This window comes from Coptis chinensis, chromosome 2 (genome assembly GCF_015680905.1).
Source record: "Coptis chinensis isolate HL-2020 chromosome 2, ASM1568090v1, whole genome shotgun sequence".
Lineage (NCBI taxonomy): Eukaryota > Viridiplantae > Streptophyta > Magnoliopsida > Ranunculales > Ranunculaceae > Coptis > Coptis chinensis.
In genome coordinates this window covers 56745623-56817711 of record NC_141457.1, presented here as the reverse complement: position 1 = coordinate 56817711, position 72089 = coordinate 56745623, and the positions used below count along the sequence as shown (strand labels likewise).

The following is a 72089-nucleotide window of genomic DNA, read 5'->3' as shown; positions in this document are numbered from 1 at the left end:
CATGCATCGGCACGGAATACTTTGGAATATTTAAAGTTCCCCACTCAAGATTGAAGCCCAACAAAGCCCGACTAGGAAGTTTCCAAAATAACAAAACCAAAGCATTTAACGGGTCCACATATAAAGAAGCAAACAAACTTCCAAGCTCACATCCGATCGGATGCCGACGTTGGCTAGTGAACTACTAGAGCGAACGTATTTAATTTAACTCTACGCGAAAAGACGTAAAGTTGTAAAAATGCCAAAATCAGCGCCGCCACTAGACACACTAAGTGGACCCACTCTGCGGGGCTAAAAGGCATGACGAGTCAGCATAGGAAGGTAGCAAGTGATGGTCACAATTTTGTGCCACCTCGCAATATGAAAGACACGTACCAATTCAATGTTTGAATTGAATTGGGCTAAAAGACAAAACCAAAACATAAAAAGACAAAACATTAATAAGTAAAAGACAAACCAAATTAAACAAAGTAAAAACAAAACTTTGTTATTCAAAGTTTTGAACGTCTCAATTTGAGAAACAGACAAAACTCAATTAAATCCCGTCCTTTATTCATTATTCAGCCTTCAACATTTTTATGCTTTAGCTTCCGCTCAGTAGTTAGTTAACTTTCATTCCAGTACTTTAAATCCCGTCCTTTTTATTCCAGCAGCTTAATACTGTAAGTCATTTTCTTCTTAATAAAAGTCATTTCTTTTCAAGTTTAATTCCTGTCCTGCATTTATTTATTTAATGTATACAGCAAGTTTAATTATTCCTTCAATGACCATGAGCTAATCCCCCCCTCAGGGGGAGGGTTATGCTGCTCGTGTGAGAATCCGGATTGACTATTTAATATTCTAGAATCACTACTTAGGAATTAGGTGTAGATTAGACATCCGGTCCCAAAATGACTAAGACTGTACAAATTTGGAGTGCTGATACTCCAAAACAGTCTCACAAGAGACCCAAAATGTAGGGCTGGTCATCGAGCTACCCGAGTCGAGTTTTGCTATACTCGAGCTTGACTTGCACATGCAGAAGCTCGACTCGAACTCGCATTCGAGCTTAATATTGAAGCTAAAGCTCGACTCGGCTCGACTCATTTTACACTTCGAGCTCGAGCTCAGGTTCGAACTCGAGTTCAGTTATGCTCGTTTGAACTCGAGCTCAAACTCGAAAAAAATGTATATAAAACATTAAAACTAGTATAAATTGTAAATTATAGTTGGGTATAAAGTATAAAATGTCGTATAAATTATAAATTATATACTATGTATGGGCTTATAAAACGAGTAGCTCGCGAGCTACTCAAGCTCGAGCTCGACTCGAGTAGCTCACGAGTAACTCGCGAGCTACTCGAACTACTCACTATCTAGAATGAGCTTTAAATTAAGCTCAAGCTCGACTCATACTTTTGTGCGGATGAGTTTGAGTCGAGCCTTCGACGAGCCGAGCTCAAGTTACTCACGAATAGCTCGACTCGATGACCAGCCCTACCAAAATGTCTCGCGCGCGACTCTCTGGTGTCAGACAGCTCTCCAATTTGTTTAGCTGATGTAGAATCGAGCCAGGAGCTGAAATGATATTTCAGAGATGAAATATTAGTTCAACTTCTTATGCTAGTGCGATGTGACTCAGAGATGTGCGCGTTTCGCTAGGGATCAATACTCGATGTCATCTCGGGTTTGTCTATGAACTTGAGACGACTTAGAGCTGTAGTGATGTGGTAATATAAACTGTTAAAAAATGATTCTTACATGAGTATGATTAACCTTTTCCCTATTTCTCTATCTTTGTTTATTCACATCGAAATCATCGTTAGTAATTTACATTATTTACAGTAACGTAAATTTAATTAAATCAACTAAAAAACCTAAAATCCTACTCACTAAAAGTTGTAATTCCAGTTGTGAACAAAAAACGAACGACTATACGGACTTTGGACTTTTGACTTTAGTCTTCGGACTTCGGACTTCGGACTTAAGTAAAAGTAATAAAAACCAAATAATGTGGATTATACGCTTTATCAGGGTGCTAGTACCGTTGAATTGGTCAAAGGGGTGCTACTCCTATTTATGGGGATGGCAATACCGCGGCCAGTGTTTGTTACTTATGATTGCTCAAAGAAACTATAACCCAAATGTATTACAAATTTACAAGTTACAACGCCAGATCTCCTTAACCCCAACTTAAATACATACAACTTGGCAATTTAAGGCCCAAGTAAAACATGACGGACCTTTGTAATATGGGTCGGATCATTTGACTGATCCCATTCCTACCCACCCGACCCATTTTATATTCCCCTCTTCTGTTAAAACCTAAAACCCTAAAAACCCTAATTTGGACAAACCTCAAAACTAGTTTTCTTCTCCAACAATGGCAGGAGAGAAAATAAGAAAAGAGAAACCATCTCGTAATCCCTCAAACCACTTTCAAGGTGGAGTCTCATTCCACAAATCCAAAGGACAACATATCCTAAAAAACCCACTTCTTGTCGACACGATTGTCGAGAAATCAGGAATCAAAAGTAGTGATGTAATACTTGAAATTGGTCCTGGTACTGGAAATTTAACAAAAAAGTTATTAGAAGTTGGGAAAATGGTTATTGCTGTTGAAGTTGATCCTCGTATGGTTCTTGAATTGCAAAGGCGCTTTCAGGGTACACCTCATAATAGCCATTTGAAGGTATACTTATATATATATTTGGTTTCATGTATAATTAGCTTATTTATTTACTATTTTTGTTTTAAATATGTACAGGTTATCCAAGGTGATGTGTTAAAGTGTGATCAACGTTCCGTATCAGATATCCTCTCCACTGACATTTAGTGTGCGTTTGTTCTGAAGGAAAGACTATGGAAAGGAAAGGAAAATAGGTGTGGTCCACCTTTTCCATAGTTTTTTGGCTGTTTGTTTGTCCCATGGAAAGGAATAGGTCATTCCGTATGGAAACAAAACTAGGGAAACGGAAATGGTTTTGTGTCCGTGCTCTACCCCTAAAAAAATCGCGGAAAGGAAAAGAAACAAAAAAATAAAAAAAAAGTGGGCGAACCACTTCAAAAAAAAAAAGAGGAGGCGACAGCACCTTTCTTCTTCTCTTCTCATCTTACACCACTCAAACTTCATACTCTATCTCAGGTACTTTCTTTCTCTCTTGTCTTCTAGTCGATGTTGCCACTTTCTCTGAATTTCTGGTCTGGTCTATGAAATCTATTAGGTTGGACTGCTGTTTTTACCCTGTTCTGCAACTTTTTTTTTTTTTTAGGTGGTGTTAGAAATTTTGAAATGAATTTTAGCCGCATTGTAATGAAATCATTCTTCTGAATTTATAAAAACTTTACTACTTGGTGGCGGCTCTTTACCTTCCAATATATACATGAGTAACTCATGACCTGCTTTGAAGATGCGTGCATATATTGTAGTTTAATGGTCGTAATTCTTTCTTAATGACTTAATCATTTGTTTATCTGAATAGTTTACTGTCACATAAAGTTAGCACCAAGGGATTATCGACTTGTTTAGGAATTATTGACTATTACTTCAACGTTTTCGCTAATGCTATTTAATTAGATGCTTATTAACTTAGTTATGTATTAGTAATTTTAGAGATAAGGTTGGCATAATAGTAGGTAAGCTTTGTTATATTGGATGTATATTTAAAGTCTCCTAAACAAGGTTCTATTTCAAGTTTCATGCCCTCTAGCTGACAATAATTGACAGTCACAGACAATCTGCCGTCCTTAGATCAGAAACTTGTGCTTCCATCTCTAAAAGTCAACTTTCAGTAGTGGACTAATTGATGTTTTCTTTTCTTTATCTCTCTCATTTAAAAGATAGCCAATATGGTGGACAGTTAAATATATTCAAGTCAAAGTTGAGAAAAGGATACAATTTTTTTTTTCTTATGGACACAATTTTTCATTCAATTTAGAAGTGTATGCAGTTAACCACCATCATTTGGTACTGGCTGTTTTTATGTTGATTGAGTTCGCGATGAGACCGATTATGGCCATTGCTAATTGTTGTTTTAATGTTGTTTTAATTGTAACTCGTTGATCAATAATGTCCATCTTTAGGAATATGGATGACTACTGAAATAGTTATCTTTTGTGTAATTGTTTGATATTTTGTAATGTCAACGATGCTTGAGAACATGCCTATTGAGAGGGTGCCACGTAGAAATCGGGACTACGAGAGACATCTAGCTCTAGAGAGGTCAGATTGAAGAAGATGATAATAATTGTCATAAAATGCTCCGGTTGAATAGAGTATGTTTTAATACCTTATGTGAACGACTTCAAGAAAGAGGTTCGATCGCTAGTAGGTGGGTTTCGTGAAGAAGTTAACAAGTGGCAATGTTTCTTTACATTTTAGGCCACGATACACGATGGGGCCTACTTGCTTGACTATGATAAGGTCACAAGAAACTATCCAACCGACATTTTTCATAGAGTTTTGCAATCAGATTGAGGCTTGGTAGGGAATACATAAGCATGTGCACGCCAAACGAACTCCCCAAAGAATGAAGTAATATGAAGCCTTGGGCCATGAGATATTTTAAGGTAAACCGAAAGTAAAATACTTACTCTTAAACCTAGCTAGCATTTGCCTTTAAAGGTATAAAGTTAGTCGTAATTATATATTTTTTATTTCCTCGCTTTATAGGATTGTGTTGGTGCAATTGATGGTACTTTCATACCGCAATGGTACCTATAGCGAACTTCAACCACCGTGATCGCGAACCGAGGCGGGAATTTAGCGATAACGCTCTAACGGTTTGTACATTTGATATGAAAATATCATATGTATTGGTCGGATGGGAGTGGTTCTCGCTTCATGATAGTCGGATATTGAGAGTCGCTTCTAAACCATCCAAGCGGAGAGCTTGTTTGTTCCAAGTAAATATTACTTAGCCGATGCCGGTTACCCACTTGCTTAAGTTTTAGTTCGCATCGGGCAACAAGGTATCATTTATCCGAAATGGAGAAATGGCAAAGATCGAACGAGAAAGAGTTATTTAACTTTAGACATTCTTCATCTGCGTGAATGTAGTCGAAATGCGCATACTTTTGGACTTCAAAAACGGTTCGCTTTATTTGAGGACAACTCCTTTTACAATGTGGATATACAAGTTGATTTAATCATAGCTTGTTGTATACTACATAATTTCATACGAGAGGTTGATCCCGGCCGATGTTGGTGGATGGCCGATGAACCGGGATGTGGAGGAACCTAGAGATATGGGTAGCCAAGCTCGGGATTAAAGTGCAACCGAGGCCAAACTAATGAGTGGAAGTTGTTCAGACCAACCTAACCGAGCGAGCATGTGGAATGAAGGCCATATGTTTCAAACACAAAAGAGTGATCGACTACTTTTATGTTTTTAGTTATTTATATGTTGTATTTGTTTTGGGTGGTAAGAATATGTACTTGTATCCGACATTTATGCAAAGTGTGAATTGCAAATGCTATGGTTTGATTATATGTTGTTGATTAAAACGATGAAATCTAAATTTTATGGATCTTTTCAATTCCTACGCATCTATATTTTTAATAATTTATATTGTGGAAATAGATGTGTTATGATCATATAATAATTTTAATAGGGATGACAACACAAGCAACACCTCAAACACCACAAGCATTTGATCGAAAAGCGGAGACTAGTTTGGACTCAATCTATGGATGATGTAATGTTAGAAGTTTTCTTGGAACATCTTCATGGGGGTTTAAGGGGAACCGTGGATGGAAGAAAGAAATCACATTCTTACCGGCCACCGAGGCAATGAGAGATCGGTTGGTTTTGCTATCGATATTGAACACGTTGAAAACCGAATCAAGACAAAGAGGGTCGCTGGTTAAATCATTCAAAGATTTGAGATCTTTTTCTCATAGTGGTTTTGGTTGGATCCGGATACAATGATGATAGAAAGTGATGCTTCAGTAGTATGTGATGCAATTAAGGTAAGAATGTTTATGCGAACAAGTTTTGTTAGTTATTGTAGTATAATGAGTACTTTAATTATTTGATTATTTGATAACATAGTTATTAGTGCTCAAGCTAAGATTTTATGTTCCTTTAATTTTGTGACAAATAATATATTTGTGTAAGCAGTTTTTGTTGGTTTAATTTTCTGGTGTTGGTTAAGAAGATTCTTGAAAAGCTTGAGAATTTGGTCTCGTGGCTTGAATAAGATTTTAGATCCCAGTCTACTTTCCAATACAATCGATTCATCTTGTTTCGATATTTAACAATGATAAGTTACGCATTGTTTTAGTACAATTTTCTCTTTTGGGAACCTCATTTCATGGCCCGAAAGTTAGTTGTAGACAATCTAGTGTAGTTTCATACCCAATTTACCTTGTACTAATCCGAAGTTATACAAATAAAGTTATGACGCTTTTTTGAGATAGGTCAACCAGGATTTTTTTTGACCCGTGGTTTGGTGGTGTTCTCAGGCATTTTCTGTTGGGAACCTCCTTTCTAAAAGTTGTAGACAATTTAAAAGTTTCATACCCAATTTATTTTGACTAATCCGAAGTTATACAAATAAACTAGTTCTTTCTTCGGGTTCAATATTTTTTCTTGAAATCCAACAAAATTTTTAAGCAAAAAAATGAAACCTATAAAGGTAAGCAAATACCTAGTAATGAAGTGCTTGGAGACAATATTGCTTGTGGTAACATACAAAAACTGGTCTTACGGTGGACGAGGACAAGTGAGATGGACATGTCATCACAGTTCAAGATTTTTTTGCTTAGGGAAGGCATGCGATCCATGTGGATAACTTCCCACCAACTAATAACGAGGGTGGAGGCTCCCACCATTCGCTACTTCCCAACCAAAGGACAAACAAATATCATGGAAAAGGCAATGATGTTATAGAAGGCATGAGGCTTGTTACACGATTGTCGTGTGAGGAGTGAAATCAGGAGGATGAGGCTAGTAAGAAAATGCTCTAGTGGGACCAAATTTGTTTAGCCATTGATGAAATTGGTGGATGAGGAACAAAAGATTGCAAGCCTATGGAGTTGTTTTCACAAGATGGTGCCGAAAACCAAAAAATGTTTTTTCAAGATGAATAGAAGTTGGGAAAATGGTGATAATTTGGATGGGTTCTCAAGTCTTTGTGGTTGTTTTAGATACCTTTGGATATGCTTTCATGTGTTTTTTTCTTTTTTATGATGGAGTGTTAAAGTCTTTTGTAGTAAGGATCCATTAACTATTTTGGATGTTTTCAAGATTATTGTAGTATTTTATTATTGTTTTAGTGAATGCAACAATAGTTTATGTGTTTGAGGGAGTTCTCATTATTATTGTTAGACAATATTATATATGAGTTTGGTGTCATCAATGTTCATACTCCTAAAACAGGTAGTTTTGTCTTTTTTTATTTATTTAAATTCATTTTAATTTTTTTGTATATATCCGCAAAATGAAAAAGGTCATGCCATTTGTTTTTATTTTATTTTTCCAGTGAGTTTTGGAGAAAAATGATAAGTAATATTGTTATTTAAGCTTTCTTTTCCTTTGCTTTTGATAACAAACGATTATTCCTTTCCGCTTTCCTTTATCAGATATTTAAAACCTTTCCATTCCATTCCATTCCATTCCTTTCCACAGTGGACCACTTTCTTTATTTCCTTTCCTTTCCATTAGTAAAATTTTAACAAACACACCCTTAAGTTATTGGCACACCGACCCCTTTTTAGATGCGCAATTATCATGTTCCAAAGGGAATTTGCCATGAGGCTTATAGCTCAGCCAGGTCAAAATCTTTACTGTCGCCTTTCGGTTAATACTCAGCTCTTGGCTCGTATATCTCATCTCCTGAAAGTAGGGAAGAATAATTTCCGGCCTCCGCCTAAGGTAGACTCTTCTGTGGTGAGAATTGAGCCTAGAAAACCACTTCCTCCGGTAACTTTAAGGAATGGGATGGCTTGATTCGTTTGTGTTTTAACCGGAAGAACAAAACTCTAGGGTCGATTTTCAGACAGAAATCTGTACTTTCTTTGTTGGAGAAGAACTACATAACACTCCAGTCTCTGAATCTTCCCCAAAATACATCTTCGGCTGTTTTAGGTGAAGTTGATGGCGAGGACCCAAGTATGGAAATTGAAGACGGGAGAGATGACGATGATATGGAGATGGAGGATAATGATGTCGAGACTTTGAAATCTACTTTCAAGGACAAGGTTTTGGGTGTCTTGAAGCAAGGAGATTTCCAAGAGAAGAGGTCTTCCAAGCTCACACAAGTGGATTTCCTGTACCTATTGTCTTTGTTCGGCATACACTTTTCCTGATTTAGTCTTCTGACTCTCAATATTGTTAACTTTTGTTTTGTTTTACTTTCTTCTTCAACCTAGTGATTCTAATATACAAACAACCTAGTGATTCTAATTAGTTTATTGTAATCTAAAGTCCACACGTGTGGAATGATTCAATGCCCAAGTTCTGAAAGACTTAAACGTGGAATTTACAGTCTGGTGAACACTACAGTTGATTTCAATGATGTGTTGCTGGTATAGTTAATCATTATTGTTGTTCTAATCAATCTCCTTTTACTTAAAGGTAATTGATTTGTGGTTGTTAAAGGATCATTCCCTTACGCTTGGACTTTCATTAGGAGTATTTCAACTTCAAGAGCTATCAACACAAGAACTGGTGAATTTTTATTAAATGCAGAAATCCACTGATGGATCTGAATATATGTAGTCTTTTTACTTAGTTAAATGGGATCAACATTGTCGGACTGCCATCAGACTTCTTCGTAGGGGTTGTTGCATCGAATTATCAATTCGAGGGTGATGAATTATGTAGTAGAACTTCTATAGTCTAAAAGATTTGTTAGGCTGTTGCATCGAATTAATTGTTCATACATGGTATGTGCGTAAGTATCTTAGATATTCATATATATTGATTCTGCTTTCTGTATGCCATTTCTACTGATTTTGATTATGGAATGAACGTTTTCTTTTGCAGTTCTGTACTTATTTTGGCTACGAAACTTATGCGTTCATTTTCATAGTGTTAGTATTTCTACGGTTATCACTGAATACTGTCCCGCAAATGAGAATGTCAGCACTCCACACTTTGTTATAACTTGTGATCTTTCCACTCAAAGTTCGCTTACTAGTGCGACATCAACAGTATATGCAACTTTTCCCACAAATAATATAATATGCTCGAGTATCGTAACCGATTTTTGTAACTAGTATATATACATTTCTATCCAGTATTTTTTTTTCTTGGGAAATAAACATTTTCTTTTTCAATAAATTGACGCCTTTACCTGCACTCAAAACCTTACATGTATCTCTACCTATTCTCTCCTCCTCCATGATGTTACAGAGATGAGCATCAAGAGGTTGGAAAAATTGATTACATTCATTTACCTTGGAAGTTAAGCTTGGGGATGACCTGCCGCCCACTATTATATTTGTCTTGCTACGTACATGTTCAAATCTGACGGCATCAGCTTCCAAAGCAGCTTTTAGATCTCCAAAACCAAGTTCTGACAGTACCATGGAGCAGATATCTTCTTGTTTATACTCTATATATATACCCTTGATAGCCCTGAGTGAATCTCAAGCCACCATTACCTTCCTAGTTTAAATAATGACTTTACACCCTTTTAGTCACTGCTCAATGGGCAATGGCAATCAACTCCTGGCATTTTAACACCTTCGGAATATATATTTATTTATGTGCTCCCTTTTGTTATTAGTTTTGCACTTAATCCTTTCCGTCCAGGAAATTAGCAAAAGGTGCCTAGATGGTCATTACCTGAAATTGATATCTACTAACCATTACCAACAAATATTCCGATGATTGTGTAAGCAAGACTTTGTTGATGTAAAGTTACTTTCTATAACATAATGTGCACGGGAGAACTGCTGGAGTACGACTTCCAACTTCATAAACAAAGACGAACCTGATATAGGTGGCCCGTTAGGGGCTGATATAGGATCTTTGTGGCCACTCCACCCTCCAGCATGGCCACAGTATGGGTGCTCTGGAAGAACTCCGCACTTTTGAAGGCTGCACCAAAATGGAACGGCGAATCTGCTGCAGAATTACCTTCTTTCCAACACTTGAGAACTCCATCTCCACGACTCCTTGCCAAAGATGCTAGCTAGTTGTTCTAATTTGGTTCATGGAATTGAGGAAGAAGAGTTTGTTAATTGAATATGAAAGTGGATGATAGGTTCACTACTGAACTAAACAGAGTTGCATTAACCAGAGTTGGGTACTTGGGTGGTTAAAATTGAGATGCATTAGGGCCGTGTGTGTCGTCTGAGTGCCATGTCCTTTAGCGTATAACATTTTGTGCACCATTTAATGGATACGGGTGAATTTTTTTAGTCTCCTCGGATGATAATGGAAGACAAGGATTTTCAATTTTTCATGGATCAAATCAAATCGTTCATGATTTGAGAGGAATTTCTCTAGCATCCTTTAGAGATAGTGTCTGCGTATCAAAGAACTACATCCCTAACTTAAGTTCAGCAATATTTTAAGACATGGAGTGTCGAGTGAGGTCTCAGAGCATCCCCAGTGTAGGGATTGACTGAGGTAGGTAAGTGAATCCTCCGTGCTGCCCCAAAAGACCATCTCATGCATGGGTGGTGGGGTGGTAGGTTGGGCAAAAAGTTGGGTTTGACTAACTAGAGTGTGATGCTCTATAGCTCCTCAGATGACATCAAGATGTCAGTTCAGTAGATATGCCACTCATCCGTCATCTAGATGCCTGGCAAAGTTATGGTTAGAGCAAAATTATAGAATACCCACTCCTTAGTCCACATATATAATTTAATTCACACGGCATCCGATATGTCTGCCGAGTTTAACCTACCAGCCACTACAATAGCATAAGCATAAACCTGAACCCAAATGTCTGCAACAAGTTCAAAAGTTGTATAAAAAATGAAAAAGGACAATGGGTCATTTTCTATATTCCATAAATAAGAACAGGCGGTCCTTGAAGAACAACAAAACGTACAGCAAGTGACAAGTTACACAAGAACATGCTGAAGCAAAGACTCAATGGGAATGGACGTGGTCTGGAATAGACTTATGGATTGAAGAAAAACTGCCCAGGTGCAAGCCAATTTGGTACAAGGGGTGGAGCATTTCAATCTGTCACCAGGGAACTGTAAAATCTAGGTAATGGACGCGAGAAAATATAGAGAAATCAGAAACCATTTGCTAGTCTTGAAGCAGAAGACAAACTTTTTTTTTTGAAGAGGTAAACGATCAGTATATATATAAGCAATATAAAAAGCGATATATCCCACTAAGAACTGAAAACAACAGACAACAAGAAGGAAAAACAAAAAACAACAGTGAATTAAACATCTCGGATGATAGCCTTTGATGCGGCTAAGTCTCTATTCTGCTCTTTAGGCCTTGTTGTACAAGTTAAACAAACTGTACATATTGGACTTAATGTAACTGACAAACTATACGTAAGAATGTAACTGGAACCCCCTCAAGACAAAAAGGTAAAACTTAATGCTGATGGTGACCTAAACAGTAAGGGTGCTGGACATGGTGGGTTGATCAGTGACAAATATGGTACAGTACTAGCAGCCTACAATCGCAGTGGTGGAAAGCAATCAAAGTGTAACTCCAAAGATGTTTAGATGAGGGATATAAGGAAGTAGACGCAGAGAGTGATTCTTTGAGAGCAGCACGTGCTATTAACAAGCTGGAAAACCGTCCCTGGTACTGTCTTGATCGGATCACAGCCATACAGGTACATAGCATGAGCTAGTTGTTCACATACATATCCTTCTTACACGACTACAGGGAGGTAAACAGGGAGCAGCAGACTACCTTGCTACATTGAATCACCCTAATTGTGATTTTCTTTCAAACTTTCTCCCCTCTACAACTAAAACTCTGAGCATAGTGAATGGGGATGCTAGTGGACAAATATATGTAAGTTCTTAATTCTAAATACAAGTGGGGTCGGCCTAACCCTAGCTTACTTTAAAAAGTAAATAAATAAATAAAAGAGATGAATAGTAAGGGAAAATGTTCCACTGAGAAAAATCAGTGATGTTGATTAAAAGCAAGTGCCAAAGGCGCTCAGATAAAAAGGGCAAGGAGTTCTAGTAGAAAAAGAACATGGCTAACAGTGAAAAGAGGACAATAGGAACATATTTATGCAAGAACTTTACAGAGCTTAAAATGAGACCACAGGAGGAAATAAAGAAACTCGAGGTGCTACCTACTCCAGATTCTTTCATAGCTGAACTAGAAAGGAAGATCAACAGTCATATACCACACTTATGTCCCACTAAAAGCTATGCTGTCAGGGGTGAAGCAAGGCGCTAGGCCGCCTAATAGACAAAGAAAATGGCCTTTCAATGACATCTAACAAAATACAAACACAAGCAAACACATTTGACAGCATATCAACACATTAGGAATAGACTGTGGAACACCCACATCCATCAGGGAAAAGTGATTGCACACGTTTGGTTCCTACAAATCTAAAATTGGTGAACACGTTCGCAATAAATAAAAAGCACGACGCTGATCGTAAATTGATATAGAAATAATAGGAAAGCCCTCTTTCAATCCATACAACAATGTAGGACAAAGCATGTGATTACATATAGAGAATTGAGCAGCACAGAAATAAAACAAATAGTTCCAACTGTGGACTACAAAGTTATTGACTAGAGGAAATTTGTCTTCTCACAGTCATAAAGAAATCCAATTGAGCAGGCTCTGTCAAAACGTAAATAAAAGCCCTATACAAGGAAAAAGAAGTAAATTGCTGCTTGATTAAAAGAATCTGTTCGAATTTGAACAAAAAAAAAATGTATATATACCTCGAGAACAATAATAAATGATTTACCTGGAAGCGCAAAAGGGGGTGGTTCTTTTCGGAGAAGGGAATAGTGAAGGAATTGATTTGGGAGCTGCGGGTTTTTTTGCTAAGGTTCTTCTACAACCCCCCCTAAACCCCCAACGACTGGACTTTGTTGGGCTGGCCCATGGATCTCAATTGAAGCTCTGGGCTATTGCATATTTGCATGCAGTAACTTGGATCAATGGAGCTTATTAGAATTCTCTCACTTTGAACGATTAGGTAGTATAACTCTTAGAACCAACAAAAAAAAATTCCTCTACAATTGAATACCCTAGGTAGTCCTGGTCCTAAGAGCTCTCCTGCGGCTGAAAGCAGTTTTCTCTCTAGCTGACTGTCAAACTCTCTTCCCCCTCTTTTCTTTTTGAATTTTGAATTTTGAAGGTGGAATATTCTTCTGTTATTGTTTTTAGGTCTTAGGTTCCCTTGGGTCTTTCTTTCCCATCTTTCTGTCTTGTCTTTTCTTCTCCTTCTGCTCTGGTTTTACACTTCTTGAACACATATTTCCCAACCAATCTTTCTGCTCGGGGTTCCTGGGAGTCTGGGGTGGTAAAAGATGGAAGGGGTACAAGGTGATGGGATGAAGGAAAATGAAGAGGAAAATCAGGAAAACTCAAAACAAAAAATAGAAAAACTCCAAGCTGAGATGAAAAATCTGTTCTGCTCAAAAGAAAAGAAAGTGGTTGCGATAGGTTGCAAGAACTCAGCGGCAGACCCAAAAGAGCACATGACCCTGATTGGGAAGTTGTTTGGGGGTAAACACATTCCTCTGCACGTCTTTGCGGAGGAGGTACATAGAAATTGGCAAACAAAAGGTCAGACTAGTATAGAGATGATTGCAAGAGGAATGTACAAGATGGTGTTTGAAAATGAAGATGAATATAACTATGTTAGACAGAATGGGCCTTGGTTGATACAAGGCTTCATCTTCTCCATCAAGAAAGGAAAATATGTAGATCTCCTGGAAGATGATCGGAAGTTTGATAAAGTGGACTTCTGGATCCAGATATATGGACTTCCAAGGGATCGAATAAATGAAGAGAATATCAAAACCATTGGGATGAATCTAGGCAAAGTGAAGGGAGCTGATACTGGATGTTCATCGGAATTTAAAATCCCAGTGGCCAGGGTAAGAGTGAGGATGGACATCAAGGAACGCTTACTAAAAGGAATAGATTTATGCACGGAGTTAGGGGAAATTATTCCAGTGACTTTCAAGTATGAAAAACTGGACATTTTTTGCTATTTCTGCGGCTGCATAGGGCATGATTTGTACTATTGCAACCTGAGAGAGAAACTCTGTGTAGAGATGAGAAGCCTGGGGGGCTCCCCTAGGGATATAAAAAACAATTTCTCCTTCCTCCAACGAGCCAATGTATTCTTTAATGGAGTTGCAGCTTCTTCTCCGGCAATTATTACCATTTCGGGAACGCCAAAAAAGCCTCGAGCTGATCAGATACCAGCTAAGGATAGGGGCTTCATGGGTAGACGTTCATGGCAAGGGATGGGGACCCCTGCTACGCCGCCAAGAGCAGCCAAGGAGGGGGCTGGGGTGCTGACTAGGACAGAGGAGGTCGAGGTGCAACGGTCTGTTTGGACTGAGGTCAGAACGGTAGTCTCAGGACTGGAGATGGCAGAGTCAGTAGCCGTTGGGGAAGCAGATATGGCAGGCCAAAATGCAGAACTCCAGATGATGGAAGCCCAGGCCCAAAGGATGGAAACCCAGATGATGGAAGCCCAGATGGTGGAAACCCAAAGGATCGATATGCCAGAAGCCCAGGCCCAAAAGGCCGAGAGAAAGGAAGCCCAAGAAAGAAGTTGTGGGTCGGGACAAGGGAAGGAACAGAATGAACGGGCCTTAATTGTCTGGGTTACGGCCTCTAGGGAGATGGATCGGGACAATAGAAAAAAGTCTGAGGAGGCTGGTTTGGCTAAGGCCCAAGAGCTTGGATTAGCATATCGGGAAGAGGATAACATGAGAGACCTAGATCCTTTAGCTCTGAGAGAGGACTTCTTGGAAACAGAGAATAGAGCTGGAAATGAGCAGCCTTTGCCGCTACCTAGCTTACCAGTCTCAAATACAATCATATCAAGCATTGAGAAGACCACCAGAGATGAGTTATTTCAGTCCACTCCAACAGCTGGAAAAGATCCACCTTTTTTCAAATTCTCTGGTTTACCTACACGTGGCAGGGGATTTAAGACGGTGGTGTCTCGAGGAAGGCGTCAAGGAGCACCCAAACAAAGAAAAGAGTTAGGAAGAGCGGATGAAGTAGGAAAAAAAAGAAAAGAGTGCTCTAGATCTGGAAGTAAGGCAGAAATGGATGATAACGAATGGAAAGAGTATTGTCTGAGGAAGATAGCAAGAGAATCGAAACGCGCAAAACGAGAAGCAGATGATCTAAGGGCCAGAGGGCTTGGACACTTACTCATCCCAGAAGAAGCCCCAGTGATTAGCATCTCAAGTGATTCTATGGTCTCAACTGAGCCATCTAACTCGGGCAGATCTCTGGATTCAACTAACCCCTCTGACTTCTCGGGACATTCAATACCAGAAGATCAGATCCCTTCAGATGCATTTACAGAATGGGGGGAAGAATATGATGACACAGAGGTAGGCAATGAGGGCAGGCCAGAGGAAGTCTCTATTGGAAATGTGCCAGGGGATCTTGCGCAAGGCAGTATGGAAGGAGATGGGTATGTTTCAGAGGACAGCATCTCGAAGGTGATGAATCCACAGCCAAAGCCTTTAGCGGTGGATGATTCCTCAGTGGTATACAAGAGCTCTGTTAAAAGTACTCAAAGGGAGAAAGGGGAAAGTTCAAGGCAGCCAAAGGTTAAGGAGGGGAGTTGTAGCATAGGTAGTGGATATGGGAGTGGTAGGGCTAAGTCTGAAAACAGTGGGGGTCTGTCCTCTCCTCCAGGGTTCGCGGCAGCTGTCCCAAAACAGCGGCCTCACCAGCCATGATACAAGCCTGGAATTGCCGTGGAATAGGTTCCTCCGCGGCAATTCAGAATCTAAAGGACTTAATAGGGAAGTTTGAACCTGATATCATATGTCTGTCTGAAACAAAAGTTGGTGTAGATAAGATGAAAGGTATTAGTAGAATGGTCAAGTATAGGGGCTGTTTTTGTGTTCCAGCAGTTGGTCGAAGTGGGGGGCTTGCAGTCTTATGGAAAGAAGGGGTGGACCTGGAAATTTTGGGAGCTACTAGGAATCACGTAACAGGTAAACTAACTAATTTTTTTTGTACTAAACCCTGGTTTTTCCCTTTTGTATATGGGGAACCTGTTGCATGCAACAGACATCGAGTATGGGCTGAGCTTAGGGATGTGGCAACCCTGATCCCAGGTCCTTGGTGTCTGTTTGGGGACTTCAATGCCATTACCTCGCTAAACGAAAAAATAGGGGGAAGAAGCATGTTTAATAATAGTATGGTAGAGTTCAATGGGTTGATAAATGACCTTGGTCTGATTGACCTAGGATTTAAAGGACCTATGTATACTTGGAGCAATAACAGAGCCCCCAACAGCCATATCCTAGAGAGACTTGATAGAGCTCTGGCTACTGATGACTGGGTAGTCCTTTTTCCTAACATGCATGTGCATAATGAGGTTAATGCTAGCTCAGATCATCTGTCTATTATGATAAATCTTAGAGAAAAGGAGGTAAATAGAACCACACATGAAAAACCCTTTCGTTTTTACAATATGTGGTTTACTGATAATGCTTGCATGCCTGTTATTGAAACTGCCTGGAATTCTATTTATCATGATATGCCTGACATTAATGTGATCCTAAAACATAAGTTGACAAAACAACATCTGACTATATGGAATAAGAAGGTGTTTGGTAACATCTTTACAAATCTGAAAAAAGTGAACAAGGAGTTGGAAGAGGTCCTAACAAAACCTTTCTCCCTAGCCAACTATGAGAGAGCAAAAGGCCTTAAATCAGAGCTGCTTGAATGGTTGGTTAAGGAGGAAAGTTTCTGGAAACAGAAATCAACTATTCACTGGTTGAGGGATGGGGGAAAAAATACGAAGTTTTTCCATCTTTCCACCATTTTCAGAAGAAGGAAAAACAGCATTTAGAGGCTAAAGAGGGGTGGGGGCTGGAGGAAGGAAGAGCTGAAGTGGGGCAAAACATTAACTCTTACTTCCAAGCTCTTTTCAAATCAGACCAACCCCATCAAAATGATAGTATTCTCAATCTGTTCACTCCTTGTATTACGGAAAGGGAAAATGAGATGCTTACTGCCATCCCATCTTCTGAAGATATTAGGAGAGTTGTAAATAAGATGGGCAGCCTGAAGGCCCCTGGGCCAGATGGTTTCCAAGGGTGCTTTTACCAGAATACTTGGGAGATTGTGGGAAATAGTATTGTGGCTTTTGTGAAGGACTTCTTCCATAAAGGGGAGCTGAACCCTGTTATTAATGAAACTTATATTGCTCTCATCCCTAAGATAAATAACCCAGAGGCTGTGGCACAATTTAGGCCTATAAGTCTCTGTAATTTTTGTTACAAAGTGATATCTAAAATCCTTGCCAATAGGCTCAAGCAACATCTAAATAAAATTATCTCTCCCTTCCAAGGGGCTTTCATCAAAGGTAGAAATATAGGAGATAACACTGGTTTAGCTTGTGAACTCTTCCATCATATGAAAAACATGAGAGATAAAAAACATGGCTGGATAGCTTTGAAGATGGATATGGCAAAAGCCTATGATAGAGTGGAGTGGTCACTGGTGGACTCCATCTTTGATAGACTGGGTTTTAGTCAGAAGTGGAGGAATCTTATAAAACAATGCATATCCACTGTTTCTTTTCAAGTGCTTCTTAATGGGACTCCTCTGAATAAGATACTCCCTGAAAGGGGACTCAGACAGGGGGATCCCCTATCACCATATCTCTTTATCATCATGTCTGAGGCCCTTTCTAGGATGATTGCAAAAGCCGAAATTTGAGGAGAAAGTCCATGGGATTAAGATCCGGAGGGCTTCTCCTCCCCATCTCATCATCTTCAGATCTGAGATGACTTGATCCCCGCTTTTACCGAGGAAATCTTGGGGATGGGGGGCATCTTAAAGATATCCTCCAAGCCTATTGTGCTGCTTCTGGTCAGCTAATAAACTTTGACAAGTCTAGCATTTTTTTCAGCAAAAACATCAAGTTTAGAAATAAAATAAAGCTGAAGAAGTTTTGGAAAATGAGGCTTTTTGATCCTAAGGACAAATACCTGGGTATACCCATCATGCTATCAAAAAAAAAGGCTGAGGATTTTGATTTTTTAGTAGATAAGATCCATAAGAAAATAAAAGGTTGGAAGGCTAAAGTCCTTTCACAGGCTGGAAGGGCTACCCTGATCCAATCTGTGGTACAAGCCACTCCTCTCTATGCTATGTCTACCTATATGCTTCCCATGTCTACTTGCAACAAGATAGATAAAGCATGCAGAGAGTTTTTCTGGCATGGTGCTGAAAATTCAAACAGTGTTTATACCATTGGGTGGGACAAGTTATGTAAACCCAAGCCTGAAGGAGGGTTGGGGTTTAGAAAGATGAGGGATATAAATGTAGCAATGCTAGCCAAGCTCCCTTGGAAAGCTGCTACAGATACTGAGTCAGTTTGGACAAAAACTCTTGCTAGTATCTATAGTAAAAACTGGATAGGGGATGTATGGAAACCTCCTAGGTCTGCCTCTTACTTTTGGAAAGGAATCCATAATACTTTCAATCTCATAAGTGGAGGGCTAGTCTGGGGTATTCACAGTGGCAACAATATCTCTCTTTTAGATGACCCTTGGGTGATCTGCAATGGAAAACCCCAGACTCTGAGAGAGTTAGGGGTGGAGGACCCCAGACTAGAAGGCCTTCATGTGGCTGACCTTTTTCTGGAAGATAGAACTAGATGGGATGAGACCAAGCTTCATAGCTTTTTTCAGCCTTTCCTTGTGGCAAGAATCAAAGACATTTTAATTAGACCTCAGGGTCTGGGAAAGGATAGGCTGAAATGGAGTGGAGAAAAGGCTGGGAGACTGACTGTGAAATCTGTATACAAGTACCTAGCCAAAGATAGTGGTGAAGGACAGAGCTCTAGTCTTAATACTCAAACAGTTAAGCTCCTTTGGAAAACCAAACTACCAGCCAACATTCAGATGTTTTTATGGAAAGCCTATATGAATGCTTTACCTATGGGAGATAGGTTGGCTTCTTGGAAGATGGAGGGGGATTTTTCTTGCCCCCTCTGCAATACCAGTTTGGAGGCAGAAAATCATCTGTTTTTTGAATGTGATTGGACCAGAAAACTGTGGTTCACTTCAAGCTTGGGCTTAAGAATGGAGATTCGGGGCAGGAACAACACTAAAGATTGGATCTCCAAGTTCATAAGTTGGCGCAACAATAAGAACCAACACATAGCTTAGGCAGGAATCCAAGCTTGTTACATCCTATACAACATCTGGAAAACTAGGAATGAAGCCAAATTCGAACAAAGGCTCCCTAATAGAGAAAGACTTCTCAGAAGGAGTGAGGTGGAGGCATGCAACTGCTACAAGGGCTTTACTCCTACCAGAATGCAGAATGAGACCTCTTTCCCTTCTGAAAACTACTTAACTCATAATTTTTCTGAGTTCGATTCTTTGTTCCCTATTATACCTAATGAGTGCATTAATATAAGATATGATGCTGCTTTTCAGGGTTTGACAGGTGAAGCAGCTGCTGGAACCATAGCTTGGGATGCAGAAGGCAAGGTAGTAGGGGCAGGTATTAGGAGATTTCGAGCACAGTCTGCAGAGGAAGCTGAGATGGTGGCTGCTGAAGTGGCACTAGGACTGGCAAAGCTTCATGGGTGGACTGCTGTGTACATCGAAGGGGACTGTTTAGAAGTCACTAAGGCTCTTAATAGCCAGTCTTGTTCTTGGAAGTTTGAGAGCTTGAGAGATTTTGTAGTTCAGTTAACCTCTAATTTTGTTTTCTGCAAGTTTCAGTGGATCTCTAGGAGATCTAATGGAGAGGCACATTTGCTTGCACAATGGGCTGTCCATAAGCAGCAAATGGACCAACTTCCTCTGTGTATTTTGAAAGACAACTCAACCCCTGTTCTGGTTTGATGGATAAGTAATATATATGGTATTAGCGAAAAAAAAAAAAAAAACTCTTAGAACCAAAAGAGAAAAGAATTATACATTTTTATTTAACATAAATTAAATACAAAGGAGACAATGTATCTTTTTTCATGAGTTAACCGCACTAATACCCATTTCACAAAGACTATAGCTATGGCTACTGGTTGTCCAACAAATCCAGATATGAGGTCGTATAGCTTCTGTTCCTGTCAGCTTGCATGTGGGAATTTAGTCCAAATGGCATCAAATATGGATGTCCACTCCATTACTTCACAAGTTACCCTCTTCCTTATCGATGGAAGCAGATAAAAAGCTCATAATGAAGTCATCAATGTCACCCTCCAGAACAGAATCAGGATCAGAAACTTCATAATTTGTTCGCAGATCCTTCACCATGCGATAAGGCTGTACAGGGGAAAGAGTGAAAGCCGGGAGAGATTGTGAGTTTTAAGACACTTATGAAAGCAAAGAAATATATGGAGGCTGTCAAAGTGCATACATGGAGGACATAAGTTCTTATCTGGTTGCCCCAACTGATTTCAGTGAGGGACTCTGTATGTTGTGCATTGAGTTGGGCCTGACGGGCAATCTCAAGCTGGTCTAATCGGGATTGAAGTACAGACATCGCCATTGCCTTGTTTCGATGTTGAGACCTGTTTTGCGAAAAAATTAAAATTTTCAGCTACAAAATACCTTGTAATGTCTGCAGACTGAATGGTAGGCTATCAGCAAAGGGAATATATGAGCTGTCTAGCATTAAGAGAGGGAAGTGATGGTCTATGAGTTACCTTTCATTTTGGCAAGTAGCAGTTACTCCTGTTGGGATATGAACTATCCTCACTGCACTCTCAGTTGTGTTAGCATGCTGACCACCAGGTCCTCCAGAACGAAATCGCTCAATTTGGAGATCAGATTCATTAATTTTAAACCTCGAAGATGCATCTCCCAGGATTGGAGTTACAGCTACAGCAGCAAATGAAGTATGCCGGCGCTTTGCACTGTCAAAAGGCGAAATCCGAACCAATCTGTGGACTCCTACTTCCGCTTTTGCATAGCCAAACGCATATTCCCCATCTATTTTGATTGTTGCACGCTGATAACCACATAAATTTATTTTCAGTGCGTAGCGATGTGATTTACTTAGGAATCCCATAGGTAATGATCATTAAATGACAGTAAGATGGTATTAATACAACTCAAACAGAGAATTTCAATACTATATGAAGGTATGCAAAAGTTAGGAGCAGATAACAATAGAGGAAGAAACAAAGCCAGTCCATCTCGCCTGAGAGACAAGAAGCCCATCACAGGTTAATGTCAAAGTCATGGTCAATGCCTATGTATTCCAGCAGAGAGAAGAGTGAGTGAGTAACTTCTTCCGGATATCTCTCTCGAAATATTCACTTCAAACTAAAAATTGTTTTGGGCTATCTTAAAAGAGAAGCCATTGGATTAGTCTGACGTGTTTGATAGAGTAGTTAATAAAGATCACATTACTTTTACAGGATATTCAGATTTAAACTTCTATCTTCATTATTATCTTACGTAAATTAACTCAATAGATTTTTTCATTTCACTGATCATGGAGAGCAGTAATAATTCTGTACATGCTAGAAAATAAACAAAAGCAAAGATAGGTGAAGGTTAGAAAAGAACCTTGATCCCCGCAGTATCACCAGCCATTTCATCGACCACAGTAACTCCATATCCACGGCGTTGAGCCCACATCTTATACATTTGCATGACCATTGCAGCCCAATCCATGCTTTCGGTACCCCCAGCTCCTGCTTGAACCTGCATCACGGATTAATGCACCAAGATCTTAGTTGATAAATTCATGTCATATTAGAGTCTATCAGGACATGGAAGGCCCCAAGCACTGTTCCTCTTCTAGAGACTGCACCTATTGCACAAGTGTACAACTTAACTCAAATAATTAAGCAAGATGAAAAAACAAGGCAAAGCATCAGCCTCGTATATGCATAGAAGATGAGATTGGTTGGATGGAGTCACCTCTATAAAGCAAGAGCAAGAATCCTGCTCCCCAGCTAACAATGCTTCAAGCTCTTTCTCCTTGGAAGCACTTCGCATTTTAAGCAAAGCATTCATTGATTCCTGCAAGGAGTGAAAGAAGTACAAACTCAATCAAGCCTGTAAAACTAAGATACAATTTGTATCCACTTCTATAGAATCTATTTTGTATCAAAAGACTACTGAAGCATGATGACCAAAAGAAAAGAATGAATAAACACTTGGGCCAATAACATGGTTGATAGTCTCTCGTACATAATGTTCCATGCTTAAACATGACCATCATTAGATTGGATCCCATCAAATACATGATATCTTCTCCAGACATGACTCCTGGTCTTTGACTATGGGAATTATGGTAGAAGGCGGGTAGATTAGTTTTACTTGGGCTGGACCGATAACAATCACCAAAAGCAATGGATTTTACGATTTTACGACGGATATTGCTAGCTTTCCTCCAGCAGGTCTCGCTGGCTTACTATTTTTCATTATGTAAATAAACCTAAGGACATGGACGCAGGTACGAAGTGTTCAACACGGCACCTTGAAAGCACTTACACTCCAATACACGGCAGTGTTAACACTCTATGGTCTGACTAGCTGAGTGCAACTGTTTGCACGTTGGATGTCCACTCAAGAAAGACTGATGAGCAAGGGGTTACTGAATCACGCCAAAATGTAGTTGTTGGGGATAACGTAGGGAGTAGAGAGGACTCTGCACACTTGTATTTCGGCTGCATAAACACAAAGACAGTGTGGCAAGGTGTTAAATACAAGTTAAGACTAGGGACTGTAGTTCTCAGCTCTTTTCAAGTAAGGATGAAAATCCTACAGGACTGCATGAGTAGCTCCACTAAAGATGAGATAAGAAGAGCATATGTCTGTGCTGTGGTTCACGCTGTTTGGTCTGAGAAAAATACAAGAAAATTTCAGGGGAAATGTAGATCACAAGCAGGTCATGGCTAAGGTCATTGAAGACATGAAGAGATATATGCAGTGAATCATGAAAGAGGTACACACTACTACGATAACATACGTGTCAGAGTGTTACAGCAGAACTTAGGTGTTTATGCAAATTTCATAAGCAAGCAAACACTCCTATGCCAATGGAAGAAACCTCAAACTGGAGTTCCAAAGCTGAACACTGATGGCTCACTAAGTAACACTAGAGGTGGATTTGGAGGAGTAGCCAGAGACCATGAGGGTAAAGTAGTATTTGCATACACAGGTGGCAGCAAGAAAAAAGTCAGCTCTACATCAGAAGTCTTGGCCAATGAAGCAGGCATTGCTGGGTATTTGGAGCCCAGTATTGCTAGAGTATAGATCTCTTCTGATTCAGTTCTAGCAGTGAAAATCTGTACTCTGCATACTTAAACACAAAGACGGTATGTTAAGAATCAAATGTGCAGTGTCAAGGCTTCTATTCTCGAAGTGTCTCCGGTTCCTTTCCACCAATATGACCCATAGTATCGTGAAGGCAATGATGCTCCACAATTTCCTCTTAGTACGTGTGGGGGAGCATACACTCTCCATGTCATCAAAAGATCACGAACAGACCGAGGACACACCCAAGTGATTGAGGCAGACTGAAGAAAATAGTTCCAAATGGCATAAGAAAATGGACGGAGGATAAATGGATAAGTATGTGAGCAATGGATTCTCCGGAAGCATAGCATGAAGGGCAAAAATTAACAATAATCATTTTCCTCTTCCAAAGGTTTGTGAATGGCTAAAACTGAACACCGAGAGAAGAAAGAAACCCAGGATGGAGTTTTAGCAATCCAAATAAAACTCCAAGGATAATTAAGAGAGAATATGATAGGAGGTTGGTTGGGTGAGGTAAGGAGAGCTGAATACCAAGAACTAACAGTAAAAATACCTTTGGCATCATGGGCCCAAACCTGCTGATCATCTTCAAGAGTGAAGGTAGGCGGAAACCCTAATCTCGCCATCAAGGTGGCCAAATCACCAATCTCCCAGTCACTGAAAGTTTGCTTGAGATCAACCATAATAATAAAATCCTTGATCGGTTGATTCTTCCTGTCTAACATGGCATAGAAATTCCCAAAATCTCTACAGAAAGCTCTATCCCCATTCCAAACATCCTCCCAAAATCTCACCCTATCCCCTTTGTTAACTTTATAGGAAATGTTCTTCCTATAGTCCTCCACTTTTCTTTTGTAATCCCCTTCCACACTCCACACCCATAGGGATTGACACGTCACGGCTTTCCCACCCAAAAAGATTCAAACCATGCCTGGAGACAATAATTCTCCTCCACAGCCTCTCACACTCAGTTCCGAATCTCCACAACCACTTACTCAGAAGACCACAATTCATAAATTCTGGTTACCCGAGATGAATAGCATATTCCAACCATCATAGTGCTTCTTTTTCTAGATCACTTTTCTAAAGTTTCAAAAGGTGAGAAAGAACACCTTTAAAGGTTAATTTCTCAATCCTTTTCCCATCAGTTGGACGTCCCTCTATCTGTCTCCCCTTATGCCAATAAAAGAAGGGGGAGAATAGTTTTACTTGGTCTGGACTATTAACAATCACGAGAAGTAATGGATCTTTACGAATTTGGCTGATTGACAGCTTTCCTCTTGCAAGCCTCCCTGGCCTGCTTTTCTATTTATGCAAATAAAATAATAAATCTAAGTGACATTGATAGTTTGATAGATGTATGCGTATTAATCTCCAGCTTGATAAGTACACCTACGTATGCAAAGACTTTTTGCATATATGCAAAAACGTCTTTGCATGTTATAGACATCTATATGCACAGAATGCAAAGACATCTTTGAATACTACAATTTTTTGTTTTCAATTTTTTGTTAAACATGTTTGTGCTCTCATTTTTCAAACTTAGGGATTTGAATTTGATTTGGTAACGTTAAATCTTGTTTTTGGAGCTTTGTCCAAATCACTTCTTCTCTGTTATAGAAAACTGTGTTATATACATCGTCAGCCCTTGCTATAATCAATTAGAATTTAGTATTACCATGTCACGTATTTTATAATTTTAAATAGCACATCACATGTATATGTTTTACTGTAAATGTAAACATGGACAAAAGAGCTGCAAAAAACCCGACATGTGTTGTTAGCCCATAGCCCCATGGTATTGCCTTCCGCCCCCGCTTGGAAACAAATAAATGAATTTGTTAATACTCTATGTTCCGACTAGCTGAGCCCAACTCTTATTAAACCATTCTAAGACCCTCATCCCCTACTATTTTGTTTTGATGAACAACATACTATAGCTATCTCTATATTAACCCATAATTATTATTTTTCTCCGGCTTTCCTTCGCTCATCTCATAAATTCCACTAGACAAAGATAATAAGATTTTCACATCACTTTTAATTTCTCACACGTTGTTTTTCTTCTTCCTGTTGTTTTTCTTCTTCTTCTAGAGTTAAAAATCTAACCGTAAGTTACGCCTTCATCGGTATGTCCACATGTCTGAGAAGTCTCAATGTGTCGGGGTATTCTAGAGGCCAATGCGGATTCGTTTTACAATATAAAGTGTCAACATTACATAGGAATAAAAATAGTTATATAAATTATATTCACAACAATCACATCTGCATATTACTAAATGCTAATCATTATTTCCAACAAATGCTACATGTCAACAAGTAAAAGGTTCAAAATCGTTGCACACAAAATCACTTGATCAGAATATAACATGAGAGGAAACACTAATAAACATAAATGACACGCAGATGAAAATACATGCCTAGAAGGAAAACAAAGCGAAAGCGCACCGATTCCAACTCTTTATCATTCTCCTCCCTAGCAAGTTTCAACATATCAATGTGTTCAAGCAATTCACGCTCATACCCATTGACCTCTTTCATCTTCCCCATTAGCAATCCATGCTCACGACTAATCTTCCCCGCATGAACTGGATCATCCCAAAGGTTAGGCTTGTTCAACTCCAATGACAACATCTCCAATCTAACTACCAACTTCTTCCACTAATACCACAAAAAAATAAGCCGAAAATCAAGACGTACTTTTCACATTTTAGCTCAATTACAATACAATACAAGAATTACCTGTAACCTCTTTTTTATTAAATGAATAGATTGAGCAATGGAAGCAGCATGATTTTTCCAATCACTATCACTTTCATCAAGTATTGTCCATCGACTAGCGACAATGTCATCAACTGTAAGTCCATCAGAAGTTTGAGGTTCAACAACAACCTGAGAACTAAAATGTCGAATACCACTTGAAGGAAGTATTAAAGAGTTGCAAAACAAACTTGGGCTTTTATAATTTTGAGTTTCTGAACATAAATTATTCTTCTTTAGCAAGTTTTTGATACAACAAGTGAGTATAGGGTCTGAATTTGCTTGTGGGACATGGGGAAGTGTGGTTTTGGGGTGTAGGGAATGAAATAACGATTGAAGAGAAGATCTTTTGAGTAGGAGTGATCCCATTTTCATTTGGGGTTCTCTTTTTTCTGGTTTTGTTAAACCTCGCGGGGGTTTAAGATGAGGGGTATTATTATTATTATTTTTTTCGATAATACGAGGGTATGTTACTATATTTGTCCACACATTATTATTATTATTATTTTTTTTTTTTGTCATTTTTTGTTTTTTTTATCTCTTCTGTGGATCCTATTAGAATAAAATAATTAAAAAATATAAAAAGAGAGAAAACTTGTATTTTTTTTCTCTCTCCAACTGTAGACTCCATATATTCTAAATATTTTTTGCTCACGTCAGGTGCTGTTCGCTAGTTCTATATAATAAAATCCACCCCACCTAAAACACCATTGGATCTAAATTATGACTTGGCTGATCTAAAGAATGGTGAGGTGTGGACAGGTTATTAAGAGGCAACAAGAGTATAGTAGTAGATCATTACTAAAGTCTAATTTGCTTAGGCTGGAATTTAGATTGGGTCGAGTTTGTTGGATTTATAATCAAATCAAATGGGTTTTTAGAAATAGTGTCGTATGGCACGGGCATACACTAGTTTCTATACAATAAACAAAACAAACGGCCCACTTTCCAATTTTAATAATAGTGTAGGACGGACAGCTGGGTTTTGAAAGCATTTATAAATACATATTTTGGTTTTTAACTACTAGAAAAACCAGATTTCACATTTTAATCTCTATCTAATAAAAATGCTTAGTGTGGGGCTCGTATGGTCCCATTCAACTGCTACCATTATATTTCACAAGTTGTGACATGGCAGATCCAAAGTCTTATAGGATATATGCAGTTTACAATGTTAATTTGAAAGAGTACTGGATCATTGTTGATTTGGTCAACAATGAGCTGTTTTGCTTTTATCATTTGGTTGGTTGGGGTTCTTTTAGGCCTAATTTGAAACAGTGTCGTGGCCACGGGTTATATATTAAAAATGCTTGGTGTGGGGACCACAGGGCCCTATCCGACGGCTATAAATATTCTCACAAGTTATGACATGGCAGATCCAAAGTCTTATAGGGTATGTGCAGTTATGACAAAGCAGCCATTGTTGAATTGGTCAACAATGGCTGCTTTGTGGGCTGGGGTTCTTTTGGGCCTAATTTGAAATAGTGTCGTGGGCACGGGCTATATACTAGTTATTAATAAGGACAGACTTGACTTTTTTATTTTTTACTCTTTCCAATTTTACCATTCTATGTTTGGTATGCACTGACGTCTGTGCATACTTCGCATACCAAGAGGTGGTATGCACTGACACTTGTACATACCATTTTCTTTGTGATGTTTCGTATGCATAGACGTCTGTGCATACCTTGTATACCAAGAGGTGGTATGCACTGACACTTGTGCATGTCATTTTCTTTGTGATGTTTGGTATGCACTGACGGCTGTGCATACCTCGCATACCAAGAGGTGGTATGCACTGACACTTATACATGCCATTTTATTTGTGATGTTTGGTATGCATAGACATCTATGCATACTTCACATACCAAGAGGTGGTATGCACTGACACTTTGTGCATACCATTTTCTTTGTAATGCTTGGTATGCACTAACATCTATGTATACCAGGGTAGTATTGTTTTTTTCGAACAAAAGTCAACTATTGTCCTTAAGAGTGTTTTTGAAATGTGGGTGGGTTTTTTGGTTCGTTATTTTGGAATTTTGTCCTTTTCAGTTTTGTCCCCTTTTCTATATTCAACTACCAGGTTAATCTTCACCTTTTCTATATATAAATTAGGAAATTAAGTGAAGAGTGAAGGGTGATCAGTGATCAAGATCTTGGGCACACCCACAAAAACACGTACTCCCATACTCCAACTTTAAAAAAAATAAATAAAATTATTTTAGACACATTTATGTTCCTATTTTTTTTTTATTAGGCGTACCTAAGACAAAACAATTCATTTAAAATTAGAATATATTAATGACCAAATAGTAAACCTTAGATACTCTAAGTTTTTCACTTGTAACTGAAAAAGAACAAGAACACGTTCTTCGATCTTCTTCTATAAAAAGAAAAAGAAAAAGATGATCTTGATTTCTTCAATTCTCCAATAACCTCTTCTTTAGTAACATTTCTCTCACTAATAAACATGCAAGTATCAACTTTTGATTTGAATCAACCATGCCAAAGTAATGGCGGGATGAATACCAACCTAATGAGGATGAAGAAAAAAAAATTGAAATCAAATTTTGAGGAATGGGGAAAGAAGAAGATGAAGAAAATAATTGAATGTATTCTTCTCTTTTGGAGGTAATACTTATACATAAAGAATCTTGATATACAAGCTATGTATAAAGGAAATAAATAACAAAGAATATATAGCAAATATTACATAAAAGTAAACACATGAGCTATGTCATGTGTGTATCCTTAACACTCCCTCGCAAACTCGACTGTCCTAGAGAGAAGAGGATGGACCGCAAAAGTTGAAAACGAGGCTTGTGTAGCCCTTTGGTGAAAATATCAACTAGCTGATCAGGGGAGGGAACAAATTAAACTTGGTGAGTCCCAACAATAAGACGCTCTCAAATGAAGTGATAGTCCAACTCAATGTGTTTAGTCCGGGCATGAAACACTGGGTTGGCAGCCATGTAAGTAGTGCTTATGTTGTCACAGAAAAGGGTGATAGGGCCTAGAACCAACAGTTGGAGCTCTCACAACAGATGAGAGACCCAAATAGTTTTAGCACACACATGAGCAAGAGATCGATACTCAGCCTTAGCACTGGAACGTGAAATAGTAGGTTGCTTCTTGGCAGTCCAGGAAACCAGGGTGGAACCCAAGAGGACACAAAAACTAGTGGTAGAGCGGCGAGAATCCGGACACCCCTGCCCAGTCCGCATCAGAATAAGCCCGAATTTCGAGGGGAGTAGGAGAATGACGAATCAGTAAGCCACACTCTAAAGAACCTTTAAGGTACCAGAGAATACATTTGGCCATAATCAAATGTAGAGTCTGTGGAGCACTCATAAACTAGGCAACGTGATGAATTGCATATGCAATGTCAGGGCGAGTGAAAGCCAAATACTGAAGAGAGCCAACAACCTGACGATTCTCAGTTGCATCAAGTAAGGGGTCTCCACTCGAGGTAGAGAGCTGAGACTTGGCACACACTGGGGTGCCACAAGGTTTACATTCCATCATAGAGTAACACCGAAGTAGATAAACAATGTACTTGGTCTGTGACAGATGAAGACCAGTGGTAGTAGAGGTGATCTCAATACCTAAGAAGTATGAGAGAGATCCAAGGTCTTTAATCTCAAATTCTGCTCCAATAATAGAGATGAAAGAGGATATCAGAGATGGAAGAATAAATAGTTTTCGAATTTGCGAAAAGGTTGGGAATTTCGAATTTTGCTCCCACTTATTGATTATTTAAATAATCATCTTTGGCTCATGGGCTCGAGCTTTGATTGGGCTTTGACCAACATCTTTATTTCCTACAAAAAAAATATTAAACCAAATTAATAAAACATATTTTGCATAGGACTTTTCCACAGACATGCACATATATGCAAATAATTCTTTATGACCAAAAAATGTGCATAATGTCATGGAATAAAGCAAATGTATAGTTTTACGTTAAAAATACGCAATTAAGCATAAATGATGACATTATAAAGTGCCTATAAAACTATATATAACATATACAATTTTAGGCATTTATCAAGCAGCACCAATCATCAAAGCTAGTCATAGAGATGGATGTACAAGTCATGGTCACCTTTTTGGAGAAGAAACAAGGAAGCTTATTGATTGAATTTGAAGCTATTCACGGGGATGCGACTGAAGAACTAAAGGATCTAACTCTATCAACTATTGTATATATTAAATGAAGTGCTAACTGTTTAGCGCATCTCCTTTCCGCTTATGCAACTAATCTAATACCTATTGTATGGACTATTATCCCTCCATTTTGGCTCACCACATGCCTAGAAAATTAAAGATAACACCAATGTAATCTCATCACATATATATATATATATATATATATATATATATATATATATATATATATATATATATATATATATATATATATATATTATATATATATATATAAAGACAATGATTAAAGATTGATGTGGCTCACAGTGAGCATCTTGGCAGAACATATATTAATATAGGTAGAATATTATATTTCATCGAAGAAAAGGAGAAGTGTAGGGAAAGAGAGATAAAAAGGGGGTAGCTGGTATTTTAAAGAGGAAAGTTTAAGAAGAGGTCACACACGCAAATAGAATAAAGTCTGAGTTTGATTACTGAAGGATTTTGTCTAGCTATCTGACAGATCAGAGGTAGTCTTAGAAGTAACAAGTTGGATCATCAATGAAGTCTAAAAAGTTGATCTGACAGTAGTAATCTTACAAAGTAACAACTTAATCATCAATAAAGTCTAATAAGTAGACGAATTTTGTCTAGCTATCTGACAAAACTAGTCTTACAAAGTTAGAGCATCTCTAGGTGGTGGAGGCATCAACTGTATGTTTGAGGCCAAAATTTGAGGCAACTATCCATAAACATTGTCCAACTCTAGGTGGAGGCAAAACACAATCGCAAATTTATCATAGGATGTGTACCACTACATGTGCGACAGTGCTAATGTCGCGCACCACTGTCACGTGCTATCGAGTAAAAAAATGCAAATTTCAGTTCACTACTTCATTCCCACCCCACACTCAAATTCTAAAACTATTTCCATAACCATTTCATTTTACCATGGCTTCTTCTTCATCATTGCAAAAAACTACCCAACATATCGACGTTGCCGAATCAACTCAACAATCATGTTATTTTGATACACTCGATCAAGAGAGGTGTCAAATTTGCACCTCAAGAAAATACCTTGTATTATCATGCAAGTGTCTGAATGCAAGGTGTCCTAAAACACCATATTGCCAAGGTTATATGCTCATATATAGAAGGTGCGACGAAGATGGTGAAGAAGTATGGAGACAGTTCGTTGATATGCCCATGTTGTGATAAGAAAGATTATTGGTATAGGTATTGCCCCTATGCACATATACCATGCGCAAATGGTTGTGATGGTGTCAAAGAGCTGAAGAAGTTTGTGAACCTTGAAGGAAAAATTCTTGAGCTATTGAAGTGTATATTGTGTAAAATGTAAGTGGTTGGGTGATGTAACGAAAAAGGTTAAGAGTGGTTAAGACTACTATAGTCAGTTTATTTTCTATGAATATGTAATGTGTTATTTTTAATATGAATGAACTTTTATTTTCTATGAATACATGTTAGTTTAAATATATATATATATATATATATATATATATATATATATCAGAAATGCTCTAGTCAGGACTTCCCGTACAAAATAAAATCCGGACCTCACAAATTCACGTGACCTACTCTTTCTCTATTCTCTCTCTCCACTTTTATCTCCCAACCAACCCCACACTTTCTCTCCATTTTTTTACTACTACTTTTCTCACTCTCTCTCCTCTCTGATCTCTTTCTTCTCTCTCCGCTCTGATCTCTTTCTTGAAACCTATAAGATTTCTTTTTCTTGAAACTGCCAGCTCAGATAACAACATTGGTAGTACTAGTGAAGGTAGTGATGGAGTTGAGAGAAGTACGTATTGGTAAGTGGATTGAAATGGTGGGGGAAGTTTTGTCGACAGCGTTTCCGGTATGGGTAGCATTGGGTTGTTTTTTTGGACTAGTTAGACCGAATTCTTTTAATTGGGTACAGCCCCAAATGATCATTTTTGGGATTACTATTACTATGCTTGGTATGGGTATGACACTTACTTTTGATGATTTAAGAGGTGCTCTTGTTATGCCTAAGGAGTTGCTTGCTGGTTTCGTTCTTCAGTATTCATTGTGCACTAAACCTTTTTCCTAGAAATACATTATGATTTCTTTTTTTTTTTAGTTGTTTTATGTTGAGAATTATATTTGTATTTGATAAGTTTTTGATGCAATATCTTGTTGAATGATCGATCTTGTTAATATTGGATTGGCTGCTGCCCTGGGGGTTTGTTTTTGTTCTTTGTGTTATTCTTGTTTGATAGTCGATCTATCCTTTTACTAATTCTCATTTTATGTGCAGGAACGGCAAGTAATATTGTAACTTACCTAGCTCGGTATGTGATTACTAGAAAGTTGCAGTATGTATTTTTACTTGTAAGTGACAAATGAGTTCCTCATTTTTCAGTGGAAACGTGGCCCTTTCAGTCTTGATGACGGCTGCAAGTACCTTAGCGGCTGTGGTAATGACACTACTCCCTTTACATCTCACGTACTGCTTCTTAAGTTGTTAATTGTTTCTGTGGGATTGAGGCATCACTTATGACTCTTCAAGTTCTGTCTCAGGTGATGACCCCATTTTTAACTGCTAAACTAGTTGGGCAATTTGTTGCAGTTGATGCAGCTGGACTTCTTATATCAACTTTGCAGCTAAGGGTGGTACTTCTTACTTTTCTCTGATACTGTATATTTTCTTCCATTTTTTTATATGTGCCATGATAAACGTAAAAATGATAGTTTACCTACGAAATGAACGATAAAACTCAAAACGTAAGTAAAACTAAACGAGATTATGTGCCTAGTTTATCAAAGATTGTTCTACTCTCTATCTATTGAACAGATATAGTGGAGTAGGAAGTTCGTTCCACTCCTAGTTCTTCCACATGTAATGTTTTCTAAGTCTAATCAATCTTAACTAAAGTCTAATGAGAGATTTACGAATTATAAACTACGATGCAACTACCCACAAGATACGACTAATTAACTACGGAATGCTGCGTTGATTCTATGATAAGGAATTAGGGGGAATTGATTCCACCTTAACTCAACTTAACTTACTAACGACGAATTGTCGTAATCCGAATTGAACTACTACGCAGAACAATTGGTTCTTCCTAATCCCTAATTATACATGGCACTTCTACCAATTCATAACTAGCATGTGAACGATTAAACCCATTCTCATGGTGAATTAATCGTTTCTAGAGTGGAATAGAAATTACGACGACTCTACGATAATCGGAATCAAGCTTTCATCAAGGCTTCTCACCCCTCTAATGGAGGTTTAGCCGAGAATCATTCCGCAATCATTTCCATATGAATCTAAACTAAACATAATATCAAGATTCCAACTTTACTAATTTAACAAACAATACTTGAAATCTAATTAATAATTAAGAAATGATATCAACAAGAATTTAAACTAGATCTATAAATGTAATGACAAAAAAAACGAATTGAATAATAATAAACTATTTTATTAATCTAATCAAATGAATAACAATAATGTAATACTGAAATTGAATAAGAATTAACTAATGAATTAATGTAAAACTAAATCTAGATCTAAATTATTCTAATCTAACCCTAGCTACCATTACAAGGAACTAGTTTTCTAAATAAAACTAGATCCTTAAGAACTAAGCTTTTCTTTGTTTTTATATGTTTCAGATCCAAAATCGTGCATGGGCTTGGAGCCATGTTTTGGGCCAGAGAATCAGGCCCAAAACCCAATTCTTTCAGTCCAAAAAGGCCTCTTCAGCTGGAGTTGGCTTTGATAAACTTTTCATCCACTTCTACTTCTCTGATTGGGTCAAGGCTTAGACCATTGGAAATCTCTTTCTGAGCCAGTCGTTTTGACATAAGGTAGGCCCAATTCCGAAGTCTGAGTCCAAAGATATGGTCTTGAAGTTCTCCGACTTTGTGCCTTTGTTTTACGCGCCGCGTGGACTTTGACTTTTCAAGGTCTGAGTAGGCTTTACAAAGGCTTTGTCTTCTTGAATCTTGTCCTTTAATCACAGAACTCCTTAGCAACCAACCATTGCTCCTTTATCTCATCAAAGTGGCACATTTCTACACATAATTGACTTTGAAGCCTGAAACGCATAAAAACACGTAATCAGTATTAACTCTTAATTATTACTCACATAATTGGTCTAAAAGTATGATTGTTAAGGGGTTAAAACTACAGTTTTGGGCTCTTATCAAACCACCCCCAAACAACATTTTGCTTGTCCTCAAGCAAATATGAGAAATTAGAATAAGTGACCAAAAATGGAGTTCTAACTACTCTCATTTCGCTGAGTGTGATTGCATTTACCATATGCAATAAGGCCTTAAACTACTAGGAATTCCCTAGTGGACAAGTTCTAGCCTCGTGAGAGTTTTCCAGTAAAGGTACTCACAAACTTCATCTATACTACAACGACTAAGAAATAAAACTATTGTTTCGTTATTCATGCTCCCAATTATCTATACATCTCACTAGTAACGCATACAGAAATATCAAGTCGAAACCTAAGTTAATATATGCATAATAATCGATCATCTACGAATAAACATATATACAATGAGTAATACTATGAAATGCATATACAGGTCCGTTTCTGAACTCAGAATAGTGTCCTTAAGTAGGTTCCCACAATAATAGTCAAGATACAACACTCTGATTTTTCCACTCAAGTTTACTCCGGTCTTGATGGGCACACTTTACCTTACAATCTCAATGACACACAAGAAAATCGGAGTCGATTAACACATCTGCCACTTACTATCACACTAACATATTCCTAATTGAGCTATAGGTCTTTATTAGGTATTGCGGGGATTAGGAGATGGTTTAAGAAGGAAGGAAATGGATATTCAAAAGGACAAGACTGAGATAATAGAGTCTTCATATTATGTAACTTAGAGAAAACCTTGTTATTTTCTTTTGCTTCTATACTTTGTTTCCATCCTTAGCCATATTTTTCTTTTTATTTTCTTTGGCTTTTGACTCCTTTTTATTCTATTTTTGGAGTTTTTATTTATTTCTATTTTTCTTTTTCTTTTCCTTGGATGGAAACTTCTTTTCTTTTTCTGAAGCAACTAACTAATTTTTCTTTATACAAGTTTTTCTCTTCTTCTTTCTTCACTCATTCTATTCTCAGACTTATTCTAGATTGGGTAAGTTGAATTTTTTATTTTGTTTTGTTTTTGTAACAGGGTAAAGGAATTATGGTTTATGGAAGGCTAAAGAAAGGCTCAGAGGGGAGACTAGCGTTTAATAATTCATAGGTTTGAATTTCTGGCTATATCGATCCAAAGAGGGCCTAGATTCTCGCTTAGGATATGGTTTAGTGATCAAGCAAGTGGACATGTGATTTTTCTATCCGGATTTTACTTCTCCCTTGTGTCATTTCTCAAATGTTTCGCTCATATAAAACTTTAGGCTATATTCTCACAGGATTTGTAGAATAAGTACTCTAGCCTAGAGTTCAGAAACTTACTGTTAACAATCATAGATACTCATGTAATATATTTATAGATAGATGCAAGGATTATTACCTACATATTAACCTAAGTTTCTAAAGACTATTCTAATGCAACACTACATGAGACTTCTAGATTATTAAGAGCATAGAGAAAGAACAATACCGATATTCCTAAGTGTATAACATAAACTTTTTTATTTATATTTTTGATTTTTTTTTTTTTTTTTGAAATTTTACTTGAAAACAAGTGCATATTATACATATCTATATCCTAACAGATGCCTTAATTACACGTGTTTCTATGCTCACCCCCAAACAAGAAATATGATTTGTCCTCAAAGTATTTAAATATATAGGGTAGGAAAAATACCATGGAAACGCGTGAAATTCTGGAACATCTGCAAAACCTGGTTATACATACTAATATAGAAAAGAAAACTGACGCAACTTTGTAAAAGTTCCACCCATTATGGGGTTAACAAGAATAAAATTACTTGGGACATAAGCAGACACTAACTGGAATTAAAAACTGACCTTATCTCCCGCTTTTATTCTTCATCCTCCTCATCCTCTTCTTCTATAAAGAAGTGAGGTTCCTTCGCGTCCTGCCATGCCATGATAATTTGCCAGGCTTCCCGCCATTTATCATCTATTATTGCTAACCTATTAAGCACCACTTGGTCTGACGGGGTGTAGGGTGCAACCTGATGAGGTTGTATCCTCCACCCTTGCCAAGTCATTGCACGGAAAGATCGAATAATACTATTGGTGGCGTCGCACAGTGTCGACCGTAATCCAATCCGTGAAACGTGTACAAAAAACAGGGAAGAAACATATCATAATACAGGAAATTAGAACAGGCATAAGAAGGTACTTATGCCTCATGCTATGGGCTCGTGTTAAACTAGACATCAAGGTTCTGGGAAGGTCATGGCACATACGTCCCGTGGCTAAAGCAAGGAAGACGCTGCAAGTGTCATCATTCACAGAAGAAAAACGACATTCCCCTAAAATGTTTAGCATGATCCAAAACATAACAGTTCCTATGTTCATGGACAGGCTACCAAAGGCGACGTTATAGTCCCCTTGGTCCTCAATACGGAAAATGCCTGCCCCATACGACTCATGCAAAAACTTATAAGTGTAGACATGCATATTATCTACCCAATAGCACCATGGGTCTTGTATTTCAGCGGGCATAGCAAGTTCAAGAACAAATGCTAGCAAGAACCTGGTAATTTCCATTGGTTCATCATTAATGTTGATGGAGTGTTCTCCATCTGGTCTCTCAAAGAAAATACAATTATCATAAAAATAAGATGCAAGTGCTGGAGAATAAAGTTCATCAGGTCTTACCATAAGCGGTTCCCAGCCTACGTATGTGATCACCTCGCAAAACCAAGCACCATAAGTAGTGCTTTGGAACAAATCTTTGAAAGACTGTTCCGGTATTATTGTAGGAGATGTCATCTTAAAAGCGACCCTCTAGAACAAGCGAATCGATCGGGAACAACCCGCAGAAAATTGGAAATTTATGGTCTACGTAGGTCAGGGTAGAAGTGCTTTCGGGTGTTTTGGATTTCTGATGTTTTCGACGCAGTGCGCTCCTCTTGGCGCGAAGTCTTTCGATGTAAAAATTTCGACAATGGCTTAGCAAAAGGCGCTCGAGGTGTCTTGATTTGTGAAAATGGTGAAGAACAACGGGAAACGTGGGAGTGAAAGGTGAGAGATGGAAGTTAGGTGTAGTGTGGGTTGTGAGTGTAGAATGAATGATGTTTTATAGGTTTTAAGTTGCTAAACGAATGGGGAAGTTGCCAAAAAGCTTTTACGGCAATTTCGGAAATACTAAAATTTTCAAACCCGAAAGCGGAAACAACTCATATTCTTGATTCTAAAAAACAACCCTAGTATCTTTTAGGTTAAATTTAGGATAAAACTACCTAACTTATCGAGATTTCATCCTACCCCATATTTATTCATAGATATGCCCATATCGGCAATATTCTCACCCTAACTCCGAAATAACTTCTAGAAATGAGGGTCATATAAAAATCATACTGGAATAAATAATACCACCCCCAAACAATTTGGGAAGGTGGGATCAATATTAAACAACCACGCACAATGAAAATAACTGCATTATATTAAATTTTTCATTCAAAGTACATTTCACTACAAAATTCAAATTACCGAATTAAAACTTACATTAAAATAACTAACAATAATAAAACTACAAATAAAAATCATCAAGCGATACTATCCCTAAACACGTCGGTACTAGTAGCGGAGGGCACACGCTCAGGAGATGGCTCCGGAGCTCCCGATGGGCCAGCACCATTCGTCTTTCGGAGACGACGCTCGTGCCTCGATGATGTATCCTCAGAAGGAGAATCCCCGTGAGGTGGAAAGCGTGCAAGCATATCGGCTCGGAATTGGCGCTGAGATTCCAGCTCAGCCCTCATCTGTTCCCACCGCTCATCCTCTTGCTGGGCACGAATCTCGAAGTTATGGTGCATAGTAGCCTGTCGAGTCCAGAGGTCTTCGCAGATAGTATTGAGTGAACGCATGCCACGATGAATTACAGCCATGCGTTCTGCATCTGACCAACACCTCTCCAAGGCATCAGCATCAAAACATGTCAAGTCCTCCTCATCCTCTGAGTCATTCTCATTTCCGACGTCCTCCTCGTCGACTACCCTATCCTTAGGCAACCTCCAAACTTGTTGGATACACTCCTTATAAATCCGAGGATTTCGGTGTAGGGTGAGGCAAATCCTATCAGACGTCGGAGTCGCTCTCAACTTCAGCATGATCTTGGTTATCAAAACAGGGAGAGGTGCAATAGACTTCCCCACTCCCCTAATCATGTTAAGCAAAAACTCCAAGATACGTAACTCATACTTCTACTCCGGAGTATCCATAGAATGTGAAGGCAGTTCGGACCCGATGTCGCCGACCTTCTCCCTTCCTATGACATTCCTACCAATCCATCGAAATGCCACCGGTGGTTGGTTTCGAGGATGCTCGGGCGAACACAATGCGAGCTCACATTGTAGTTCCCTTCAAGATGATCAGCGTGCATCAAAGGCTCTACCCTAGTATATTGGGACTGTAGCGTGGCATCAAGATGGATTCTAGGCGGAATGCCTAGAATCTCGACCAACAACCCAAGAGTTACTTCTTTCCTCCTCTTTGCCACCGAATAACAAAAATTTATTCCCCTCCAACTCCCTCATGTTGTAAAACCGTCGGACTAACTCTTCGTGGTAAAAGTCGTTGGTCGAGTACCACAAGCTATTCCAATCTCTACTAACCATTTCGTCACCGTAAAACGGCGCGAAGTGGTCGCCAGTAAATGCTTGCTCTAGCAAAATCCGACGTCTTTGAGCCATTGGAAGTTTGAACTGATTTGGGATTTGTAGAAGGTGTAGGAAGCAATGAGGAACAACCTCACTGGAACAACAATGGTGGTGGTGCGGTGGTGGCGTGGTGGTGGATTGGCAGCTCCAATCTTTGGATTTTTTGGTTTTGCAAAATGATGGAGGTGGTGGTGGAAAGGTTTTTGAGAAGATTTGAAATTGATTTGGATGTTTGGAGTGGTGTAGTTAGGTTTCTTTTTATTTTATTATTATTATTATTTTTTGTTAGGGTTTGAAGCTTGGATGTTTGTCCATGGCGGTTTGGAATTGAAAACTCACGACTGTTGGTGGAAACAAAGAGGCGCAAGTGCGCTTCCGGTGCGCGCGAGTTGGGCCCAAGCCCAATTCGAATTTTTCGAATTTTTGTCGATTTTTAGCGCGACTTCAAACTAACATTGCCGCTTTGTTACCGGTCCGATTTTTGCGAATGAGATATGGAAATGATCAGGAGAGAATTTCCAATCCAATGATCCATAAAACACTCTATTCCGACCGTGGATGACATATAAGATAGTGGAAAATATCTCGAAGTGCGTGCATGACGTAAGTTATGCGAACGAATAAACTCTAAATTCATAGATTATGTCAACCCAAATCGGAATACAATTAAATGGCCTAAGCAACTCTAATGGGACATAAAACATTCTAGGACAGAAACACGAACACCCCACCCCCAAACAAATTTTTTACAACAGAGTTTAGAAAATTTGTTTTTTTTTTTTAAAAGTGGGTCTTTTAAAGTCAGATTCCCGAGACTTCCTAGATTACTATGTTGATTATTTAATACTAGCAAGATGCACGTGCTATGCACGCGATGTTAAAAAAAAATTGCCGAAAAGTGTAAACATAATTTTACTTCGCCATTTTTTTATTAATCTTCAAATTGGGTTTTTTGGAAGCTAGCAAATTTTGAGAGAAAGCACACAAATTTTTTTTGAAGGAGAGTGTGTACATACGTGTATTGTGTCTTGAACTCTCAATAATTAGACCACCTAATTAAACGGGAAACCTGATTCTACTCACATGTTGTGACAATATATGAAACTTCAGGATCTCTCGATTAACAGCAGGCTAATTGATTTAGATGAAGTATAGTAAATAAAAAATAGTTATAGAAAGGCATAAAGCAAGGTACGTACAGATTCAAGTATGAATGAGATTTACTGATGAGTAGCTGAGTAAATGTGCATACTTGTGGTTGGTCCTGTAGCGCAGAGGCCCCTTGCGGTGTGCTAACTCTTTCCCACAGATGGGGACTTGGTGAGAGTTCACAAATGCGTAATTGTTTTCAAGAAGTAATCCCCCGTTATGTTGGCTCTCCATGTGAGTTTTAATAGCAGAAGGGAAACCTTTTACAAAAGATGCATCTTTTGTTGGTGCTAGAGAAACCAGTTGAGGTCCAGTACACTGAACTGGTACACTTTCATCATATTTTTGACTTGTCCTTAACCAATGCTCATGAAACCCCACTGCTACTTCCTCCGTTACCTCCCATTCCACTACCACCCCTGACGAAGTCATGTCCTAAACCGAAAGAGTTTGCAAAATCTGCAGTAGAAGATGCATGGGTGAAAACAACCAAGAGAATTTCATTTTTTAATCTTGCTTCAAAACTAACATGGAAGAACCTAAGATTTGGAATTTGCTTCCAACAGTTTTAGTGTAGCCACCATGAAAACATTCAACACAACAACAGATACCAGAGGCTTGAGTGATTAGTAAGAAGAGTTTCATATAAGATGAATCAACAACTATCCCTTATCCTCTTTTTCTCTTTATTGATAGATGTCGCAGATGTTAGTATCTCTTTTGTCCTGCCTATAAATAAGTGAATAGCTCTTACAGTTGTCACCCCAAACCATATGGAAATCAATGCAGAATTGCACTTTTAAAGGAAAAGATTTCTGGGATGGCCAGATAGCCAGATTGTACTCAACTTTCCTCCATACAGACCTGCTTAACCTACCCCCAAGAAATATTAACTTGCAACTGTGTTTGTTTACAACCAAAATACTATATAATGGCACACAAACCCATCATTCATGCGTGTCGAGTCGAAGTGTGTTGAAACACGATAGTTCAAGAGATTTACGTGTTCAACACCGTTTATTCGGACATTTGAAAACACCGTGGAGAACTCTTCGCTTTTGTTGCTTCCATGGTAATAAGTATAGTTATAGTGTTGGGCATTTTGTTCCTCAAGCGGGCGCGTGCATTTTTGTATTTGGCGATTCACTTGTGGATAGTGGCAACAACAACTATCTGTTAACAATTTGCTTTCAGGCCGACGCTTTATCCATATGGAATCGACTATCCCACTCATCGTGCAACTGGCCGTTTCTCCAATGGACTCAACATCCCTCATATTATCAGTAAAATATCTCTCATTTTTCATGTGCTGCATTTTATATTTTGAGATTCTTTTGATTGGAGTACGTTTATAGTTTGTGTCTATACTCTATAGTACGCAGACTGTAAAGTTTAAGGAAGTACTGCTCCATATTTGAGCAAAAGCCAAGTACTTTAGTAACTTTTTTTTTCCAATTCCCTTTTTAGTATAATTTACTTGAAAGTGCTCTATTACTTAAATTTAGAACTATGTTATATATACTAACACATGCCATAATTATATATGTAAATCAGGCCAGTCAATTGGTGAAGAACCTACTATGCCATACTTAAGCCCAGAGCTCACTGGACGGAGACTACTTGTTGGTGCTAACTTTGCAATTAGGAGACACATTAAAGACATATGGCAGCTAAGAATGTATGTAAGAAATCCAAAACAATCATACGATCTGCCATGTTGTTTGTTTTGTGTAAAAGAAATGTCCCAGACAGGATTGTAACAAAACCACACATCTCGGTGACAATCTGAGTTGCATTTTGTCGATCCCAGTCCTGAAGAAAAAAGTTGTAAAAATGCTAATACAAAACAAAGAATAACATTTACATGCAAAGGGAAGTTGGAGATGACCACAATATCAAAACTTTGAGATGGTGGTTGCAAGTTGCTACAAGATGGCGTCACGACATGTGGTCAACCCTAGATTGGGGTTTCTTTTTCAAAAATCTCATCTATATACTCCTTAGCTGCAAAACAATCCCATGTCTTCATCTTGCTCTCTAGATCGTGTATCGATATTACAACGTAGATAAGATTACACTTGTTACGCATTTCGATAGGTTATGAACTTCCGATCGGGTGAACTCGAGCTGCATTTTGATAAGTTATGAACTTCCTAATCATCTGTTGTAGGTGACTTTGAGTGTGAAGTTTCCTCTCAAAGATGCAGTCCACCAATAATTTCTCGTGCTATAGCTTAAGCTAACCATCTAATCTAAGCAGTAGCATCTCAACTCAAGGAATAACTTTCCCTAAAGAGAAAAGAGCAGCTATGACCCCATGATGTGTACGTGTCGGATAAACCAAATTTTCATTGAATTCTAAACGGTTCTCTTCCACTATTCATAGTAAAAATAGTCAAGTTTCCCTGAAAACTGAATGTGAATCTTATTCATTGGTAAATATAGACTATAGACCATGTGCTCATACTTATTTCCTTTTATTATATTTTTCAGTAATAGCTAATACACCATGTAATCATAATTATTAATGAATAATCCACCAACATGCCAATCAAGTGTACATCTTCCAGAGTTAGTCTCAATCTGCTCATCTGTTGTCACTTTGGGGCATAAGTAACAAAAGTAGCCTGCATATTATCAATGGTAAGGGCACAACTCAAATCATCCCAAAAACAAAAAAAAAAAAATGCAAGATAAAACCTCAAGAGGGAGGCCAGACTGTCATATCACCTTGGTTCGGGAATTACTGAACAGTTAAGATAACCCAACAACTTAGAGTCTAAAATGTCTAACACATGCAAAGCATTGCATAGTATTAATCCTAAGTCCTGGACAAACCAGCCTTTGAGCGGGACGTGGATCGCAAACCTTTAATGGGAAAACACAGGTCAACACCTTATATGAACACAAATAAAAAAAAACTAATTCGAAGTTAGTACCTTCTTCCCAGTTTCCTTAATGGTTCTCACTCACTATCCAAAATAAACTCACTTCTTTCGTTTATAGTATTTAGGGCACCTTCTACTATGGTAAAGTGTGATTCAATTGTTCAATCCATTATAGTGCAGTTTTTCTATAATCACTATATATTATTGTCAGTCAGAGTTCAAATGCATTTTATCCAAGATTAATCTACCAGTTTAAATCATACGGTCAATTTTAATAATGTCTAAAACCAATAGCTCAACACAAATACTTAGATTGAAACTTCAACAATTATAGAACATTTCAGAAGCTAAGGCATATTAAACAACAGAAAATCAAGCATCCATATATGAAAACTGCAAGCATCACTCTAAATTATCGAGTCAACAAAGTTGAAGCTGCATTTGATTAAATTTCACATTTAAGACAAAGTAAGCATAACATAATTCAATTACTCGTATATAAATATCCCATTATCCCTGTTAATTAATTTTGAGGTACTTATATAATACCCTAGTCTACAATGTTCTGTATCGCGTTACAAGTTTCCAACTTAAATTTACAGCAGTAAGTGTACAGAGATACAGAGTTACCTTAGGTCGTTACTTGAATTAGTAGAATTCCTTCACTCTTGATCTGTATATCCTCTATTATGGCAGAAGGAGGTCAAAGAGGTGGAGCTTGAAGAAGGGGAATCTCAGTGTATACTCATGCTTACCGGCGTGCCCTTTACAACTGTGGATACATGACCGGGTATGGTCCCTTCAATATCTGGAACTGGTGCTAGTCTTGAAAGTCCAAAGTCAGCAACCTTGGCATTAAATCTGGAGTCCAATAGTATGTTGCTGGCTTTGATGTCTCGATGGAATATTGGAGGATCAGCTTCATTATGGAGGTAAAGAATACCCTTTGCAGAACCCAAGGCAATCCTCAACCGTAGAGCAAAACCAAGAGGTGGGAGTAATAAGTGAAATGTATTAAATTTCCAAGATTGCAGAAGATGGCAAACCTGAGGGGCCTTCAAAAAGTACAGCGCGAGGTCTGTTAGACTCAAACTTTCGCCAAGTGCCACGAGCAATATCATCATATACTTTACGACTATGTAGCGCCAACAATATAGTATCCTCTATTTCACTGCAAAACAAACAATGTCATTTCAAATTCATATGCTATGAAAAATTGTTGTACTGAATGTAAATTTTCTTACCACCATTCCTGATCCACGCTGTACTATATATTCATGCATAATCCAATCTGTCTTTTCATCATGACCCGGGCCACCCTCTATAAAAGTTTGAGCGGCTTCTTGTACCCGACATTCCCATCTTTGCCGTAAATTTTTGAACTACTTCCAGTTATCTTCCAATATCCACCTTCACCAGCAGCACAAACTCGACGAAGTGCTAATAGAAAGTTCCTTGCTGCTTATATTTCATCCTCAGAAGCTTCACCGCTGATTCTAAGCCTTTTGTATGATTATGGGGAAAATAAAAATGAGTCATTTAGTAGGCCTTAAGAGTAGTTTATAAAAATGTTTTTTGCACGAGGATCATAGGGAGGGAAATCTCCAGAAAGTTGACTCAAGAGTGGTTTACCTTTTCGCATTGAGGAAAGAGTTTAACTCAGTCACGGGATGTAACTCAGAAATGAGATCACTGGACATACCTAAAGATAAAATCTGTCCCATTCCAACATTCTTTGCACCTGTAGAGCATGCTGAAGTTCAGGGCTAGCCACATGCAAAAAGCAAAGGACTCCAGTGATCTCACCCTCAGTATTCATCTTTTTGTTTGCAGAAAGTAAGATTTCGACATAGTTTGCTAATACCATGGTGACAGAAATATTTCGAAGGAGACAATATAATGAAAGGTAGCAGACTGCCAAATTTCTGCAAAGTTTGCTTCAAAAGTTTGCCTAGAATAAGTAAGGATAATAGATTGTTGACGTGGGCATTCATCACTTATATGTTATGATTCAACTGGATACCAGTTTGCTAAGAGATTTCCAAATGTCATATCAGAAAACATTTAAGCAAGCTACCTAGCCATAATTTGGATTCCAATTTCTAAGATTTCCAAATACTTCCTCAGAGATCATTTTAAGTGACTGACCTAGCCATAATTTAAATGACTCACAAATCACTGATCACACAACGATGCTAATTAAGTTAATATCGTCAATAACCGGTTCACAAAACTTAGAATGTAAATTGTGTTGCATTGACATATGATCTCCATATTCCTTTGACTATGAACCTCCCTCACCACAAATGTAAAGCCTCAGGGTCCGTTTCCATTTTCAAATTCTCAATTGATTACTTCCCAAACTGCAAAAGGAGAAGAAAATTCTAGATACTTGAAAGACACCATCCTATCATACACACTAATCTTTGAAAAGAAGATAATGAAGGAGTTAAACACATTCCCGATACGTGAAACTATAACGGAATCCAAAGTACCTTCTACACAGTGAGTGAAAGATGCCTAAAGCCCAAGATAAACATAGCCATTCATGGGGGTTAAATCATACACATTGAGATAAACAGGAGAGTTCCCCGGACTAAGACCAGCCAAGCGAACTTTGGGGAAGATGCATAAACGGGGTTGCATATTTGTTTTTTAAATGAAGAGGAACAATAGATTTCCACCCCTTCTTTGGCCCCGCCTTTATAATTTCTATACTATCAATCAATGATATGGTCAAATCCTAGTTCCAAACTGCACACACACAAAATAAACACTCACATCACTGAACCAAATCTTTTTTTTAAGTGTAACATGACCATGAACTACACAATGCAAGATAAGATCTAGTTTTATAAACAGCCCATTTCATCCTACAACTATAGATCCAACATAACTAAGACCAAACAAACAGATAATATTACAAGAAAAAAATAAAACTAACCATTTTTAAAAAAAAGACAAAAGGCCAGAGAGAGAAGAGACGTGCACTCATTCCTGACAAAAGCCAGAACCCATTGTTCCAGAAATGTGGCCAAGCACGCCCTACTTTTTTTTTTTTGCTCATGAAGTTTCCATGTGATCGAAATTCAGAGTGTTTGATGAGCAGCAGAGATGAAAATCTATCTTCTTGGCATCCCACACGATCAAGGGTGTAAACAAATGCTTGTTGAAGAGCCTCCAAATACCTTTTCAACAAAGAAGACAATACCTTAAAGAGCCAGCCAACACGGTAAAAACACATGCGACTCTAAAGTTCGTAAGCAATTGACGGCAATCAAGAATATATGCCCATCAAGAAGAGTTGATTAGGTGGCTTAAAGAGTTGTGCGCAATTTCCACATCCAGGCATCCCACTCTTACATCACGTTAGAGAGATATTTTGAATGAGTTCATGAAGAAAGGAGGGGAAGTTGAAAGAACTAAGTTTTTGGACTGTTTTTAAGACCCGGCATTAATGGTATTTAAGTGGGTATTAATGGTAAGGCTACCCGTGTACATTTCAATATAGGCGTGGATTTGGTTTTCGACCTGAATTTGCATAAAACTCCTTTGTGAGTGTGTTGTAACTGAAGGGTATAAATAGAAATAAAAATTTAAATGACGAAATAGTCTTTTTTAAAGATATTGAATAATTTTTTTTTATATTTAATTAGGGGTATTTAGTGGTAGAAAAAAGGCTGGTCTAATTTAAAAGGCCAAAGTTAATTATGATGTACTTTACTAATAGAGATATATATATATATATATATATATATATATATATATATATATATATATATATATATATATATATATATATATATATATATATATATTTATAAATCTGGATTAATATATAGAAAACAATAAGCGCTAAGGACATAATTCACCCTATAGAGAAACATGACTCAAAAACTGAGAAAACATGCATGAGTTTAAAACGTGAATTAAGTTAAACGTGGACTTAGGATCCGGTACTTACAGCCACACACTCCATAGGGAGGGCCCGGTTACCTTAATGGTGCACTCACCAATATCTGGAAATGAAAGGAAATACACCAAACACAAAAATTGAGTCGTTTATAGTCAGATACTCGAGACTTTATCTAAACATATGTATGAACATACAGTTTATCATATATCAACAACCGAAATAGTTGTGGATCATTCCATAAATAAATATCACAAAAAGCATACCCAAACACAATCAAGCACCAAGATTTCCTATGACGCAACCTAGTGAAATGAAAGCGAAGTCGGATAAACCTATACTGTAACCTAGCATGCACCTTCTTTTTCATCTTTGAACGAGAGGGTGTCCTAGTGAATAAGTGGGGAAAAGTGAATCGTTGTGGAGAATATAGTGGATATGGATAAGTTGTAGAAGGAAAGCATGGAAAAAATGAAGATGTGGGTTTAGCACAAAACTCATTCATGGTGTAGGTAGGGACTATCTCAATTCTGAAAATGAAGGTGTCAAATGGTTTGTCCTTCTGAAGTATTTGTTTTCTAGGAGGATTTAAAAAATTATGAAGCACAGGAGAAACAAAAGGATCGAGTGCAAACTCGAGATTCCTTTGAAAGGGTGGAAGGAGGGGAGTCGAGGCGGATGTTGTGTAAAGTAGTTCTTGATAGGGTAACTCATCACCTGCTCTAAGAAACTCATCGAATTCCTCATCTAGCTTGGTCATATCCACATTACTATGGTATTCCTCTATATCTTTGAGAAAGTCATCTATCTCGTCCTCATCTATAATATGTGTATCGACTAGTGTAGGGATGAAAACATTGGAGTCTGAACCTTCAAAGGAAAGAAATTTGGGCATCTGATTATCAAGGAACGTGTTGTTAAAATAATCTCGAGCGAAGCTCTCGATCATGCTAACCTCTCCATCCATAGACGAATCGGGTAACTGTGTCTTTGGTTTAAACACATTTACTTCAACAGAAAGATGGCCAAAAGACATAGACATCGAACCATCGCGGCAATTTATGAGCGCATTGGCAGTTGCCAGGAAAGGACGCCCTAAGAAGATTGGGACAGAGTTGTTAGCGACTTCTGTATCGAGGATGACGAAATCAGCCGGATAGTAGAAATCCTGAACCTTTACTAGCACGTTTTCAACCACACCCTTAGGATACTTAATAGACCGATCAGCTAATTGCAATGTCATTTTAGTGGGTTGCATCTCCTCTAGACCTATTTGTCTATACAAATAAAACGGGAGTAAGTTAACACTAGCCCCCAGGTCTAATAACGCGGTCGTCGTATAGGAATCTCCTAAGGTGCATTGTACAGTAGGACGACTAGGGTCCTTGTACTTAACAATTCCGTTATGTTCAGATAGAGTTGGGAATTGTTATGTTAAAAAGGCATCTTTTGGTATAATGGTCTTACGCCTAGTAGTACACAACTCCTTAACAAACTTAGCATGGTGTGGTAGCTTTTTAATAGCCTCGAGGAAGGGAAGGTTTATAGTTAGATTCTTGAAAACGTCCCTAATCTCCTCATAATTTGTATCCCTAGTTAACATGGCTAATTTTTGTGGAAACGGTGGTTTCTCTCTATATTTAGCATATGTATCACCTGGATGTTTAACCTTGCCTTTCTGTTTCTTAGGTTGTGTTGTAACTGGCACCTCTACAGTGGTAGGCTCTTCAGTTTCTATTTCGGTATCTAGTAAAGTAGCATGTGTAGGGGCTACTGATGGGGTAACTATAGGCATAGTTACTTTGTTATCAACCACTCTGCCAGAACGGAGAGTGGTGATGGCATTTAGCTCACCTACGTTTTCATTTTCATTACTAGTATTACCGGTTACCTCAAAGGCCGTGTTTGTTGTTTTAGGATTAGGTATCGCGTGACCTGGAAACACACCTTTGGGTTGGGCTTTATCTTAGGTCAACTGTTGGCTTAAATTATTAACGGATTGTAGAAGCTGTTGGTTAGATTGAGCCATGGTTTGGAAGAGTTGTTGGCTCACCTGTATAAAGGTGTCAAGATGATCCGGTTGGGTGGGTGTAGTGGTCACGGGTGGTGTGACTGGAACTATCTCGCGTTGATTATTTATGGGAGGATTGTGATAGTTATTATTTATCGGAACGATACCTCTATTAGCATTATAATTATTATAACTACCTTGACCTTGTGCTTGACCTTGTCGAGGTTGCGCATGGTTGTTATAATTATTATAATTACCCTGACCCAGTCTTTGTCGTGGTGGAGCTTGGTTATAACTGTGCGTTGGCCTAACATATTGATTTATACCACGGAGGTGTGACTTGTTGGATATTTCTCCAACCGAAGTTGGGATTTTGTCTCCAAGGGGCGTTAGGTTCACTATTAATGGAACAAGCATGTTCATAGGCTATAGGACAGTGAGAGTCGGGATGCTCAGGACTCCAACAGAAACTACATGGATTGGAATTTACATTCATGACGGGGATAGGCTTTTGTTGTACAGAAATGGCCTCTACCTTTTTAGTGAGTGATTCGATTAGAGTTTTAAGCTCGGGATCGTGTTTCATCTCAAACATACCGGCGGCCTTAACTGTATTAGAAGAACTAGCGGAGCGGTGGATATCGTCACTATCCCCCAGTTGTTATTTCGCTTAGTTTGATCCTCTAAAAATTTATAAGCCTCCGAGGCTCCTTTACTTAGGAAACTACCCCCATTCATTATGTTAAGGACTTCTTTATGGTGGTGTAGAAGTCCTTTGAAAAGGCACTAACTAACGTGTCTTTCGCTAGGTTATGATGTGGACACTCTATAAGGAGATCGGTGAAATGATTCCAAGCCTCGAAAATGATTCATGAGGATTTTGTCGAAAAAGAAATGAATCTTGGAAAGCATCTCATCCGTCTTTTAGGGGGGTAAAAATGTTCCATAAACAATTTGAACAAGTTTAGCCCACGAGTCCAGAATTAAGGCTTTGGGCGATTAACCAAGACGCCTTATTGGCTAAAGTGAAGGAAAATACCCTGAGTTTAATTTGTTTAGCACTCACCGTAGGATGGTGGAATGTTGTAAGAACTTGTTCAATCCTACGCATGTGCTGATAAGGTTTTTCATGGTCTAAACCTTGGAAAACGGGTAACAAATTAAAAATATTTGGGGGGATTCGGAAATCCCCTACTGGGTCTGCAAGAACGATGCAAGATTTGGGGCTATCGCTCAAGGCTTTATAAAAGTCCGAGAGAGGAGTCTCTCCTTCGTCGGGCATTGTATCAAGTAGAGTATGTGGAATAGTAGCTAGAGGTGCAATGAGTGGTATACTAGATAGGCGTGCTTGTTGACGTTGCCGTGTAATTACGTTAGGTGTTTTTGTTCAACCAGACCTTAATCTCATACAAGGTTAAGACCAAACTTAATTAAACACGACAACCTCCAAACAATCTTGATATTCTAGTATAAACCTTTAACAGAAGATGCGAGGTGTGAAAGAAAGGAATACCTGATTGTGTCCTTGCTTCGCTTATGAATAGCGTCTTGTTTACGCGTGTTCAGTGTATATAACAAGTTAGAACACTGAAAAACTTGAAAAATCGAAGTTCGAAACAAACCTGTGGAAATCTGGCAAAAATCACCGAGTATGCAGGTGTTCTCACTTTGGCATGCAGTGCTTTCGGTGTAAACTTCGAAGTTCTGATGTTTTGAGCACGGGTCGTGCTTTGTTTGGGCGCGGGTCGCACTCAACTTCCAGTAAATTTAGCGCAGGTCGCACTCCTTTGGGAAGCAGTGCCCGCGCGGCAATTTTATGCGAGGAAGTTTAATCTTGAAAAAAAGACAAACCACGTTAGAATCGAACAAGGGTGGGTGGGTGAAATGGGACTTTAAGAAGAGTACTTATACTACGAAAACAATGCGAAAGGGAAACTAAGATGGCAGCGGCGCTATTTGATAAACGTAAAAATGATAGTTTACCTACGAAATGAACGATAAAACTCAAAACGTAAGTAAAACTAAACGAGATTACGTGCCTAGTTTATCAAAGATTGTTCTACTCTCTATCTATTGAACAGATATAGTGGAGTAGGAAGTTCGTTCCACTCCTAGTTCTTTCACATGTAATGTTTTCTAAGTCTAATCAATCTTAACTAAATTCTAATGAGAGATTTACGAATTATAAACTACGATGCAACTACCCACAAGATACGACTAATTAACTACGGAATGCTGCGTTGATTCTATGATAAGGAATTAGGGGGGATTGATTCCACCTTAACTCAACTTAACTTACTAATGACGAATCGTCGTAATCTGAATTGAACTGCTACGCAGAACAATTGGTTCTTCCTAAACCCTAATTACACATGGCACTTCTACCAATTCATAACTAGCATGTGAACGATTAAACCCATTCTCATGGTGAATTAATCGTTTCTAGAGTGGAATAGAAATTACAACGACTCTAAGATAATCAGAATCAAGCTTTCATCAAGGCTTCTCAACCCCCTCTAATGGAGGTTTAGCCGAGAATCATTCCGCAATCATTTCCATATGAATCTAAACTAAACATAATATCAAGATTCCAACTTTACTAATTTAACAAACAATAATTGAAATCTAATTAATAATTAAGAAATGATATCAACAAGAATTTAAACTAGATCTATAAATGTAATGACAAAAAAAACGAATTGAATAATAATAAACTATTTTATTAATCTAATCAAATGAATAACAATAATGTAATACTGAAATTAATTCACCATGAGGCTAGAGAATCAGGCCCAAAACCCAATTCTTTCAGTCCAAAAAGGCCTCTTCAGCTGGAGTTGTCTTTGATAAACTTTTCGTCCACTTCTACTCCTCTGATTGGGTCAAGTCTTAGACCATTGGAAAGCTCTTTCCGAGCCGGTCGTTTTGACATAAGGTAGGCCCAATTCCGAGGTCTGAGTCCAAAGATATGGTCTTCGGAAGTTCTGCTGACTTTGTGCACTGTTTCTGCCCGCGTGGACTTTGACTTTTCAAGGTCTGAGTAGGCTTTACAAAGGCTTTGTCTTCTTGAATCTTGGCCTTTAATCACAGAACTCCTTAGCAACCAACCATTCCTCCTTTATCTCATCAAAGTGGCACATTTCTGCACATAATTGACTTTGAAGCCTGAAATGCATAAAAACACGTAATCAGTATTAACTCTTAATTATTACTCACATAATTGGTCTAAAAGTATGATTATTAAGGGGTTAAAACTACAGTTTTGGGCTCTTATCATGCCATGCAACAGGTTGTGCTTTCCATGTTTTGTTTGGTTCTCTTCTGAACAAATATTGCCAAAGTTTGGTTAAGGTGGTATCTCCCGTGATGCCGCCTATTGCTGTGTTTATAGTAGCTTTTTTATGTGGTAACATAATAGCCCGAAATGCTTCAGCTGTCCTTATGTCTAGTCGGCAAGTGGTGCTTGTTGTATGTCTCCTTCATGCTTCTGAATTTTTCTTTGGCTATGTGCTATCGAGGTTACTCAGGATTGATGTTTCCTCCTCAAGGACCATTTCATTAGAAAGAGATTTTTTCTAATTGATTATGCATTACATCTCCCTTTACATAGACATTCTTACTATGGCTACTATCTTGCTCCTTCCAGAACTCGGTCCTTGGGTTAGTTTCTAGTTGCTCAGCATTTTGGAGATCCTCTGACAGCAGTACCATGTGCAGTTTTCGATTAATACGCCATTCGATCTTTGGTAGTATACTTGCAGGAAGCTGGAGATGCAATCTACCAAAAGAAAAACAAGATTAACTCAGAGAAGTTCAGTTGAGCTTCTGCCAAGGATATATGATTCACTCTTGTAGAATATGCAACAATATGAATGTGGTATTTTTTCTATAATGTCAACAAAAGAAAGAGATCAAGAAAGTTTATTTTTCTTCCTATACGTATCACACCTCTGTTGATTTGTTGCTGGGTTACTTCGAGATTTTTGTGGGAAAAGTGAAATACTTGTTGAATTTTCTATGTTCTGTAACTGTGAGAAGTACAATACTATTTCTATATATATATATAAAAGTAAATAGTCCTCACATAGTCACACACTAGGCTTGTAGTGACGTGAAATAAAGTGGAGAGAGAGGAGAGAGAGCGTGAATTTGTGGCCTGGAGAGAGAAGAGAGAGAAAAGGTGGGGTGGAAAAAAAAGTGGAGATAAATGAGAGAAAAAAAAATCACGTGAATTTGTTTGGCCCGTAAGTTTTTTTATCCGGGAAGTCCTAACTAGAGCAAAACATATATATACAACATATATATATATACAATATATATATACAATTTTGCTCTCATTTATTGATGATTAACATCGTTTATTGATGATTAAGAGGAAACATACATTTACTGAATTAAATTAAATTACAATAATTGACTCAATAATGTTGGTCATCCTTAATGCTCCATAGATGCTTGACAAGGTCACTTTTCAGTCTATTATGCATAGTCTTTGATTGAACTCGTAGAGTCCCCTTAATATAACCTTCCCGAGTATGTGAGATATGTGGTTGCCCTTCTAGATCAGGATGTACCTCCTCATTTCATAATTTTTATTTTTAGCTCTGATTATCATATTGTGCAATATGATACATGCTCTGATATAACAATACTCATATATTGTCTCCACATGCCATAATTTGCAAGATTTTGCCAAAATCCCAAATTTAGATTGCAAAACCCCAAAAATGCTTTCAATATCTTTCCTTACAGTTTCTTGCATCGTTGCAAACCACTTCTTCTTTGGAGCATTAAGTTTTGAAATTGTTTGTATAAGTGTCGCATAGTCAGGATAAATACAATCAACTAAATAATAACCCATATTGTAGCTATGATGATTTACATCAAAATAAACAGGTGAGGAAGTACCATTGATCATGTACTCAAACACTGGCGAGTTGTCCAACACGTTGATGTCATTGTGTGACCCTGGCATCCCAAAAAAAGAATGTCATATCCACAGGTCTTCAGTTGCAGCAACTTCAAGAATAATAGATGGTTTTCTAGAACGATCACTGCATTGTGAGCACCGCCTTGCCATCCAGTTGGACAATTATGTCATCCCCAATGCATACAATCAATGATTCCTAACATACCAGGCCATCCATGTTCGGCAGATTGTGTAAGCAAGCGTTTTGTGTCTACAATGTTTGGCCTTCGCAAGTAGACTAGACCATATAATTTGATAATTATGTCACATAAATGCCTCAATGCCTGGTTTCTAGATTGCTCATAAATGTATAATTGATCGTCAATTTGATCAGCTATAGTACCATAGCAAAAAATACGCAATGCCGCAACCACCTTGATCAAAGGATCTATCCCAGGTTTATCAGTATTGTTTCCTTTAGACTGAAAGTACTTAAAATGAGTTTGAAGATCGTTGAAGATGTGAAGGAATAAATGTTTCTTCATACGAAAGCGTTGTTTGAAATCCTCTTTCGGAAGAATAGAACAATCGACGAAGTAGTTGGTCTTCAATATTTCCAAAGTCAAAGCATAGTTTTTATGCTTCACTTTTCGACCCTTCTTTGAACCACCATGTGGTGCCTTCGGAGCATGCACTTGTGTTTGTTCAAGTACAACCAAACTGTGATTGATAAGAGGAATGACGTTAACAAATTCCTCATCAAGACTATCTACCGAGTCTTATGGCGGAGAAGACGAAGATGAAGATGAAGATTGAAGAGGAAAAAACTCATACACTTCATAATCCATTTTTTTGGCAATGTATATGTGTTGTTTGTTGAGGATTGATGTGAAATGGTTGAGTAGAATGTTAGTCTTGAGTGTATGTAAAAAGAAGAAGGAAATTAGTGTAGATATATGGAGGTAGAATTCCGGCCGTTTTTTACTTTTTTTTTTCCCGTGGGAGCATGCGGCAGTGAGAGCATTGCGCAATAGTGGGAATGTCATGTGACATTAGTAGTGTCACGGTGGTTCTGGTCAAAGTAAAAAAAAAAAAAAAAAAAAAAAAAAAAAAGTTTCGGGCGACATTAGAAGTGGTGTGCAATATTACCACTGTCGTGCCACATCCGCATCCGGCTAGACAGTTGATGCTTTCACATTTGCCTCCACTTAGAGATGGTTTTTGGCGAAATTCCGAATGGTGAAGGAAAATATGCAGTTGATGCCTCCACCTAGAGATGCTCTTAGACCATGAAAACTGGTAGAAAGAGAAAGAGTATTCTCTAGTGGCATTAGCTGGTGGATATAACACTTGGCTTCCGAAATATTTGAGATATTGAGATATTTTTTGTGCTTATTTTACTTTTTTACCGAGCAGACAAATTCTTTTTGCTAATCACCATAAAACGTATAATTACTCATGAAACAAGTTAATTAGATACCTTTATCAAAAATTAAAATTTCTAAAATGACTCCAATTAAGTAATTAGTTCTTAGCCCTTGAAAGTTCGTCGTAGGTATATTTTGGATATTTCTGCTTTTATTCCTAGCAAACACTTTTCAAAATTCGTTGCTCAAACGCCATTACATGCAACCATACAACACTTATTTTGCTACGACTATGGTCTAAAGTATTTTACCTGAAATTTGTATGTGTTGAAAATTATGATTTAGTACTTCGCCATCTTCATCTTCAGTAATACGTACAAAAAGATCAGCTCGGCTCCTAAAAGGACCTTAAATAAGTACCAAATCTAAAGCAACCCACAACTTCACCTACAAATTGATTTAAAACCTAATTTTTTGTAGGATTGATATGCTAACTACAAAGAATATCTCTACAAAAATTCAACTTGCTTGACAATTTTTAACATTGGTAAAATATGATTGTAAAAACTAGACATTTTTTGTTAGATATTTTTTCAAAAGTGGACAACAATTTTTATCTAAGTTAGAGAATATCAAACGAGTTGAATTTTTGTAAAGATGTTCTTTGTGGTTAGTAAATCATATGTACAAAAGATTAGGTTTTAAATCATTTTGTAGGTGAAGTTGTAGTTGTTTTAGATTTGGTCCTTATTTAAGGTTCTTTTAGGAGCCGGTATATATATATAGTTCTCTAAAAAGTAGCTACTTAAGTTAACTTAAAATAAGTACGTACGTAAAACTTCACCTACAAAATGTATTCAAACCTAATTTTTTGTGGTTATGAAGCACTCACTATAATGATTATCTTCCCAAAATTTCAGCTCATTTGGAAACCTCTAACATAGATAAAAATTGTTGTCATCTTTAAAAAGAAATCTAATGGTCCAGAAATGTTGAAGTTTTGTAATTGTTATTTGCCAATGTTAGAGGTTTCCAAATGAGCTGAAATTTTGTAGATATGATCTTAATATTGAGTATATCATATCCACAAAAAAATAGGTTTAAATTCATTTTGTAGGTGAAGTTTTACTTACGTACTTATTTTAAAGTTAACTTAAGTAGTTACTTAATAAACTTTTGTTCCATAATCAGAATCCACTGCCACAAGTGCACATGCCATTTACATAACTTGTGTAAGGGACCTCTTACTCCAAGTCGATCATATCGACTCCACTAACTCATAACAACCTTAGACATACGGATACTCGTCACACTCAAAGTTGACTTAGCTCTGCACACTCGTCAAGCTCAATGACTCGCACACTCGACATGTTCAATGACTCGCACACTCGACAGGCTCAATTGCCAGTACATTTGTCAAAGTATCAACGATCAGATCAATATCGATGACTCGTCACTCAACTTCATCTCGTGACATCATCACCTACTACCTACATCATTGCTATCATTAACATTAGACCTCCACCCGTTGTAATACCCAAATCATTACAACTGTTTACCATCATTACGCCCTATGCCAGCTCAAACAACCTAACACCTAGAGCTACTACACACGTGTAGCATGTGAGGATGTATCACTCATCTTAATTGCACATCTGTCCATACCACTACACGTGTACAACCAACTGCTTGCTCACAACACCTATAAAAGCCAACCCCAGAACTACATTGGCTTGATTCTAGTCTTGCTCATAATCCCATCATACTTGACTGGATACGTAGGCATCTTCTTAACCATGAAGAGCAGCCACTTTTATCTACCACAACCATCCCTTTTCTTCATCCTAAACTAGCTAGAGCAAAGTCTTAAATCATTAGTGTAATGTCATATTAATCCTATAGGATAAAATCAGACATTTACACCTTGTTTTATCATTAAAATGTTAATATTGTGCTGTCTTTGTTAATTGGGGCCCTTGTTAATTTGTTAGTATTATTTTTTCGGCATAGAAGATAGTTTGACCAATGTTGCAAAATGGACGTAAGCATAGAAGATAATGTGACCAATTGCATGATCATCTCATAGTCCTATACTGCTAGTATTATTAGTGAGCAGCCAAACATAAATCATAAGGACAACACATAACATATTCTTTAGCTTAAAGAACAATAATTTTTGAACTTTCAAACTGAAAATTATACATAACTTTGAAGCACTTGATTTTTATCACATTCAGTGAATTGAAGGAAATGAATAAGTGACACTTTTTCTTTAATAAATTACCAGTCACTTAATAAATTATTTCAACAAATAATTATGAAAGTCTGTGGGAGGATAAAATTAATTAACAAAGAGCAGTCCTTGAGCAGGATTTTCATACTTTTTCCTTTGTCGGGTGGCAGAATAGTATTGCAGCAGTCCCCAAGGAAGGTTTTTCTGTTGTTTTTTCAGAGGCACTGGAATAGTAATACAACTATTTTTTCAGGATTAAAATCAGTTATCAGTCGGTTCTCATTATCATCCTCTAGTTCTATAAATTCTATAAAGAGCCTCTAAAGTTAACAAAGTTACAAGACAAAAACCAAAAAGACAAGAAGTACAGAAGAAGCAATCGTTCTTTCAACTATGGATCCTGTCAACAATTGTGATGATCAAGAAAGATTCTTATATTGAGATAGTAACTGAAGTAAAACTCTTTTATTTATCACTCGTGGAGTTTTATAATCTACCTCTATTCTCTCTAGTTTACAAGTTTGTAAGTGGAAAAAACATAATAAATTCTCTATCCTCTTTTGCTCTTTATATAGTCATCATTTTCCTTCAAGTTCCAATCATTTGTTGACACGTGTCCATCTTCTTCCTCTTTCTTTCATTTTTCCCGCCTTTCCTGCAACATACAAATTTGAGAGATATCGACTCTTATGTCGATATCTCATTTTATAACGAAATTAAATGTCAATATATCAGTATATACGATATTTGGCCACCACATCGCTCCCTATCGAAATCTTCAAATTTTAATGCTTAAAATTTGATTTTTTCGAGAAGAAAATGCGGTACTGTTTTCAAATTTTGAAAAGAAAATGCAAAACTGTTGTAGCCCAAACTTTTGGGCCCAACTCGAGAATATAAAAACCTCTCTTTCTCTCTATTTTTTTATCTTCCACAGTCATAACGCACAGACAACATGCTATTATGTTTTTCTTGTAGAATAATTCCATTTTGATTTATAATACCAATTAATATATAATTGAAACATGCATTTATTCATTTGATTTTTGTAATTATATAATTTATTAATTTTTTTGCTAAATAAGCATTAATCGGTCCGACCGAGTCGAACTATGGTTGAACCATTTCAACAAAAAATTGGTTCGATTACCGGTTTGGTTTTCAAAACATTGATGCATGCTATGACAATATAAATTTCTTTAGGAAATATTTTAGATAATACAAAGTTGGTCTCTTTAACCCCTAGTCATTCAAAAAAAAAAAAAAAACAAAACAAAACTTCGTATTGTAATACAGAGGCACTTCTCTTCTCCCATAAGGAAAGGGTACATTTGGACGTAATGACTAAAAATTATTTCACACCTTGGCAAACTCCTTGAAATCAAAGCAATATAGTCAAGGTATTGAGGCTCACGAAAGGTGCAACACTCTTTTAATGCCTTGGGCGCAAGGCGCGGGGCGTGGCGCGCCTTATTAAAGTGAGGCGCGCAATAATTAAAAATAATAAAAATAAATATCAAATATGATATAAATTATAACTGATTAGCATAGCCATGCAAACAATGAAATCAATTATGTATGACTATAAACATGTCAACCATTGAGCAACACCTGTAAAAATTACAAATCGTGTACATAGTAATAGTAGTCATTTAATAGAAAATACGTAAGCAACAATGAATTAATAAAATGAAAATTGTATCTCTAAAAACAATAATCTAGCTCAACTCTAATACACTAGAGAACCAATTGAGTTGAGCCAAAGAGAGTTCATCACAAAATAGAGAACATATGATTCAAAATTTTAAAATCTATAGAACTTCATTTAATCCATCTTTATGTAAAAATCAAAGCTTAGAGTGTATTCCAAGATAAAACCTATACAAAGTGTATGATTTTTCGTGCCATGCAACTATTGGATTGAGTGTGGATGTGTCACAGCAAAAAAATGTACGAAAAAAAAGAATAGCAGTTCTAGAGTAAACTCTCTTATGAGCGTTGGTACAATCCACCATTGATTAAAGACTCTGCCATTCAATACACCTTCACCCCTTGCCTGCTGGAGGTACAGCCTGAAACTCTAGAATTTGGTAAAGAGGAAAAAGTGTAAAAAGTTAATAAGGGAGTGCGCCTCAAGCCCTCAACAACAACAAAAGCACACACCTTAGGGGGCGCGCCTTGACTAAACTGATCGAAACTATTATAAACTCAAATTGTTTAGGTCATTTGGCATAGTTTTGTAGAAAATGACTAAACTAGCCTTGTCTCCACTTCTCCATCCTTCCCCTCTTTCCTTCTTCTCCACGAAAACTTTCCAAGTCCATAACAACAAAAACACTTGTCACTTTCCAATCATGTCAGAAAAAGCCCACGTCAATTCTACTACCATCAACACTTCAACTTACCCAACCCCTTTGTCCCCACCATTACCACCAATCTCGAAACAAATAGAACTGCAAAGAGCCATGTCAGCTTCTTCTAAGTCCAGCTTGTTTACTCTCTCAAAAAAAGATATTATCTTTGAAGATGAATGGTTAATAGTTGTTAACAAGCCCCAAGGAGTTTATTGTGAAAATGTACTGTCTTCCATTCCTCAACTTCTCATTGCTTCTGCGGATTCCCCTGTACCAAGTACGTTTTTATGCATGTTTCTTTGATGGGCTTGTTTTATTTTGTCTAAATATTGATTTTTTTTAGTATATAATGGTTTATTGCAGTCACTGAAAACAATACACTAGAGCTTCACCTTGCTAATAGATTAGACCGCGATACCAGTGGTTTAATGGTTATAACTAAGTCACATAAGGTAGCAGGGAAGTTGGTTAAGGCATTTACTGATCACAAGATTAGAAAAACTTATATTGCTTTGTGCATTGGGTTAGTTCCGAAGTGGGAGAAGATTAGTATAAAGTCGGGTCATGGAAGATCGAAATTTGGTGTTTGGCGTGTTTATGCTGCGTCGGATGTAGGTCGAAGTCTTCCTGGAGGATCGAATGTTAGAGATATGGCAACTACGTTTGAAGTTTTGGCGGTAAACAAGAGAGGAAAATTTAAAGAGCCAACTAGGTCGAGACCGAGTGAAGAAGAGTTTGTAGTAGTTGAAGACAAAGGTGTCGTGTGTTGTGATATGAGTGATGAAATCTTGGTGAGAGTGTATCCACGAAGTGGGAGAACTCATCAAATACGTTTGCATTGCCAATATCTTGGAATTCCAATTAGAGGAGATGTGAAGTATGAAGGTGCACATGAGTGGGAGGGAAGAGCGTTTGATGGCCATGCACTTCATGCTGAGAGCTTGTTGTTTGATCATCCTGTTACTGGTCTCCAAGTTGAATTTCAAGCCCCATTGCCTTCATGGGCTATCCAAGCACTCGAACCAGTGTCAGAGGATGGGTGATATCCTTCATTCTAAAACTTTCAGCTGAATTTCAAGCATCATTGATGCGAGCTTGTCGCTGATACCTGACAAGTGACTAGACACCATATCAACACAGAATGCAGTACTTTTTATCTGTGGAGAAACAAACAATGCAGGGTTATCAGTCAACAGTCTCTGGCTTTAAATCTCAGGTTTGAATCCTGAATTCTTAGAACTGTTCTCACATTCTTCAAGAAAAAGATTTCATTTTAGTGACTGGCTGTTTTTCATATTCGATCCAATTTTATTATCTGGCAAAATTCAGAAAATGAATTGTCATTTATAATCAATTGTTATGTGAGTTTATATAAATTACATTTATACAGAAAGCATTTTACTTGGATAGTGTATACTCTTAGCCATACTGAATACTGATGAGTGTCCTTTGAAATACTCTTTTGAATTTCCCTGTAATGTGTAATTGTGTGATAATATGATTTAACTCAAATAATGAGATATATAATCCATGAACTTTTGGATTCTTGTCAAACAAAACAACAACATTGTGCTCAGATATGAGTTAATCTAGTTAGTCCCATGTTAAAAATGTGGCAAGAGAATGTGTGAGATTTTCATTATTCACATTGGTTGTAAAACCAATTTGCACATTGCCACAACATCACCTACTCTAGAGTCTAGATAGATATACTTGGCCTTACGGTGCAAAACTTCCAAATCACCATTTTTTGACAAGTTCAATGTTAAAACTTAACGTGGGAAGAGTACGTGTGATGGAGATAGATGTACTTGGCTTTCTTACAGTACAAATTTTCCGAATTGCCCGGAAAAATATTGGAAATATGACAGGCTTCCTTTCTTCTAGTTCTTGTATGATGAAGAAAATGTGGCGTTTGAATTAGATGCAGGTGATTCTGAAGAAAACAAAATAGTGCAGTCGCCAGCCGCTCCATAGCAGCAAATTGATCTTTTAATCTTTTCTTCCTTTTCTCTTCTTTCAATTTGGTTGGGATTTGGATTTATTTAGGTCGAAGGTTAGTGTTTCACTTTTCGCACGTGTCAAAGTCTTAGCGTTTGCTGGTCGTTGAAACTTGTGAAGTTCAACTGTTTCGACAGGGGAAGTAACGGATAAGTAAATAGTTAGATAGATGTTTATAAAGGAAAGAGTTGCCTTAAGTCAGCAAATTCCAAGTGTGGTTGAAAAAGTGATGTGAATTGAAGGAAGAAGTGGCTCCAATATTAATAAGGCTAATTCTAACCCTAATTTGATTAAAAAGGGGATTTTAGCATAATCCTAAAATCAACATACTTTTAATCTGAAAATCACACTTAATAGTCTCAATAAACAAACCCCCCTAATTTGTGAGACCAGCGATCCTACTTATACAATTCCATCCTTGGAGCTCAAGGAAACCAAAATAGAAAGCAACTAAACTAAACCAAATCCTACTCGAATAAGAATTACTAAGTAAACTAGACTGCTAATTATTCGTTGTCAGTAATTCCATAAGAAAGTGTTGGAATTAATCTGAAATATGGGCAAATGTGTTGTATTGCATTGAATCCTAGTAAGAAGATTTAGCATACCTGTGGGAAATATTAACGAAGTCCAAGAGATTGTATCATGTATTCAAATAACTGGAGAAGAAAACAAGCATTAACTTGTAGGTAAAGAAGCTGCAAATTCTAGTGTGCATAATAAAGGGTGTAGAATTAAGAAGCTTTTCTGATATTACATGTTCCTAAGCTTTTTGATCATTAAGTTGAATGACTAGATTATGTCATGACATTTTGGGCTGTCTGGAATTAGGTTGGGAACTTACCACCTTGTTGGTATATGTGATTTCGAGAACTTATCTTGATTGATTAGTGAATTGCTGCATTTAAAGATTCCATGGAAAGGATCAAATAAATAAAGATCTATGAGGAGGGTTGTGTTGCTGTAGTTATGATGTTGTTGAAATAACCGTATAGGCAGATAAAATCTTGACAAAATTCTAAAGGTTGTCGTTACAGCCACTATATTGGCTCAGGGTTGCCAGAAACGAAAGACACTTTAAGCATGGAATGCTAATGAGGAAAATAGAGGCATCGTAAGCAGTCTAAATATCAGTTTGACTGTTTGGTGTTTGGGTTTTCAAAGTGCAAAGTAGATCTCTTTATGGAAACACCATATCCAGGAATAGTCAAAATCGTTTATGACGAAAGGTTGACAAGGTACACAGCAGGGCTTTGGCTATGTTAAAGGGAATCGAATTGTGTCTAGGACTGTAGGTAAGGAATAGTCTTTCTTGCATCTGATTCAAAGAGCGCTGTACAGATTATAAAGAAGAATTAACAAGTACCAGGGGTATATGGGGGCTGATTAGCATAATGGAGTATACTGAAGTCCAAAGCAGTTCATGTTTCCAGGGGAACAGATCACCTTCCTTCTCTGGAAGGGAATGAAGGATGCAACTCTTGATTAACTAACAGAAGATAGAGAGCATGTAATGTAAAGGGGAGGGGCGTAGCTGAAGGATGAAAGCTAGAGGGCCTAACCTCCACCTTATGTGAGTGAGTTGTAACACCTAGACCTGTGTTTTACAGTAAGCTCATATCATTATCTTGTATAATAAAATACCAAAAAATAAATAAATAAAGAAAAGTCGTGTCAAAGTAAGGGGCAACTCCCTTTCTTGCTTAGGTCTTTACTTGCAGTAACTCGAATTTATGGAAAAAGGAAGTATTGATTGGATCTTCTTGTTATACTCTGAATGTGTTAGTTGCATTTTTCTCGAAGACTTAGAGTTCTTGTCGGAATGTCAAAACCATGCATTTGAAATATGTATCACCATATACCAACTGTGCATTTGCTGAAGGAGGCACAATTTTCCAGAGAGCGAGAGAGTCAGTTTAACTGAAGCGGTCAAGGCCATATGTAGCAATATGAGTACAGAGCATAATGCAGGAATTTTGACTGAAGTCTGCTTCAGAATAGTAATATGCTTATTACATGAGACCACTCCTATGTAGTATGCTGAGCTCCACATCCATACACAACTGTTTAAATTAGTTCTTAAACATATGAAATATCGAATTACATCAATGATGTAAGAATAACGGAAATAATTAGATAGTATAGAAGCAAGTTATTAGTTTAACTGCCAAAATCATTCCATTCTTTTAAGGATATGTCGGCCATGTTGGTCTTGATAAATACAAGTTTAAGTGAGGGAGTTCAATGTTTATTTCTTTTCTGGTGTTGTTTATTTATTTTGTTTTATATACTGTTGTTATGCTTCTATCCCTTAGAAGGCACATGACTTTTAAAATATATGGAGGGCTTCGAATAAATGTTTACTAGACTATCAATGTCTTGGACTTTTGGTATTTTGTCTAAAATACACCTTTATAAGTTATTGTAAGGTAATTTTTCACTATCTTGAAAACTCTGATTATATGAACTTTTGGGATTTCTAAACCCAAGCATATCAATGATTATGTTTGTTATGTACTGAACCATAGTTCTTCTCTGCATTTTCTGTTAATTATTACTGGATACTCTTCTTAATGCTGTCACACATTCATTACAACAGCTATAGTGCAGTCCCACATATTGTAGGTGACACTTTTTCATTAGTCTTTTTATTTAATATCTTAGGAGAAACCGATTCTGTCCCTTTTGGACCGGCAGAAGTCAGGACTTGAGAAATCTGTCAGAGGTGGTATCAGATATTGTGATAATACCATTTCAGTTACCAGCATTTTAGTGTGGATTACTTCAGTTATATTTTCTTTAGCCTTTCTTTTTTCATTGAAATTTTAGGCTAAGCCATTTCTGTCCATCTGGATTGGCAGTAGCTAGGACTTCAGGACAGATATTAGAGGTTGGTATCATATATATTGTGATAATACCACTTTAGTTACGGGCTGTTTGGTGTGGACTGTGGAGTAATTCAAAATGGTTATGAAGAAAAACTAATAACTGTGTAGACCGTGGAGGCATCTGTTGGACAAATTAGCAGATCATTGTTTCTTGAGAACACATACTTCAGCTGCAATATGATACACATGACACCACATTAGTAAGTGATGTTTTTGCTCGAGTGTTATACTTCATTAAGGTTAACATATTTTAACATTTTGATTTTGATACATCCTCCATGTTAGGCACCTCACATCTTGAGTTGTCCCCACATGTCCAACACTTTGGCAGGGTGGGGTTAGGGAAGGGTACAGATAAAACTGTGTACGCTTTGCTTCTTATAAGTCGATGTTGGTCAAGAAACAAGAAAATGTTTCAGCTTTTGTTTGCCAAATGGGTCTTAATTTAATGGAGTTTGGGTCTTGTCTCTGTGTTTGTATTGTTTTGGATGGGTGGAGGGAGGGGGCCAGGGGGGAGAAAGAATTATGTGGTTTGGTACACGGAAGGCTTTGTGGATTCTTTCATGTCAGAAGGGGCTTAAGACGGGGATCCAATCACCCCTCTTCTTTTTGCATTAGCGGAAGATGCTTTGAGCAGAGGCATATTTTTTTAAGTAGTACAGGAAAGATGAAACCCGTGGTTATTGTCATAAAGGTCTCTTAGCCCTTCTCACTTACTGTTCACTGATGATATATTCATATTCCTTCAAGGTGAAAAAAGGGGAGTTAGAACTTGGCAAAACTGTTGGAGGTGTACCAGGCTAGTGCTGGCCAGCTTATTAACAGAAACAAGAGCGAAACTTTTGTTGATAGCATGACCATAGAAAGACAGGAAATAATTGAACAAAAAGTTGGACCTTAGGGTGGGACTACTACCTGAAAAGTATCTCAGAGTTCCCTTAATACAAGGGAGAGTCACAAGAACTGCTTTAGGACCTCTCTTAGACAAGATTAAGAACAGAATTACATCTTGGGATCCTAAACTTATTTCCTTTTATGGAAGATGTGTGTTAGTGAAGTCTGTCCTTTGCAGCTTACCTACCTATTCACAACATGTCGGTACATAAATGGCTGCGAAGCATTATCAATGAGGTTGAAAGAATAATGAGGAATTTATTGTGGTCTGGGAATCCAGCTGAAAGGAAAGGTGTAACAGTGGCATGACACAAGTGCTGCGAACCAGTTTCTGAAGGAGGTTTAGGGCCCAGAGGATGAGAGACCTTAATCTAGCAATGCTTATGAAATTGGGTTGGCAAATGACGACAGGAGAAGATGACTTTGCAGTGTTTATGAGAAACGAATACCTCTCCAGAGATGGAGACATTGTTAAATACTATAAGAAGTTTTCAATTTGGGCAGGTGTGAAATGGGCATTGAATGAAACATTACCTATAATCTGAAGGCAATAGGGAATGGTTGCAAAACTGATTTTTGGAGAGACAACTGGCTTGTCTCTACAGAATCTGTTGAATCTCGGTGAAATGAAAGGGTGCAAAGTTAAAGTGTTCATTGCCTTTTGGTGTGAGCTTAGAAGAACTACCTACACTTGATCTGCAGCAAGGGGATAACACGTACAATTTGGCTACCTGATCTTAAAGGGAGCTAGATTTTGCAGTTTCAAGTGCTTATGAAGCCATTAGAACCAAGAGACCAGTAATACCATGGGCAAAGCTTGTTTGGAACCAACATATCCATACCAGGTCAGCTGCAAATGTTTGGAATCTGTGTCTTGGTGCAGCAGCAACAGACAAGAAAGTACAGCTTAGAGGTGTTGCATCAATATGTTACTGTTGTCATTCGGAGGAGGAGAACTTGCATCACTTGTTATGGAGTGCAGGTTTGCCAAATGTTTGTGTATTGGGTTTCAGTTAGATTTTGTACCAGTTTTGATTTTCAGGACATAGTAGCAGCTTGTAAGAAGAAACAAGGGCTAGTGCACCTATAAGACGGCTACGAGATGAAATGTTTTTTTTAACGTGAAGAAGCATTACTACTGGATCTTACAATTAGTGGGGTTCTGCCTAATATTTTTGAAAATGGGGGGTCATCCATGATTGCAACTAGCAATGGTTGGTCATCCGGATAACTTCATGGGGTGTACCAGTCAGGCCAAGGCAAACACAAAGAATCAAAGAATGCAACTGGTGCCCTCCTGATCCAGGCATATTTAAGATTATTTGTAATGGGGTGCCTAAAGGTAATCCTGGTTCAGCAGGCTCTGGTAGTATCTTCAGAGACAGCAGGGTTTCCTTCTTGCTAGTAATGGCAAAAGGAATTGGAGTGCAGACTAGATGAATAGCAGAACATAGTGGAGGGTTTAGAAGAAGCTCTAAGGAGAGGTTGGGTACAAGTCTGGCTGGAATCTCATTCTTTAGCTGCAGTCAAGGCCTTAGAATCCAATAGCTTACCTTGGGCAATACAGATAATGTGGAACAGAATGATACATAGGTTCAGCACCATTAGAATGACCTTTACATGGAGAGAAGCCAGCTTTGCTACTGACCTGGTCTCTAAATTTGGTTCAAGACTAAATGACGGTGAGTTTACCATGCATGGAGGTCGTCCAACCTGGATTACCAGGTGGGAAAACCCTGATGCTTGTTACCACAGAGTTTAGCAATGTATGTAGGTGAACATCCACTACCTTTTTTATTTTATTTTTCTGATATGTACTGAGACTGTAACGCTATTCAACATATCAATTACTTCTGCTAGCCTAATATCTAACATCACCCACTTGAACTAATCACGTTCATGACCTTCAGTTTATTTCTGTACAAGCAAAAATACTAATTTCAGCCTCTTCAGTCGTGAATGTTTTGCAAGTATGATCATTAGGTCCTCACTCCTTCGATGCTTCTTCCCGGAGATAAGTTCTTTTGACTGTGGCCTTCTAGCAGTCGTCTGACACAATCTTGATTAAAGAGGCCAATTTTTTTTATCAAAACTGTTACCAAAATTGTGTGGCAAATGTCTGATGCAGTCTTGTAGTACGTTATATTTTTAGTACCTTGGATCGAAGCAGATCTGTTACAAGCTTTGATCCAAGGCACTAAGTAACCCTGAAATTCTGTGTCAGATAACATCCAAGTCCTGAAATCAATAATGCCACTAAGGCTGTCTTTAGTTTCAGAAATTAAGATTCCTGAAAAATCAAGATTCAAGAGTATAATTGTAAAGTTGAAACACAAAACTGAAATTCATAGGTAGAAAAACCGTACAATACAACAATGCATGATGGGAATTGTTCATTGAGGAACAACAATTGGTTATCAGGCCATGAAAGTGATGAGAGACAACATCCTTTCTCTGCCTTCTCATTTTGTAGGAATTAACTTAATTCCTCGAATCAAATACCTCCAAATTGAAAAACTGCGGATTCTGCTATCACTCAATTTCACTTGAAGCGTTTCAATGTAACTTGAACAAATGCAAAAACCTCATTTCTACTCGAGACTTCAGAGAATTCATTAAAAGTGTTTTCAACCATAAAAAAAAAAAGTCCTTCCATGAACTTGAGTACATTTAAAACCTACCGTTTCTGATGGCTAAATGCCTGAATCTCACAGAAATCACGACATAGAACTGATATAAGTTCTCAATGGCGGAGCCAGGAAATTCATCCAGGTAGGGGACCACAGAATGTGACTACTGACAATAAATTTCTAATACATTTATAAGTACATCGCCAATAGCTTTTTTAATATGAAAACGAACAAAATATATAATAAATATATCATTAGCAAAAAAAAACACACAAAAACAATCAGTCATAAAAAAGGGAAAACATAACTTGGAAGAAAAATTATCAGTCCATATAACTCCAATAATTATAACTTTCACAATTGCCCTCGTCGTTTGTCTCTCCCTTAAAATGCTACTATCTCTCAATCATAGTTCGTGATTCCGAACGAAACTTTGGAATTCTGCCCGAAATTTCGGTTTTAAAAAAAAAACAGAATTACGAATAGAGTTGAAATATCCAAAATCATCTGAAATTCCAAATGTGATAAGAGTTGAAATTTAATGAATTTCGGATTTTAGATTTGTCGGAATTCCAAAATTCCGAACTATGCTCTCAATGCAAGCAATTCTATGCCGGCAAAGTTTAGATCGCAAAATCTCAAGGCTATTCGCGCCAAAAGAAATAAAAAATTGGCAGTATAATAACAAAAAATAAATAAAATAGCACATAGCTAATCGTTGTAGGGTGTGAAAACAATAATGAAAGAGGCAAAATTGATGGAAGAACTACCTGATGAAATCGTGATCAAGATATTAGAAACCAAAATTAATAATTTCCTTCTAACTGATATTAGAAACCAGAATTAATAATTTCCTTCTAACTCGCAAAGATGTCTGCTCATTTTCAACGTATTGCAAAAATTTCAACAAATTAGACAACGAAAAGACTCTTTGGTGTTGTCTATTAATCCGAGATTTTCCCTCAGGTGAAAATGATGGTAAGAAAGAAATTTACAAGTTCATGCATACGTTCTTGATAATTTAGATATAGTTGCATAGGACCAATCAATCGTCCATATAAATGTTTTGTGTTTTGACACGACCAAAATCAGAAGGAAACAAATAAACAGTAAATTACTGTTCAAAGCTAACTAACTAGGTGTTGGAGTTATCCCTCACATGAGGAGAGAAACCGGAGTCGACCGTAAACAGCTTAATTCGCATCGCTTGAAGTCGAGGCCAGCCTTTCAGATAGAAGCGCGACTTCGCTCGAGTTCAATAACATAGAGGCGACCAGCTTCAAAGTGGCCGCCAGCGCCTTCCAGTCTTCGGCTTCAGTCTTCAGTAGCGACTGCCAGAGTGAAGCAAGGCCAGTCTATTTTTCGTGGGCTTTGCTACAGTACCCTCGAATTTGGTTTTTGGAGATAAAACCAAAATCAAGGTTTTGGAAAACCTAATCAACATAACCAAACAAGTCAGAAGGATTTGAATCCAGACTAAAACAAAGAGAGATAACCTTTTGAGAGATACAACCTCAGAAAGAGATAAGAGTGATCTAGTAAGGTGAGAGATCGTAAAGGAGAGATTGTAATCTCCCTTCCCACTTTATTAAGAACTGGCTCTTGTGGAAGTAGGCATCATTGGCCGAACCACGGTAAATCTTTGTGTTGTGGTTTGCTTTTACCGCTTTACATTATTATCATTGTTAATAGTTGTTTTAGCGAGTTGGGCATGTTAGTATAGGTTGTAGTTGATATTTAGATTTTGTCAGGAGTTGAATTGTGTTCATACAAGTTATCCGTGTAGTGGGGAACCGATTGGTATTGGTGTAATCCCCAACAAGTGGTATCGAGCCTTGGTTAGAATAGCTAGGGTGTTATCCGAATCTTGGTCGGAAGGTGTTTGTGAAATTCGAGAGAAGATTTGAGGTTAAATAACTTGTAGAGATGGACCATTAAAGTGAACACTTCATCGTATGATGAGTCCGAATAGGAAGAACTACACCATCCGGAAAGCCAAGATGGAAGACTTGCTATCTTGCAAGGACTTGGCACTTCCCATTGAGAATGAGGGAGTAAAACCGAAAAGGCCCGATGAGGCCGAGTGGAAAAAGCTTTGACAGAAAAGCTATTGGGTACATTCGACAATGGATAGGCGGCGGTGTCTTTCACCATGTGGCCTAAGAGACTACGACCTTGATCTATGGAAGAAACTTCGAAGACCTTTATGAGAGGAAGCCGGGGTGGAAACAAAGTGCTAGTTGTTAAGAAGTTTGCGAACCACGAAGTACCAAGAAGGTTCTTCAATGTCCGAGCATCTTAATGAAGTCTGAGAATATCATCAATCGGATGCATTTGATGAAGATCAATTTGGGAGGCGAAGTTGAGGCTTTGTTTCTATTAGGCTCTACTACCGAAAGTTGGGAGACATTAACGGTTTCTACATGGAGCGACCCAAGGATGGAATTGTTACCATGGAGATGGCTACCACGTCTTTGTTGAATGAGGAGACTAGAAGGAGTGCAAGAAGCGGCTCTTCGCTCGAGGAGGTCCTTTTCGCGAGAACGGGGGAGAGGTCGAAGCGAGAAAACCATCTCGTTCTAGAGGTGATGACGAAGTAAATCTAGGGGTGAAGCTAGAACTCCTAAAGGCGAGAGGCAATGTTACTATTGTGCCACCAAAGGCCACTTCAGATATGAGCGTAAGAACAAGAAGAGGGATGAGAAGAATAACCGTGTACATGAAGACATGGTGCGGAGGAACGGAAACACAGCAGAGATACTACCGCGACTAGTCGGCGACCCTGAGTGGGAATTGTGATTGTGGTGTGTCCGTCTTAGCACCTCATGTCGTCGATCTGAGTGGATGATAGATCTGAGGAGCATCCTATCACGCCACACCGCCGCGGGGATTCTTCACTACCTACAACCGTGTGGTGAATATGGTGAAGTGAGGATGGGTAACGATGGCGCCTCGAAAATTATAGGCATTGGAGATGTTCATGTAGAAACCAATGTCGGCTACACCTTGACACTCAAGGATGTAAGACATGTCCCCGACATACGGTTAAGCCTAATTTAATTTGGGAAATTAGATGATGATGGCTTTGTAAACTCGTTTGGTAGCGGGGTATGGAAACCGGAAAGAGGTTCCATTCAGCGGCGAGGAGGAAAGAAAACTTGCTCTCTTTACAAAAACGGGCTAGTTTGTGGTAAAGCGAGGAAGCAAATCTGTGAAAGAAGAAGCTTCATCCGAAACGTGGCACAAGAGGCGTATCGGTCACATGGGCATAAAAGGGATGGAAGTTCTTGCTAAGCAAAAGGCCATGCCGGACATTAAAGGTACACATTTAAATACATGTACTCATTGTTTGGTAGGAAAGCAACAGGGGTGTCTTTCCAAAGATTCCCGTCTCACGAGAAAGGACAACGTCCTTGAGCTAGTGCAACCTGGACTTATGTGGTCCTATGAGAGTGAAGTCCCTTTGAGGGAGTTTACTTCTTGACATTCATTGATGATCGTCAAGAAAGATATGGGCCTATAGTCGAAGACCAAGGATGAAGTACTTGGCGTGTTTGAGAAATTCCAAAGCATGGTGGAAAGAGACTGGGAAGTTGTTGAAGTGTATTATTTCGGATAATGGGGGTGAGTACATTGGGCCATTTGAAGAGTATTGCCAGAGTCATGGGATTCGTCATGAGCAGACCGTTCCCAAGACACCGCAACAGAATGGAATAGCAGAGAGAATGAACCGTACCATTGTAGAGAGGATAAGATG

General features: G+C 38.0%; 3 protein-coding genes, 1 long non-coding RNA gene and 2 pseudogenes across 5 annotated transcripts; 4 read left to right on the top strand and 2 right to left on the bottom strand.

Annotated features, from left to right (window-relative positions):
• The first annotated feature begins 2277 nt into the window (after nt 1-2277).
• On the top strand, nt 2278-8447 carry LOC147516763 (ribosomal RNA small subunit methyltransferase-like; annotated as a pseudogene). Its single transcript, XR_015211137.1, has 3 exons — nt 2278-2671; nt 2747-2816; nt 7674-8447. The product of XR_015211137.1 is annotated as a ribosomal RNA small subunit methyltransferase-like (transcript).
• A 7387-nt stretch (nt 8448-15834) lies between these two features.
• On the top strand, nt 15835-16965 carry LOC147516762 (uncharacterized). Its single transcript, XM_086593367.1, has one exon. It carries the CDS (start codon nt 15835-15837, stop codon nt 16963-16965), a length of 1131 nt encoding a protein of 376 aa, XP_086449493.1.
• A 3075-nt stretch (nt 16966-20040) lies between these two features.
• LOC147516761 (Peptide chain release factor 2) lies at nt 20041-26575 on the bottom strand. The gene is made up of 7 exons (XM_086589220.1): nt 26096-26575; nt 25802-26014; nt 22010-22111; nt 21653-21790; nt 20785-21089; nt 20496-20649; nt 20041-20401 (listed from the first exon to the last, which is right to left on the bottom strand). Exons 1-7 carry the CDS (start codon nt 26486-26488, stop codon nt 20267-20269), a joined length of 1440 nt encoding a protein of 479 aa, XP_086445346.1. The 5' UTR covers nt 26489-26575; the 3' UTR covers nt 20041-20266.
• A 4858-nt stretch (nt 26576-31433) lies between these two features.
• Nucleotides 31434-52858, top strand: LOC147516759 (putative sodium/metabolite cotransporter BASS1, chloroplastic; annotated as a pseudogene).
• On the bottom strand, nt 43605-44931 carry LOC147516760 (uncharacterized). Its single transcript, XR_015211136.1, has 3 exons — nt 44765-44931; nt 44377-44634; nt 43605-44303 (listed from the first exon to the last, which is right to left on the bottom strand). It is a non-coding gene; the product is annotated as an uncharacterized LOC147516760 (long non-coding RNA).
• Nucleotides 52859-59788: 6930 nt separating the features above from the next.
• Nucleotides 59789-61326, top strand: LOC147516758 (Pseudouridine synthase family protein). The gene is made up of 2 exons (XM_086589219.1): nt 59789-60196; nt 60283-61326. The coding sequence occupies exons 1-2, from the start codon at nt 59812-59814 to the stop codon at nt 60960-60962; spliced, it is 1065 nt and encodes a 354-aa protein (XP_086445345.1). The 5' UTR covers nt 59789-59811; the 3' UTR covers nt 60963-61326.
• Nucleotides 61327-72089: the final 10763 nt, after the last annotated feature.

Coding starts and splice junctions, on each gene's coding strand:
- LOC147516762 (XM_086593367.1), top strand. CDS start 15,835: ATGATACAAGCCTGGAATTGCCGTGGAATAGGTTCCTCCGCGGCAATT.
- LOC147516761 (XM_086589220.1), bottom strand. CDS start 26,488: ATGAAAATGGGATCACTCCTACTCAAAAGATCTTCTCTTCAATCGTTA. Junction 22,112..25,801: donor ATGATAAAGAGTTGGAATCG/GTGCGCTTTCGC, acceptor CACTCCTTGCAG/GAATCAATGAATGCTTTGCT. Junction 20,402..20,495: donor TAAGAACTTATGTCCTCCAT/GTATGCACTTTG, acceptor TCCCCTGTACAG/CCTTATCGCATGGTGAAGGA.
- LOC147516758 (XM_086589219.1), top strand. CDS start 59,812: ATGACTAAACTAGCCTTGTCTCCACTTCTCCATCCTTCCCCTCTTTCC. Junction 60,197..60,282: donor TGCGGATTCCCCTGTACCAA/GTACGTTTTTAT, acceptor GGTTTATTGCAG/TCACTGAAAACAATACACTA.